The sequence below is a fragment of the Benincasa hispida genome, chromosome 12 (assembly GCF_027475165.1).
Source record: "Benincasa hispida cultivar pf3 chromosome 12, pf3_genome.v1.1, whole genome shotgun sequence".
NCBI classification, from domain to species: Eukaryota; Viridiplantae; Streptophyta; class Magnoliopsida; order Cucurbitales; family Cucurbitaceae; genus Benincasa; species Benincasa hispida.
The window spans coordinates 17,859,200-17,931,288 of NC_143489.1; the positions used below are offsets into that span (position 1 = coordinate 17,859,200).

A 72,089-nucleotide genomic window follows, 5' to 3' on the forward strand; every position below is an offset into this window, starting at 1 on the left:
GTAACACTATTCGATGCGGCCTACTCTGTAGTTGTTACAAAGAGTTGTAAAGTGCTACAAACGAAGTGATCCTAATTCGTTCATGTTGAGACATAGGGAGTGGGGGTGTCTTGTGCAAACGAGTTTTGTGCAAGATCGGACCACGAAACCAGTCACTCTTACTTTATAACGTTGTTTACTATTTAAGACTGACTATTTCAAAGCGATGACCTAGGTAACTTAACCTTAATCCTGAGCTAACTATGAACTCCTGTTTGTTCGGGATTGTCCTTTGATTTGCAAACGGTGAGAGTTGACCAATTGCCTTTACTCAATAAGCTTACCATTTTGGGGATAAGATCGGATGAATAGTTGGGAATATAGGGTGCAAGAGGGAATTCACTCCTAGCCGATTAGAATTAGTAGAGAAGTTGTTCCCTTTAAGTGCTGATTCTGGGTCTTGAACAAGAGGCCTCATCCTGTCATTGGCCTAAGAGGGATTCGATTTGTTGATTGGATCACAAATCAATTGTTCATTAGAGGATCAGTGGAACTTAAGAAACAAGAGGTAATTTCTGAGGTAAAACAGAGATTCGACCCAGCTGTTATTACGAGCAATCTGTGAAGGGTTAACTTACTAATCATGGTTATATCGAGTGGACATAATATATCTACAGTGAGGGGAGTTCAACTATGGGCTTTAGTGGAATCACCCATTAGTTAACGAATTGGGGTTAGATCGATCTAATGAGTTTAGTCGATTAATCTCGAATCGTTAGAGCCCATGATCTGTAGGTCCGCGAGGTCCCCCTACTAGCTCGTAAATGGATAAGCTCTAGAATAACATGATAAGTTAATTTGAAATGTTCAAATTTGAATTAAATGAATTTGGAGAAATAATATTTAAATATGATTTAAATATTTGAAGATGGAATTGTGTTAAAAATTAATTTAATATTTGATGTTAAATTAATTAGAATTATTTAAATTGTTTAAATAATTATTTATTAATTTTATAAAGAAAATTAATTTATGAAATTAATTTTGTAAAATTAATAATATTTTCAGTTTTATTAAATAAAATTGGTTTATGAAATCAATTTTGATAAAATTGAAAAAGTAAAGAAAAACACAAAGTTGGAAAAATTGATTTTCCATTTTCTTCATGAAATAGCTCACCAACAACCCACTTTTAACTCTTCATTAATTTCAAGTATGAGTTGCATCTCACGCAACAAACTTCTTTGCATGAATGTCTGCAATATATTGAAGAATTTGGAGTGTTTTGAAGGGATGGCAACCGAACAAAATTTTGAGAAAAAATTGAGAGAAAAATGGTGTTCTTCTACTTAGTTGTTGATGTAAGCTTCTCCAAATTCCCTTAATTCCAGCTTATTTTGAGTCCCACTACTCAATCTTGAGCTCCAAGAGGATAGTAGGAAAGATCTTGGGGTGGTCTACAACAAGGTTATGCGGAGATTTGCAGCTAAATCAAAACTTAAAGGAAGTACTTCAAAGGTATGTCATGAAACCCATTTATTTCTGTTAAAGCATATTTTCTTTTCTGCTAAAATTAATGAATTAGAGTGCTTATGGATCCTGGTTTCTTTCGCTGCGCATTGGTACCTCCTAACATAGGGGTGTTACGTTTTCGTCACCTTAAATACCCCAGCTTAGACAGAACCCGCCTTAGACAAAAGGTCCTTTATAGATAGATTTGCTATACTTTAACCTTTTATTAGTCAAATTAATCCTATTAAACTGATTAAAAGATTAAAGCCTAAGGTTTCCAATCATATTAGAACTGTGATCTTAGGTCTATGTCATCCAAGTTTTAAACATTTTAAAACCCCTATTTAAACCTAAGTTGGCATGCATGTCTTTCTTATTGATTTTAGTTCTAATTTTTGTATAGCCATTATAAAAGAAACAACTAAAACATACATTGCCATACAACGAGGTATTTATAACACTTATAAATTTAATCTATGTGTCATGCTTCATGCAATTTCCGGTCATTACTATACATAACTTTTATATACAAGTAACAACCAAGCGCACATGCTTTCCATACACCCGTATATTATAACAATTATAATATAAAGACAATGCATGTCAATGCTTTATGCATGCATAAATATAACTCTTATATTATATGATGCATGAGCATGCTCTTACGTAATTTAAATCATGCTTCTCTAAACCATAACACTTATAATAAAGAGATGATGCATGACCAATGCATAACCTAAGGTGGGATTTTTCTATATGGCATACCATATAACATATAAATAAAACATACATCTCATGTATAATAACACAGATTAATGGATCGGGATGAACCACCTCTAAAACCAGAATAAAAAATTCTATCTTACATTTTTCCACTGAGCAAACCGGTTCACAGGCGAACCAGGTCTTGAACCGCCGGGCGAAGCTCTCAACGTTTAGTAAACGCCTCCAGGTAAATGATCGTGTAGTGCACAAGACGAAAACATGTGAATGCTAAACGATTGCTTAGACGACAACGAAGCTGCGAAGCCTGATCGTCTAGACAATCGCTTAATAGAAAAAGGTAAACGATTTACTCCACGATAGTATATCAGTAACTAAGCGATGAAGCTTACTGAGCTATACGATCGTCTAGTACGCACGCGTAAAATAACTCTTGAGTATTCGATACTCAGCGATCGTCTAACCCATTTTCTACACGACCCGAGCAACACTTGGTCATCTTCATCCTCGAAGAACAATACCCTTGCTACAAAGCTTCTTCACGAACAACTTACAAACTTAAACTACTTTGAAATTACAGACTCGGTAGCAATTAATAATGCCCAAAAATGTAGGGGCCTTTAAATTAACTCGAAATGTAAAAGACTTTAACAAACGGAGGCTTGATCCCAAAAACTCCATTAATCCACACATCCACAAATGATTTAACGCTTAAAACAGAGAGTAGACATGTTTTTACTCACCGAGAATGTAAATGCAATTCTTTGCATCAATGAATTTGAAATATCAAAAACCTGGCTCTGATACCAATTGAAGGAACTCTTATACAAGAGTACCTCTGAGCGGAAGCGGATCTTTCCAAAAGTATTGTGCCAAAACTACCACATTTACATTGAAACAAACAGATATGCATCAAAATACTAAATTATCGGCATGCTTTAAAAATAAACAAACAAGAGAACACGAGAACTTACCAGTTGAAGACTCTCTTCACAGAAAGAATATTGCTCTCTCCACGAACGGAAGGCTATTGTTCACCAAAACCCTGGTCGTCTACCACGAACGACACAATACGAATAGATAAAGAATGAGGACGACACCACCACTTGGAACCCTTAGTATTCTCGGTGTGAGAATCCAAAGAGTGGGCTCTGTTCGGATTTGGTAGAGGAGAGAAGGAATAAAGATCGTATACAACGATCAAGCAAGTGGGAGAAAGCTAAGTCTATCATATAAAAAAAGTGTGATCATTTAAGTGAAGTACACGATCGTGTAGGAAAAGGTAGGCGATCGTCTATACGATCGTTTAGTAAAGATCAGGCGCTAAATAATAGAAAGGTAGGCGATCGTTTAGAAATAAGTGTGTGTGTGTAAGCGATCGGATAGTAAAAAGTGAGCTATCGTATAGTCTCTCAATTCACTACGCGACATGATGCAAACACCTCGTGAACAATTCACTAAGTTGAGAATAAGATTTTTGGTTGATTTGAAGTGTTCAAATTAACAAGAGAAAATTCAATTATATGTGATATAATTGATGTGAGAGATACATTAATTGAAGGAATTAATATAAATATGATTTATATTACATACCATAAAATAGAAAAAAAACTATGATTTATATATTTCATATGATGAAATATTAAAATCTATAGGTTATAAATATAATATGATAAGTTGGTTGTCATATTTATTTATAATATATTAATTATATGATAATTAATTCTTTTTCTCTAATAATCGAATTGGGTGGGAGGTTATTGAAAGTTTTATGGTAACCGTGAGATAAAAAGAAAAATTGTTTTCCAAATTTAGTTGTTGATTCATTCGAAAAATCTCATGGAAAAGGCTATCAAGTAAAAAGTGTTTTTACTAAGCGATAGCATTGAGAGCATACACGATCGATCTAGGAGTTGATTATACGACAGTTACTCGCTTGATCGTTGCTACACAATAGGGTAGCAAAGTCTATATGCTAGGCTTCCAGGCTTCATTTCTAAACGATCGAGTACATCGTCTATGCGATAGACAGTCTTCATCTCTCACTTACTCAATCATCTACCTCCTGTTTTCCTCAATCCAAGATCATACAGAGTCCACAACTTCTGGATTCTCACACCAAGAATATCAAGATAACACTTTTGGTGGTGTTCTAATTCAGTTCGAGGATCGAGTTGAACTCGATTGGGTTCGAGGTGCATCTAGTTGTTCGTGTTGTTGGCTGTTTCGTTTGTTGTGTTTTTGTTTGTGCTGATTGAACGATTTGCTAAAAAATCGAGGGATATTTGAAGAAAAGTTCTTCAAGGTACGCAACTTCTATCCCTTGTATCTTCTTGTAGTATGTGGTAATTTCAGTTTATGCATAATCTGTTCGTTTCTGTTTAAGACTGTAATTGTTTATGTTTCATTCTGAATGGGATTTGGAACGATCCACTTCTGCTACTCATGAAGATCTCTGTTTAGATTTCCTTCATAGGTATATTTCTGTGTCCATTGAATATAACCAATCAACAGTTGATGACCATTCACAAATTGCTCATAAGTACAGTTGGGCCAAAATTACCATTTTGCCCCTATAGTTATATCTAACTACTTAAGTACCACTGATTCATTTAATGAACAATAAGTCATAGTCCAACTATGGCCAAGTCCCTCTCGGGCCAGGAGAGGGTGTGGCCACTATGTTCAAGCCCTGGAATCAGCCATTAAAAGAGCAATTTATCTACTTACCCCGTCATCAGAGAATGAGTGAATTCCGTCTTGTGTAGCTGTGTTCCCAGCTCCCCAGTCAGATGAATCCCCAAAATAGTAGGCTTATTGAGTTGGTAATCTGGCCACTCTTACCCATACAAATCAAAGGACCGCCTTCATGAGCAGGAGTTCACAACTCACTCAAGATTCAAGTCATGTCGCCTATGATTATCCTAGTGAAATGTAAGTCTCTATTATTAACGACGTTATATAATGAGACTAATCATTTCATGGTCTGGTCTTATACAAACTCTTTATATAGGATACCTCTGCTCACATGTCTTCACGTGAATGATTAGGATTAGATTATATGTAGCGCTTTACAACACTTGTAACACCTACAAAGTGGGTCGTATCCGTAGTGTCACCAAGACAAGGTACCCAGCCTTATCCATCTACTATAGACTGTTTAGGTTATTGTTTAAACAAGATTCACCTGTATTTCTCTATATGCTTGTTTAAATTATATAAAATAACCTAGAATCTTTAGTTTATTGGATTGAGTGTATGCTTATAAAATAACAATTATTTTATTAATAACAACTTGTTTATACAATGTTTACAAACTACGAGAATACAAGAGACTTAGGACATCAATCTACATGAATTTAATCTATGAACGTGTTAATTAACCTCTTACAAACCCTGAATCTAAACAATTTAACTCGTTGATTCATGTAGATGGATTTTAATTGTTTAGGTTTAGGGTTTGTATAATGTTAATTAACACGTTCATTTTCTTGCATATGATTGACGCATTGTTCCTATTCTTCTTAATTAAACACATGCAAGACTCTCAATGTACAAATATGCATCAATCTCTCCAAACCCAAGAGTAAGAGTGGCTTGTGATGTTCCTCCACCACTTTCAATCTTCCCCAAGCTCTCAAATCTTCCACTCTCAACAATCACTCTCACAATTATCCCATCAATCTTCAAAACAATGTACGATTCCTCAATTCCGTCAACAATGGCCATCACCGAGAATTTGGGGAAGAAACCCAAATCCACATCCATCACCGATGGAATCATTTCTGGAAATGCAACAGAAACGCCATGAAGATCGACACGATACTTCACAAACCACCCAGAATGATCATCTTGCATTTCGTAAACATTCAACTCCATATCTCGAGCATCGTAAATTTCAATCAGATGAAGATTCCCACCACAAGTCCCAAAATACTTCACTCTTCTCTCTTCCCTTCCATCCGGTACTCGAGGCATTGGCAATTCATGGAGTTTCTCTTCATACAGATCGAAGTAAAGACTGTTTTCCCAAGTGCTGATCCAATGAACAGCTCTGTTCCAGTACACTCCGTTATCGAATCTCATGCTAAACGGAGCTGAAAACACGCCTTGGACGGGTCTCCATGGGCCAGTTCGAGAGGAATAAATTTCGATTTGGTAGGTGTTCGTGAAGGAATCGGAGTATCGAACGGAAATCACTTTGTAATCTGACGATCGTGAAGGATCAAATGCTAAGGTGAGACCGAAAACTGTTCCGGCTTGAAGCTTGGGAAGCTTAGTGAAGTGATTCGTCGTTGGATTGTGAACATAATAATCTCTTCTCCAGTAGTTTCCATTATTACTGCTGCACAAGAACAAGCCATTACAGGATTGGAGGATTACAAATCCGTGTTTCTCGTCGGTGAAATTGAGAGATTCGAAGGGAGCCCTAGAGGGATTTGCAGTCAAATTGAGGAAATCAAATGCAGGGGATTTAGGGCGGGGACGGGGGAAGAAGATACCAGAAGGAGTGGATGGATGAGAAGTGGTTCGACGGTGAGAGAAATCGGGATTGGAAATTAAGGAAAGCCATCGTTTGGAGACGGATTTGAAGGTTAGAAGGGATTGGATGGGTAAACGAAGAAGGATTTCGATGAAGAGATCGTCGTTGTTGAGAACTGGTTCGGCGGCGGTTGTTAACGGTGGGAGAGAAGCGGCGGAGGTGCGGTGGAGTTTGTGGGATTTGGAGCAGAGCATTTTGAGTGATGAGGAGAATGAAAAGGATTGTGGTGTGTGATGATGAAAATGGAGGTTTTAAATTATGGGATTGGTGAAAGGAAAATTGTAGAGGAAGCCATGAGACTAATTCAAACCTTCTTGTGAAAGCTTTGCAATTTGACTTCTTTATGTCTTCCATTACAAGAAGTAGAGCATTGATTGGAACAAAGAGTGAAGTTGTGTCTTTAGTGGAGAAGCTCTTGTTAAGAATATCTAGGTATTACGGGTAGAAGCGTGGTATGAAAAACTTTTTCGTAGCCTAGAAGGTTCCATAATCAACCTGATGTTTTGAATCTAAATATTCCCACAAGTACAATCCAAAACGGGTGACCAGGGGCCTGACATTGGGCCACTAATTTTAAATTGGTAGAGGAGACATGTTTGAGACTCCAATTATAATAATCGATTTCTAACTATTATAACTTATAATTAATTACGTATTAGATTTCAAATCTCTATTTGTTAGAGTATTTACTATTTGTTACAATGTTTATTATTTCATACTCATCCTCTCTTCCCTTCTTTGTTACATCTTTCCGTGTTTGTTATTCTGTTTACTATTTATTACCCGGACTAAAATAGTCTACACTCCAGACGCATGCTAATGTAAACTATTATAACTTACTATAATAACTAACTCAACGCCACAAATGAGCCATAATTAATTATGACAAAATCTTGAAATTGATGTTATCTTTAGTTGAAAAGTTGTTTAGTCTTGGTCCATTGGTGTAAAGAATTAATAAATTAAGAAATTGATGCTATCTTTAGTTGAGAAGTTGTTTAATAATATAAATAATTAATAAGTTATGAAATTGATGTTAGTAAGTGGTAATGAGTTTAACCCCTCAGCTGATACTCACTTAAACAAAAAAAAAAATGAAGAAAAGAGTTTGGGGGGAAAATGAATTTCTACCCCTAAATTTTGATTAGTTAAAATTTCAGGTATTGTTTGATAAACATTTAGATTTTGTTTTTTAGTTTTTAAAAGTTATGCTCATAAGCTCATCTATCTGTGGTAGCTTTTTTTTTGTTTCAAAACTAAAAAACGATTAGTTTTCAATTTATTATTTATTCTTCGAATTTGATTAAGAGTCAAGTTTTTTTAAGGAAAATGAAATACTATTTGTGAAAAAATAAGCACAGTTTTCAAAAATTAAATCTAATGATTATCAAACAAGTTTTCGTCCATGCATATTTCCCACAAGCATGTAAGACTTCTTGAATTCAAGTAGATAGTACAACCATTCATTAATATGGGCAATTTTTCCTTCTCATTTCTTTAGAAAGAACTACGTGATGTATTTTTTAGTGCTTTAAGTGTAATTTCTTTTAGAAAAATATTTCATTCAAGAAATTTTGAATTGATTTGGAATAAAATAAGAGTTATGGATCACTGGTAGATGATGTAGTTAAAATGAATTAATTATGAAAGTTTAGATCCTTATTAATAAGGTCTTGTTTGGAATCATGTTTGTCTTTAGTTTTTTGTTTTCAAAATTTAGGCATGTTTTCTCCTAATTTTATATTATAATTTTAACTTAAAAAAAATAGAAACAATTGATATATTCTTTATTTTAGTTTTCAAATTATGACTTAATTTTTGAAATATTGACTGAAATAAATAATATAACAAAGAAATTTATATATAAAAATATTGGTTATAAGCCTATTTTTCAAAACCAAAAACTAAAATCTAAATGTTTACCAAACATTATCTAACATTTTATTGTTGATTTTTTAAAAATTGTACTTACCTTTCCATAATTTCCATGCAATAGTTTCCATTTTCGTAAGGAAACATTTGAATTTGTTGCCCAATTCTAAAAACAAATATTTTAATATATATAAGTTTTCAAAAATTTTGACGTAGATTTTGTAAACAATTCTAAACATAGACAACAAATTAAAGGACCTCATTAGATAGAAGTAATGAATCAAGAGTGTTTGGCCAAAGGAGTTGAGTTAGGTGGAGTTAACTTCAATCCTTGTTTAACCTAAGGAATTTGTGCATCCCACGACTAAAAATATAAATTTCATGTCTTATTAACTCTTTACATTTTAAGTCCTACGATTAAACAACTCCATAATTTCACAGCTCCATTTCTTGCCTAAATCGCCCCCAAAATAGTTATCAAGGGACTAAGAATGTAAACTTATACAATAATTAGTATATGGTGGCAATTGATTGGACCTATTAAGTATACGTGTATAAGTTTGATTTTTTTAATGATATTTATATAAATTAGCCAAAGTTAGTTTAGCTTAGTTTGTGAAGTTTGAAAAATAATTTTAAATGGTCATTCAATCAAGTCCACTGTTGATTGGTTAACACAGACATAACATTGATGGTTGATGTGTGACACTTTTATAATTTACATATATATATATACACCATTTTTGTAATTTTATTTTTCATTTTTCTTCCGCTCTTTTTCATTACCTTCTATATTGTCTTCTCATTTGGCAAGTGTCACCAAAGCACAATTATTGATGTATTTTGCTCATTAGAATTAATATTTTTGTACAGGTGATCCAAATTTCACCCCTAAATATTGATTGACCCATATTTTAAAAATAATGAAAACTAACATTTTGCTTATGTCACAATCCACTTGCTAACGTACAAAATCTCTCAAATGTTACTTTGTATTTGCAATAAGTTATGCATTTTGAGTGGGATTCGATCTTTGAACGCGATTAAACAATGCATCACGATCATTGAACATCCTCAATGGTCGTGATTGAGAGATTTAGATTTTATTTAAATCCACAGTCACTATATACTAAAAATGGCAAGTCGATACAATAGCATACGGAGAATTGGATTCCAATTTATTCAAATCGCGATGCAATATTTAATTATGTTTGGAATCAAATTACTCCAGTTGTGATGCATAATACACCGCAAACCCAAAGAAGAACTAGGGAGAACAAGTTAGTTTTTTCTTTAAATAAAAAAAAAAACTTGGGTTGATCATCATTGACCATTGTGGGTGTATTTTAGGAATTTTTATTTTGTATGGATGACCCCACTGTGCATTATGTTAATGTCGAATGATTCGAATTTTGAAAACGATGAATATTAACATTTTACTTAGGATTGCAATCTTTACTTTCTTCTTCCCACACACTTGCCCTCCTTTCTCCTCATCACACTTGCACTACCTTCTTCCCTCCCTCTCATGATCACTATTCAACCATTCATCACTTGCTTTGACGATCGTTTATGCTCGTGCTTTAGGTAATCATTCATCACCTGTTTCGATGAACTCTCGTGCTCGTACTTCAAGCCGCCTTCCAAATGTTTTATTGTAAGTGTGAGGAGCACAAAGATTTGCTCTGCTCTAATATTTGAAGGGGGTAAGGGAAATACGATTGTGAGGATGTGAGAGAGGGGCGTGAGCAAGAGGGATGGAAAAAAAAACAGACAACACGATCTATGTACTTTGTGACTTAAGGAAACAACTAGTTTTCATTATTTTTCGAATTGAGATGATTCAAAATTAGCATAACTAAATTTAGATCATCACTATAAAAATTTCGACATTCGAGTCATCCGTACAAAAATCACGTGTTTAAAATTTCAGACGTCAAAATAACACTTCAAACCAAAATTTATACTAATCCAACATAATTCGGGGATAGTTTTGCCAGAAAATATTTGAAATCTCCTTTGAAAATCACCGAAAAGTTGTTCCTTTTGGTGGATTTGTTTCCGCCAGATTTTGATCCAATTGTTGTCACTTTTTTATCGCAATTCAAATGTAGAGACTCGAAAACTCTCTCCCATTCAACACCATTTCGCCATTATCTTCTTGGAGCTTCGTCCTTCCCTCCAGAAGCTATGGAGTTCACTGAGTCTTACAAGCAGACTGGACCTTGCTGTTTCTCTCCCAACTCCCGTTTCATTGCTGTGGCCGTCGATTATCGTCTCGTTGTTCGCGACACTCTCTCCTTCAAGGTTTCTCTCTCTCTCTCTCTCTCTCTCTCTCTCTCTCTCACTCTTCTCGAATCAATTATTTGGAAAATTTCACTTAAATTGTGATCTCAACATTTCGCTGATGGATAACTAAGCGATTAGGGTATTTGGAACTGAGAATTTCTTGGTATCTCTGTTAAGCAGCATTGCTGGATTGTCCATTTGTTGGTGTGTTTAACCAAGTAGGATAAATTGAACTGAAGTGAGCTGATTCGCGTGTTTTTCTTATGAGTTTTGATTTTGGATAAATCCATCTAGAAGCTGTAATCATTTTACAGCGAAGATCAATAGAACATCTTATTTTTCTGTTTCAATTTTTAGCAAAACCATTAACCAGAGTAGCTTCCGATCTGTTGCTAAATAGATTTGTCGGAGATCAGGAAGGATGTAGCCATTTTGGGACTTATAAGACGGAATTGGTAAAAGAAAATGCAAAACTATGAGAATGTAAGAACCCAGTATGATTTATTGGAACTGATAAGCATTCTAATCGAGTTACATTGACATACTGGATAATCTCTCTTTCTCTCACTCTCTCGACCTATTTGTAAGTGCTTTGCTCTTCTCAAAATGCAGGGTATGAATACTCTTGTGCTACTTCTAAATTTTTATGTACTATTGTCTTAAGAGTCGAAATTTTTGGTTAAAATGTCATAAATATTAATAGGAGAAAGGAAGGTTTAGAAGTATGCCTATCTTATTAGCATCAGTAGAAAATAGATTTGCATGATACATGTAAAACTTGATGCCAGTTTTTATTTTTTACAATGACAGATAAAGTGACGCAAAAATAAACTTTGTTCTTGCTTTTATTTTCTGTTCTGGGGGGAGGGAAAATCCAATGGAAACTTGAGCAGTAGCTTGGTTGTGAGGTAGACGTAGTTTTGCAGATGAAAATGAGAATATAACCTAAACGATGCAATGCAGGTTGTGCACTTGTTTTCCTGTCTGGACAAGATAAGCTACATCGAATGGGCCCTTGATTCTGAATACATTCTTTGTGGTCTATATAAAAAACCAATGATACAGGCATGGTCATTGACACAGCCTGAATGGACGTGCAAGATAGATGATGGTCCAGCGGGCATTGCATATGCTAGGTGGAGCCCAGACAGCCGTCACATATTGACCACATCAGATTTTCAACTACGGTTAACAGTCTGGTCTTTGGTAAATACAGCATGTGTACATGTGCAGTGGCCAAAGCATACTTCCAAGGGAGTTTCATTTACCAAGGATGGAAAATTTGCAGCAGTTTGCACTCGAAAAGATTGCAAGGATTACATTAATCTCATTTCTTGTCATACATGGGAGATCATGGGTGTTTTTGCTGTTGATACTCTGGATTTGGCAGATATTGAATGGTCGCCAGATGATAGTTCTGTTGTGGTCTGGGACTCGCCTCTTGAATATAAGGTGATATCTTCCTGTTTTAGTTTTAAATATTTCCTTTATACTCCTGGTGCATACATCTTGTGAAACTGATCGATGTAATTTATGTAAAAGACCACTTTTGGCATTCTTCTTTCTCATCATCCTTCTTTATTTTATAGAGATGAATGAATATGGTTGGTCATAAAGGAGCTATTACATGAAAATAATACAACTACTACACCATAAGGGTCCGTGAAGATTACACAATGGCTTAGTTACATGGACCTAAAGAGATGAATAAGAATTCCAAGTTGCACACATCTTCTTGATAATCTTGACCGTTTTAAACCCTCAAAACAACTTCTCTTTGTTCCATCTTTTCCTGATTAGAGAACATATTTTATAAAGATGGGCGAATATAATTGGTCATAAATAACAGTGGCCATTTGAAGAAAAGAGCTGTTAAAAGAAAATAATAAAACTATTAGACCAAAAGGGTGCATGAAGATTGCAGAATGAGTTAGTTACATGGACCTAAAGAGATGAATATATATACGTCAAGTTCCACACATCTTCTCGAGAATCAGGACCCTTTTAAACCTCTCTAAACCCCTATTTTTTCCAACCATATATACCAGAGGCACGTGAAAAGCTTGGTCTGCCAAACAATCAAACTCTCTTTCCTTGGGGGGGGGGGGGGGGGGGGGGGGGGGTGTCTGCTTATCTTTCTGTGAGAACTGTAATAGTGTGTGACCTAGCATAGTTTAGTAACTTTGTTATATGGCTGATGAATGAATGTGTATGGTGTGAGAGAGAAGAATATGAGAGGGTACGTTCCGCTTAAGTATGTTTTTGGTATATTTTGTACCCAAATGAGTCTTGAGCGAGTTAGGGAGCTCGAGCTCCCTCTACTTGTACCTATTTTCTACTCAATAAATCGATTGATATCACAAGAGCGCTTCCATCATAATATCAAGATAGTCGAGAAGATGCTGAAGATACCCCAAAAGTGTAGACAGAACTTACACGACCAACTTAAAGTTCAAAGCTATTTTTGAAAGTTTTTCTTCATAATGGCTGGCAATGACATGGTCACATCTTCTTGGAATGACAATTGGGTGGGCAATCAAACTTTGGCCGTGGGTTTCCTGGAGTTTTTGAAAGTTTTAGTAAGAAAGACTTGTAGGTTCTTGAAGCTTGGGAAGAAGATTTAAGGTCATGAAATGTTATTTTATGCTTGGAAGAAATCATAGGAATGAGGAGTGGAGTAAATTTTGTGTGATTTTTACTGTTGAATGAGAATGTTTTAATTAGTGGTACAAAAGGCAAGATTTTTTGGTCACTTGATATGGTTGGATTTTTTTGTTAAATCCCTTCTTAAATGATTCATTGCTCCGTCATTACTGAAGAACCTTATCTATTTTGTGTGGAAAACAAAGTTTTCTAGGAAGATGAGTATCAGCCTGATTAGTCTTCAACTCTTCATGGAAGGATTAAGTATGGCTAAAAGAGTTCAAAGAGCGTGCCATATGTATTCGACAATTAGCCCAAGTTGTTGCATTCTATGTGTGAAAGCAAGGGAGTGTCTTCATCTTTTGTTCTTTTTATCATTCTACAATCTATATGTTTCAAGGCTTTGATTCTCACGGGTATTTTTCATTTGGGCACTAAACTGAAATTCTCATCCTGCTACGTGGTCATGCTTGAAAAGAAGAGCTATTCTATTGTGGTTCAAGGACATCAAACAATTTGACAGGGTTTGTGGACCGTGAGAAATCAACATATATTTCAATGCAAGCAAGATAATATGGACGGAAAACTAGAGATTATTGATCATTGTGCAGTTTTTTGGTGTGTTCTTAAGAATTTAGCTGTTATTCTTCCAATGTTATTAATTTCTTCTTGTAATTTGGTTAACTAGTAGCCATAGCATTTCTGAGAACAAGCCTTCGTTTGATATTCTTCAGTAGAAAACTACTTTGTAGGATCCTCATGTTGTACTCTCTCCTCCCTCTTTTGTCAGTTTGATTTGTTTTCCTATTAATTCCAATTGGGGTCTTCTAGTGTGCTTAAAAATCATAAATCCTGACAATTATGGTGTAAAGCCAAAATTCAAAAATAATTTTGAAGTCTAGAGAAGCCCTTCATCCTTGAGAAGTCATGTTTTAAAACAATACACGGCACGTGGCTGATTATTTTCAATACTGAATTAAATAAAGACAAAAATATGTAAAGCTTGGGTTGGTTTGTGCAGGTTTTAATTTACTCTCCAGATGGAAGGTGTCTATTTAAGTATCAAGCATATGAAAGTGGACTTGGTGTAAAAAGTGTTTCATGGTCACCTTGTGGACAGTTTTTAGCTGTTGGTAGTTATGATCAGATGTTGAGAGTTTTAAATCATCTGACATGGAAGACTTTTGCTGAGTTTATTCATGTATCTACCGTTCGTGGTCCTAGTTGCACTGCTATTTTTAAGGTAATATCATTTTGTCTTTCCAGTTACCGGTCTATGAACCTTTTCTCATAAAAAAGAAAGCCCGTGTTTTTTCCCTTTCATGTTTAGGAGGTGGATGAACCATTGCAGCTTAATATGTCGGAATTATGTCTCAATGATGAATTTATCCAAGGGAATTCTGGTAAATGTTCTTTTCTGAATTGGCCTTGCATGAATTTAATGTCTATAAATTGCTAGCGTAAGGTGTTTATCTTTTTCTTGCCAGATAAGAAAGACTGTTCAAAATGTAAGATCATCGGTTTTCTTTCACCATCCATCCTAGCTCAATTTTCACTTGTTCGTAAACTTGTAGTTGTGTATCTGTTACCTTCATATTGAAGCCATCTTAATGAAGCCATCTTTTTTCTGAATTGGGTACTCGCCACCAAAGGCCAAGAAATATCATAAACTTGGCCATTGACTTGTCTCCTAAATTGTTAGTCTATCACCTTTCACAAGGTTTTGAAATCAAAGCATGATGTGTGAAATCAGCCCATCAATTAGTCTCTCGTCTTTGATTTTATACTATTCAATTTTTTAACATCCGAACTACTTCATTGCTAATTGTTTTATCTGTACGTTTTTCTTATTTTCAAGAAGACTCTACCGAAGGACACTTCAGGGTCAGATATGAAGTTACAGAAGTACCTGTTACTTTGCCATTCCAGAAACCCCTTGCAGACAAACCAAACCCTAAGCAAGGCATTGGTAAACCCATTGTTCCTGCCAAATGAGAATGCGTGCTGCATCATCTTCTTCTGTTTCAAATAGTATTTAAAATTTATTCTGGTATAATGTTTCTGGACTGTATGAGGTTGTGTTCTATATGGTTCGAAAGTAAAACCTCGCATAGTATTGTGTGTTTTTGTTGTATACTTGGCATGGAGTATATTGTAAATTGCAGTAAAAATTACTAAAGATATACCCTACCAAAATCAAGTTACAATCATGAACCGCCAACTAATCTAAATCCATGTTCCATTTAAAATCGAATCTTACTAGTTGTGCAATTTAGTGGGGAAAAGAGAGGGTACATCAAATAGCTTCCTCATAGTTACGGTATCAGATATATGAAACATTAATGCAATTCGGATTATCTGTTCATTGTTGACAATAAGTTGTATGTCATTAGCATTCCTTTGCAAGCAGGAGTTTGAACATCCCTTTGGTGTTTTCTATTATCTGTCTCCCAAATATGGTTTTACCGTTAGTTTATATAACAGGTCTCATGCTATGGAGCAAAGACAGCCAATACATCTGTACACGCAACGACAGCATGCCGACTGCTCTTTGGATTTGGGACATTCACCATCTAGAATTGGCAGCCATCTTGGTGCAGAAAGATCCTATCCGAGCCGCAGCTTGGGACCCGACATGCACACGCCTTATTCTCTGCACCAGTAGCCCGCATTTGTACATGTGGACCCCCGCAGGTGCTTATTGCGTAAACGTCCCTCTATCGGAATTCGCAATAACCGACCTGAAATGGAATTCAGACGGTAGCTGTCTTCTCCTGAAGGACAAAGAGTCATTCTGTTGTGCTGCTGTGCCTGTTCTACCAGAATCCAGTGACTATAGTTCAGAGGAGTAATGGTCTTTCCTTCTAAAATGGTCCTTTCCTTCTAAAATGGTCATTTCTTAGCTTTAGAGTCGAAATGTAGAAATCAAGAGGTTTTGATTGAGTAGAGGATCTCTCCTTTTGGAATAATTTAGATACAGGTTTATATCAGAATTTGGAAGATGTAATTAGTATGAAGATGAACCCCACATTTGTTGTAACTGAGATACAATTTTAGCTTAGGTTTTGTAGGATTTCTCATATTGGAGTTGTACTATTAGGGAAGATTAAGAGTATTAAAAGTCGAGTAATGTTGTACCTGTAGATGTTCAGAATCAGAACAATTTAACATTGTCTCACGGTGTACATTTTGCTCTAATTTCTGCATGTTTGTAAAATTTTCCCCTTCTAATTTATTTTATTGACCTTTTAAATTGATGAAAAGTTTATTTGGTATGAAATATATATATATACATAGTTTTTGTTATTATTTTTCTACTATGATATGATCTAGGTTTAAACTCTATTTTGGTTCTTGAATTTTGAATCTTGTTTTATTTTTGTTCTTAAACTTTAAAAAAGGTCCATTATAATTCTTGAATTTTTAAAAAGTACTTTGATCCTTGCAATTAAGATTTTATTAACTCTTAAATATAATGGTGAGATGACTTATTTTTGAATGATTAAGCTGCCAAATAAGTAAGCCACACTAAACAATCTAGGGTTTCAATTTTGAATTAGGTGGTAAAGTGATTTTCTATAGGAGATTTCCAGAGTCATTTTGCGTTCAAGACCTTGGTCGTTCACTATTTTAATGCATTCGTTGTTGATATTTTACTTCACCTTCGTCTTACTTAACTCATATTAGATGCAATTTTATCTTTATAAAGTTAACAAATCTTAACAACCGAGATCAAAATAACGGTTTTAAAAGTTCAAGGACTAAAACATATGTTTTTGAACGTTTATGGACTAAAATATCATAAGTTTCAAAGTTCAGGATCAAAATATGATTTAAACCATTGATTTGAATGTCATATTTTAAAATTGGTACAGAAAAGAAATGCAAAAAGTATCCTTAGAGTTATTTTTTCCTTTTCTTGTCTCGCTAAATTAAGAAGTTGATGCAGTGTAAAATTTAAAGTCATACAACATCATTTATATAAATTGACATGATAGTTAATGTGTAAAATTTGATTATTTAAATGCTTTTAATGATTATTGTTGACTTTGTTTTATGAAGAGCTGGTTCCAGGGTCTCTCTTTGTTGAGATAATCAAATTACTCTCTTTTCATCACCTTGAGTCGAGGATTCTGACCTGGCTCGATGATCACTCTGTGAAGCTCTAGTCCTTTATGCATACGGTGTTGATAGTTCCGTATTCCAGTCTCTCATGCCTACCCCTCTTTCAACAAACTTGCTTGCTATCCCAAGGCGTTTTCGATATACCTCTACTTTTTATATGTTAATATCAATTTTCATTCTTGAAAATTTTTCTATTTGTAATAATTTTGAAGTCTAAGAACAAGAATATTATCTTGAAAACAAATTTCAAAGACTATAGAAAATGTTTAAATCTAAGGGAATAATTATTGAAAATTACTCTAAAGTTTAAAAGCATTTTTTTATAACTTCACCTACAAAACAAAAAACTCCAAAAATTCTTTCCTTTGTTTTACCTCTTACCACAAACGTAAGATTACATATTAATTACTAAACAAATTCACGTTGATTTGGCTATCACTACTTTGATTTCTTACAAAATGTTGTAATTTTGAAGAACGTAAAGCTACTATAAATTAAGCCCTTTATCGTCCGAGTTAGGCTAAAAATGACCCATTTGAGTGGACTTAACATTACATTTTTCTGGTCTGAGTTAAAAAAACTCAACTAGCAATTAAAATGTCAAATCATCCCATTACTATTATACTCAAAAGAAAAAAAAAAACATTATATCTTTTTTTTCTGACAATATGTAGAGTAGAGAATTAAACATTTGACATCGAAATCGATATAACAAATTTATTGTCTATCACGCCATACTCATTTTGGTTATTTATGAACTTTTTGAAGCACTTTCTTGGCTACATCCATCTACACCTACACTAATAAGAACCGATGTTTAAAATGTTCGATGTCGATGAAAATATCAAAGTCTTAATTTTACAAAATTTTTTAATGAAAGTATCAATAAAATGTCCATTTGAATGGATATTTTGTAGAGAGATTGTAAAAAAAAAAATTGAAAAATAAATTTAAATTAGTAAATAAACATTTTATGATTTTTAAACAAGTTAACATGTCTATTGTTTATATTATATTTATATTAATGACATTTTACTACTTATTTTTTGTGATTTGTGGATTTTTTCTACGATATAATTGAAATATCGATTCATCTTTTATGTTGATATTGAACCTATAGAAATATGGAAATATAACATGTCGATAGAAATTTAATATTATGATAATAAAATAAATTTTGTAGATATACATTTTTTTGGACAAATATTTATAGATATATATAGTATTTCATCGACATATCTATATTTTCACGTTTCCATGACTTTGAGTCGAGATGATGGGTGAATCAATATTTTCATTATAAAGTAGAAAAATCTATAAAATATTAAAAGTAAATAACAAAATGTCAATAATAAAAATATGATATAAATCCCATGCCCTTTAGTTTTCTAAAAAATCATAAAATATTTATTAATTAATTTAGATTTTTTTTTATTTTTATAATTTTTCCAAAAATATGGGTATTTTCGTGAAATTAATACCTCCCTATTTCGTTTATGTCAATATTTAAACCACATCGGGAGCAGCAAAAGCTATATAATTTTATTATCATTATCCAATCCATTTATGACAAATCTGTTACTCCAACTGTGTATGAACAAAGATGCCGCCGGAAAATGGCGGTAAGCACAAACTTATCGTCTTGTCGGCATATTTGATGACCAAAATCTTCCCTTCGTTCATCCCTTTTCAATCATATCCATTACCACCGTCTTTTCCAACGGGGCTCCACATCTCAATTTTCCTAAAAATCCAAAAATTCCTATAAACAGCCTCAAATTTCTCAAATCTTCGACCGACCCTCGAACCGCAAAACCCCCAGGCAGTGTTTCTTGAAGGTGGGTTTTGTATGGAAAACGCCGTCGTCGAAAATGGGGTTTGCTCTGCCGAAATCACGAGTGGGGGTCGCGATGTTTGGAGTAACAAGGTCTCTGAGTCTTCCTCTGTTGATCATCTCGTCGTGATGGTCCATGGAATCCTTGGAAGGTTTGTTAGCTGGTTTTTGTTTAGATATTTGATTATTTCACTGAAATTTTAAGCACTTCAATGGTAGATTGGCTAGACTTGGGTTATTTTGTTTTCTTTGATTCATTTGAGTAACAGACTTCTAAATAGTATTAAAATGGGCGTGATGTGAGTATAGGATTGTAGTTTGGAGTGTATTGTCAACCATTTTTTTTGTTAATAGTGTTTAAATAACGTTTTTTCCTCAAGTCAATCCAAATGGACCTTAATTTTCCATTCTGCAGAATGCAAGAACAGAGACCTTCTTGTTGAATTCTCTATATGAAGTCTTTCTTCTTTGCAGAGCAACGGATTGGAAATTTGCAGCAGAACTGTTCGTTCAAATGTTTCCCGACAAAATCATTGTTCATTGTAAGTATCATTGTTCAAAAGTTTCCTAATACTTCCATACTTCTAATTTTGTAACAAATTAGCCCCTACATTATAAAATTCGTAATGATTTAGTCATTATCTAGACAAGTTTGATTAACACAAGTATCAATTTTATTATTTATTGACTTAGTTTTGTAGTTTATAAACACATTTGGTTTCTAATTATTTTATTGATCTATGAATGTAAACAATCTCATTAAATCTTACCAATGTTTTTCAGGATAATGACTACATCATTACAAATTTTAAAGTATAAATTTGTTATAAATTAAAGTTTATGGATTAAACTGTACAAAATTTAAACTACATGGATTAAATCGTTAGTGTTAGAGTATTGATATAACAGCTTAAACTTTTGGGTCAATCGATGATATAGTATTAGAGCAAAAGGTCTTGTGTTCAAACTCTTGTAATGTTATTTCTTCCCTAATTAATATTAATTTCTACTCATTCTTCATGGACTAAACTGTTGTCTTCCTCAGACCAAATGTGTTTTATTAAACCTTTTTTTTTACTATTATATGTTACATGTTCCTCTGTTTTTAATATTGGTCTCTCTTTGTAACTTGTCTTGTTTCTTTCCTTCTCTTTATTTCCTTACAAGTCTTATGTCCTGTTACTTGTTTGTCTTCTTGTTTGTTTGAATTATATCAAATATATGGACGTTATTTATTATTGCCTTGTATTGAGTGAGAACCAAGCCAAAATCTCCTTGTCGAGAACATTATTCAAAGAAACCAAGTTTCCGACATTCTTGGAGATGATGAACTACTGCCGTGGCTTTCTACAAAAGTTACATTATCAGGGCTTGTTGGCTATCTTCATCTGTATTGAGCAATTTATGGTCTTAGGTGTTAAAGAATAGCTTTTACTTTTGGTCCAAATTAGATATGCATTAGCTAAATCTTGCTACCTGCAGATTATGATTGTAGAACATTTCGTGAACTTTGTTTTTCTTTCCCTTTTCGTTTTTGATTTGTTTTTCTGAATTCATTTCCCTTAATTTGTGGCAAAAGGGCTTTTGGCTAATTGTTTACAACTTTTTCCTTTCAGGTAGTGAGCGAAATGTAGCTACATTAACTCTCGATGGCATCGATGTGATGGGTGAGCGATTGGCAAAAGAGGTTAGCTGAAAGTCTTGAAATTTGTTCCAAGTCGATAGAATATATTGTCATTTATATTATTGAATTATTTCGGCATACAGGTTGTTGAGTTGATACACCGAAATCCAAGCCTACGCAAAATTTCTTTTGTTGCTCACTCGGTCGGGGGTTTAGTAGCGAGGTATGCAATAGGGAAGCTATATAGACCACCTATGAAAGAAAATGGCGACATGTCTTCCAGTGAATGTGAGGAGGAAAGAAGAGGTACAATATATGGCCTAGAAGCTTCGAATTTCATTACTGTTGCTACACCACATCTTGGTTCAAGGGGGAGTAAGCAGGTATCGGATTTCTCTATGTTTTCTTGTTCCATTCCCATCAAAAGCATGCCCTGATGTTTTTTTTTTTTTTAAAAAAAAAAAAACAATTATTTTCTCACCATTGTAGTCCCTATGGCATGAGTCTGATTTCTGTGGTTTTAAACTGTACAACCAATTTCCTCTCTATTAAAAAGTACACTAATAAGGACCATGTGTATAATAAAGAACTTAGAGGGAATGAGTTCAATTCATGGTGGCTACTTACCTAGAATTTAATATTCTATGAGTTTTACTAGCATCCAAATGTCGTGGGGTCAAACGTGTTGTCCAGTGAGATTAATTGAGGTGTGGGCAAACTGATCTAGATACTCATTGGATTAAAAAAAAAAAAGAAGGAAAAAGGACTCTTGTAATTGTATATAGAATGAAAGGTTCAATTTCGTGGTTAGCTGGGATGTGTGCGATCTAGTGGATCTTGTGGGGTGAGTGGAATGGTAGGAGTTTTAGACGGGTGGATAAGGACCCTAGTGAAGTTTAGTCCCTTGTCCACTTTCGCGTTTCTTTGTGGGCTTCGGTATCAAAGACCATTCGTATCCTATAGGTGTTATTCTGCAAAGTTGGAGCCCCTTTCTGTAGGGATTGGTGTTTTTGTGGACTGGGTTTTGTACACTCATGTATTCTTTCATTTTTTCTCGATGAAAGCTGATGATTTCATAAAAGAAAAGAATGGAAAGTTCAATTGTGCTCCCTATGATCACCTAAATTGGCTTCATATTCTAATGTAAACATCATTATAAGATCTATCTATATTTGAGAAAACACTTGGTTTATATGGATTTCGTCATAGTTTTGAACTCATATGGACAGATCAAGTCGCCTTTTCAACTCCATTGTTATTATCAATTGTCAGGTGCCATTTCTTTTCGGTGTATCTGCTTTTGAGAAAGCTGCCAGTTGTCTCGTTCATTGCATTTTCGGAAGGACCGGCCGCCATCTTTTTCTGACCGACGATGTTGAGGGGAAGTCTCCCTTGCTTCAGCGCATGGTAGAAGATAATGATGAATGTTTATTCATGTAAGTCACTTTCCTTAAGTTTCTCCTATCTTGTTATTCTGTTCCATTCCATTTGGTACACTTATCCTCAACGTGATGTAGGTCAGCATTGTGCTCATTTCATCGGCGGGTGGTCTATTCCAATGTCAGCTACGACAGTATCCTTTCTTTATAGTTGAAAATACCTATATCATCTAATATTCTCCAACTGTATAATTGTTGTTTCCCTTTATTAATCCACCAAGATTTCGTTGGTTGGGCAACATCGTCAATAAGATGTGACTCTGAGCTCCCAAGGGTACTTTCTTTCATTAAATTTTGTGTCGATATTTTTATTGATATTATTGACTTGCATCTGTCATTTCCCACCATTCATTTATCCTAAAATTTCTTTCATCAGTGGGAAAAGTTTGTGAATTGTAAGTACCCCCATATTGTTTATGAAGAATATTGCAAAGCTTGTCCTAAACTGGGAGAAAATATCTTCAACAAGCTGGAAGGTATTTTGCTTTCATTTTCTATGTAGAATAATTGTAATAACCTTTTATTTTGTTTGTTTTCTATTTATTTATTAATTTTTCATTTAAATCTACTGCTGAAACTCGTTTTGCAGATGAACTCGTAACGGGCTTGTCGTGTGCTTCATGGGAAAAAGTAGATGTGAGCTTTCATAAAAGCTGGCAGAGGTTTGCTGCTCATAGTGTCATTCAAGTAGGTTCAACAGTCTTCCCTTGGTTAAAATAAGAATGAGTCATTTTACATAGAAGTGTACGGTTGATATTTAGTTAGTTTTGTTTATTTATTATTTATAGAATTCGATAACTTTTATTGAGATAAAAATAAAAGAATACAAGCGCATGCAAAAACCAAGCCCACAAAAGAAAGAAGAACCCCTCTGAAAGAAGGGACTCGAGTTATATTAAATAGAACTTATAGAACAGTTACCGAAATCGAAGTCCAATGAGAAACATGATATCTAACAGGGGACCAAACTTCAAAAGAGTCCCTCTCTAACCACCTAAACATCGTGATCTTGTTATTTCGTTCCCATAGAACCCAAAGAACATCACACACTCTGACTAGCCATAGAAAACACCCATTCTCTTAAAAAGGTAGATGGGGAGGAACTCTCCGATCAAATCACTAATAGCCCTATGCTAGGATGCGAGTTTTAGTTGTTTGTTTGAACATACTTTTGATTGTAAACCATGCTTGCGGAACATTTTCTCAGATTTCAAGCTGCATTGTTTTCTAATGAATCGAACTTTGAACTATTAATATCAATTTGTGATGATGTTTGGGTTTACTTAATCCTCCTTAAGTTACAATTGGTGTACTCAATTGCATTCCTAATCTTTAAAAAAATGTTTACAAAAATGGACACAGGCTAAAGGCGGAAGCAAGCACAAAGAAGGCGTTGATGTCATTCGTCACATGCTAGATAAATTTCTACTGTAGATTCACACTGCTGCATGCTTTTTCCCATAGAGATTGAAATTTGACCTCTGATAATTCAAAGCATACTTGCTACACATTGATGGCTTACTTGCTTTCTCTTACGTCCTGGAGCTCAGAATCGATCGAGAGAGCACTGATCGAGTTCTTTCAGTACGAATCTCAGTTCGAGTTTCCCTGATGTTGCCAATCTTGATAACTTTATTTTTCCCCTTTCATTGCTTCAGAAGGATGGGCAAAATGTATTGAGGGAGATCAGATGAGAAGGCATCTGAATGACTTCTTTCTCAATAGCAAAAATCAAATATGAATTTTTTGGATATTCATATTTGAAAGCAAAGAGATTACAGAGAGATTGTAATGGGTAATATTCCAGAAATTTATTTATTTATTTCAATTCTAGTTTTTGCCAACAATAAGTATAATTGGCATGAAATCTTTTCCTCGTAGCCAGGGGTTGAAATTCCCTTACCCCATATCTGTTCCCCATATTTGTTGTAATAAAAATGTTTAATTTTTTCATTAATTGTTATTTTTTTAATCAACATTTTTTCATTAATTATTTTACAATTGGTGAGACTTGAATCATACGTATTAGATAGAGAGGGCAGTTTTAGTAGTGTGATAGTATATATTCCTTTCGTCCAATATTTGACATATCAGTTGGGGGTTTGTATTCTAAAGACACACACATCCTTAATGATTTTAATCTTCTTTTTTTTTTCCAAAAATTTCCTATTTCCGATGAAACTTCTCCTCCACATCTTTTCACTTTCTCTCCTCCCCCCATTTTAGTTTCAATCGACGACATACGAGGGTTCCAACGACAGACCAGGGCTTCTTCCTTCTTCTTTGTTCAGCGACCAACGATCAATGACAAGGCCAAGGGTTATCTTTAACATTGGTTATTGAATCCCGACAAAGGTTTATTTTGAATTGATATCACAAACGAGGGTTTTTCTTCTTTATTTGGCAACCATTCTCTTTCGTTCTTCATTCGGCTACCAACGTTCAACCAGTAAGCCAACAGAGAATCGATGGCCAACGTGTCCATCTTTTGCTGAGACTATTGACAACCAACGGAGGTTTACTTTGAATCTCCACTATTGATAGAAACAAAAGCGGGGACTTACTGCAATTGACGACCAAATTAGGGAGACGAAGCAATCAACTTCAATGTATAACATATTTCCTATCAACGGTATATTCCATATCAAAAGAGATATCTTTATTGTACATAAATTTTACTTTCTATGAAGAAAACTTAAAACGGTATATCCTTCTATGATATTACTATATACTATGGAATATAACTACTTCTCTATGATATTCGAATAATGGGAATTTTGCACTGGTCTATATTTGCCATATACTTTATACTTCATAAACTACTAGTAGATTATCATAGGATTGTTCTGTTGCCTATTTGCTATGTACTATACAAATGTTTATTAGGATATATAAACGAAATAAAATATACTGATGTTTATTGATAATAAACTGCACAGACAAAAACTTTTCCTGAAGTAGATATAGATAATGTGGAATATTTGTTGTTTGCCAACTCATGTTTATTAATACATCATCTCAACATGTTTGTATAGACTGATATTTGACGAAATATATACATAAGTTAATTCAGGAGATATATCGACTGATGTTTGTTAACTATATATAGACATTTGAATAGTAAACATATTGTTTTGTACCTCTCTATTAAATAAATTCACAAATGAATATGATAAAAAAAAATATAAAAGACTTTTTAATATCATAGGACTGTTCTGAAGTTTATTTGCTATATACTATGTAAGTGATAGTAGAATTGTTTTGTTGCTTATTTGCTACATACTGTATAAATGTTTATTTTCTATATACAAAGGAATAGACGAATATGTACTGATGTTTAATTCCATAACATATTATGATATATAAACGAAATAATTACCGATGTTTATTGTTAATAAACTGGACAAACAATTGTATAATCTCGAATTTCATTCTCAGAAGCTTCTTGAACATGCCAAGCCTTTTCGTAAGTTATGTCCAATCCATGCTCAATTTGAATATAATTCATTATAGTCTTAGGCGTGATTAAATGACTATCATCAATACTAATCTTCTTGATGCACTCCTTAATAACAGAAAATGATGCTTGTCTATGGCCAGTCAACACAATATCCAAAGAGCATAATGCTCATGATCAAAACTTGTAATTATCCATGTAGAATTCCCATCATCTCCAATTGAATGAGTACGAAGCGACCATTTACATTTATTGACAAGACAACTTAGTACCAAAACTTGCTTATTTGATTTAATAGTTTCATATAGCTCGCATAACATTCAACAACACATCTTTGAAAGGAAACATATCATAAATCTTAACTTGGAAATTAGGGGAAATCTTTGACAAATCAATTGTTTCGTAATAACAACCTTCATCATCATTAATATTACTCATAGCTTCATTGGGAAATATATTATTCAAGACTATTGATAGGTTATTTGAAAAAACATTAATCAATGAGCAAAAATTTTCAACACCAATGGAAATCAGGCAGAACAATCATTTAACGTCATTATCTTCTCTAAGTTTCAAATCCTTCTTCATAAAATCCTTTGATCGAACACGCGCAAATATCTCAAAGTTACCATGACTGCCTAGAGTATTTATCTTGTCGACTACTAACTGTCAAAGGACATTTGATGATGAAAATCTATTTTAGCTGCTTTATAATTAATGTAATTATCTCTCTCGTTGAAACAACCGTAAAATTGGAACAATAAGAGTAGCTATAAAATGTGGTACATAATAAATCATAAATGCAAAATGATTATTTAAAAAACTTCTATATCATAGATATATCTCAGTATAGCAACAATTATAACAATAAAATTCAATATATACCTCAGTATATAAATTTTGAATAGTAAGATTTCCTATACAAGGCAGAACATAAAAAATCATAATTGAAAACTAATTTTTAAAATAATTCGTCAATCATATATATATATATAAGTATACAAACAAAAATAACAACAAAATCAATATTGTTGGGGTTGATGCCCTAAATCTCGAGGGTCCTATAATTTTTAATTGTATTGTACAAACATTTTATTTCTTTAATAAAATATGAGATGTTTTACTTGACATTTAGTAGCATTAAACCCACAAACCAATAAACTAACATCCAAGATTATCATATGTAACTTAAACATGTATGTAGAGACATACAAGTGGATCATGTTTAAGTGATGACCTAAATAGTTTGTAGTAGATGGATAAGGCTTAATATCTTATTCTGGTGACATTAAGAGTACAACCCGCTTTGTAGTCGTTACAATTGTTGTAAAGTTCTACAAATGATATGATCCCGATCATTCATGTGGAGAAATGTGAGTGGAGGTATTCTATACAAAGGAGTTTGTAAGTCCGGACCACGAAATGACTAGTCTCATTATATAACACCATTCATAATTGAGACTTACATTTCACCAGGATGACCATAGGTGACATGGCCTGAATCCTGAGTGAGTCGTGAACTCCTACCTATAAAGGCGGTCCTTTGATTTGTATAGGTGAAAGTGGTTAGATCGCCAACTCAACAAGCCCACCATTTTGGAGATTCGTCTAATTGGGGAGTTGGGAACACAGCTACATAAGATGAAATTCACTCCTTCCTTAATGTCGGAGAAATTAGATAAATTGTTCCTTTAAGGGTTGATTTTGGGGCTTGAACAATGTGACGCCATCCCCTCTCCTGGCCCGAGAGGGGTTTGGTCATAGTTGGACTATGATTTATTGTTCATTAGAGGGATCAATGATACTTAAAGAGTTAAAAGTAACTACATGAGCAAAACGGTAATTTCGGCCTAGTTGTACTTACGAGTAATTTATGAAGGGTCATCGCATTATTGCCTAGGTGCAAAGAGTGCAGTTGTTGTTCTTTAGTGGAGTGCCCGACAATTAGTGGATGTTGAATAATTAATTAAAGGAGTTTAATTAATTATTCAAGTACCATTAGAGCTTCAAGTTATAGATCCATGAGATCCCCTCTTTAGTTCAATAGGGATTAAATAAGAATCAGTTTTAGATTACTATGAATTATTCAAATTAATTTAAGGAATTAATTATATGTGATATAATTAATTTAATTTAATTATATATGATATAATTACTATAATGTATTTGATACATTATACTAAAGTTTATTTGAAAAGAAATGAATATTTGAAATATAATTCAAATATTGATTACGTGAATTGGATTCATATAATTATATTTAATATAAATGGGGATTTATATTAAATACCATTGATGGAAGAAGTAAAACTATAGGTTATATTATATGTGATACAATATTAAATCATAGATTATATAATTAATGTCATATAATCTATAGTTATATATATATATATATTAAGGTAGTTATTATATATATATATATATATATAAATTGAAATTAATTTATTTTGTTATAATTTAATTTGAATTAATGGGAGATAAATAACTTCCCTCCCCTAATTTCTCTCGGCTCACTATGTGAGTGGTGGTAGTGGTTATTGGTTGCTTTCTTCTTCACAAAATTGAGAGGTAGAGAATATAGAGAACGATCTCTGCAAAAATTTGGTTTTTCAAAAAAGAACTCTCACCTTCTCAATTCTCTTCTCAATCCCCCTCTCTTCAAAAAACTAAGAGCCCATATAACTCCTTGGATTCTCATCTTAGAGAATACATAGGAAACTTTCGTGGTAGTGGCCAATTAGAGTTTTGAGCATGTTGCAGTTAATCGATTATGGAGAAGAGGAATCACACGAAGAAGATTAGATCTTCAAGGGTTAGTTCTCCTAATCTCATTTTCTCAATTTCTATTAGCATGTTGTAATTTTAGTTAAATGCATAATATTTTTCTGTATGTTTATGTAAAATTGATTATTTTGTAAAAATTGGAATTTGGGATCGATCTCCGCTTCCGCTGCGGACTTTCACTGGTTCCTTCAATCAGTATATACCTCAGTATATAAAATTTGAACAATAGGATTTCCTATAAAAGGAAGTACATAAAAAATCATATATACAAACAAATTTTTAAAATTATATATATATTAGTATACAAACAAATATAACAAAAAATTCAATATATACCTCAGTATGTAAAATTTGAATAGAAATAGTTCCTATAAAAGGAAGTATATAAAAATCATATATACAAACATATTTTTAAAATAATACATATATCATATATACATATCAGTATACAAACAAATATAACAACAAAATTAGTATATATCTTAGTATACATAAAAAAAAATAATAGAATACACAAATTGAACAATGTATACAGAATATATACCTCAATATACATAAAAAAAATATAGAAATCACAAAAAAAGAAATGAAATAATAGTAAAATCTTGAAAAGTTACAGTAAAATATATACACAACATTTGAACATCTCAAACTAACCAATTTCAATACTGAGGAAGAATATGTAAATAACCTATTAAATTTGCAGAAAAAATAAATAAAAATAAAAGTAAATGAAACACGAGATTTAGGGCATCAACCCCAACAAACTCCCCCATTGCCACCTTAGTTAAAAGATTTATGTTGTGATTGTTGTTGCATGGGCTGGAATCCAGGCGGTGGCCTTTGCCTATGTTGCTGGTGCGTTTCAGAATGATGTGGATCATGTTGGTGATCATCCCAAGAAAAATTTGGATTATTTTTCCATCCAGGCTTATATATATTGGAGAATGGATTATTCTTTACGAAACAGACTGATTGCAGATTTTAAGGGCAATCGTTCTAGATTTGCGGCTCTCCGCAACCCATACAACTTATCATGGGTTGTCCAAATGCGTCGATTTGTTGCACACTCTATGTTTGGGCTACATTGTTCATAGATAAAATTTTCAGTAAGTTTGTCATTACGGCCACTTGTGCTGAAAGTGTAGCTAATGTGTTGGTATTGATCACATTCTGTTGTCGCCTCCTATTGTCTGTTCTAGAGTCATAAGCATCATCAACCCAATCCATGTTGTGTTTGGAAATCCTATCCCAAATTTCCTTGGCCTCATTATAAGATTTTTCCATAATGCCGCCTGCGGCGGCTGCGTTTGTTGCCATCTGGGATGGTCTATTCAATCCTCCAAAGAAGGACTTTATCAGTACAGTTAGCGGCAATTCGTAGGACAATTTTTTACTAATCTTTTGAACCTCTCCCATGCGTCACTGAGTGTTTCAGATTCTCCTTGCTCAAAGTTCATAATCTCCCGACGCCTCCTTGCATTGACTATGGGAGGGAAGTATTTTTGCATGAACTTCTCTACTAACTTGTCCCATGTTGTTATTTCGCCTGGCTCCAAGGAGCTTGCCCATTGTTTGGCGTCATCTTAGAGTAAATATGGAAACAAGGATAATCTGATTGCTTTGGACATGATTCCAAGAATCACGAATGAATTACAAGTTTCCAGGAAGTGTTTTATGTGAGCATGAGGGTTTTCGCCGCAGGCTCTGCCAAACTGTCCTGCAGTCTGTAACCTTTATAACATGACAAATTTCATTTCAAGTCTGGTCCCATCAAGCGTTGGATAAATGATCCCAGGCAAAAAATCATACAACATTGGTGATGCATATTCACGCATTGGACGCGTGTTGTTCACCATAAGGATTTGATTTATTGCAACATTATCGAGCTGTTGAGCCAAATTTTGATTATTCTGGTCGTTTGCCATTTGTTGTTCCCTTAAACTTTGATGTCAATTTGATTTATTTCTCTGTCCGAAAGTTCTTTCAATCTCGTGATCGTATCTAAGTTCAGGAGTGTTCTCTCCGCTCATAAAACATTTACAAGTCCAGGCATAACTTTTGATACACCTTCGACTGAAAGTTTTTGCAAAAATACACAATATCCAAATTTTGGTTAGCTACGTTGCTAGAATCCTCAACAACTGTGCCAAAAACTTGTTCGCTCTTTAATTCTCGATCATGTTTATAATGATGTAGATGAATGATGATGAATGATGATGAACGATGATCAAGAACTCTATGCATTGAATGTTGATAGAGTTATGTGTGTGTGCATCTTGCTAGTGCATACAAGTCTTCTTAAGATAAACCCAAGTATAAATCTAACCTAAGTGTCCTGGTAAGCCCAGGGTTGAACGCAGGAACTCTAGAGTATACTAACGCAGAGTTGGTCTTTAAACCTTTACAGAGGTTTCCTAATTATTTGATAGGCGTTGTATATTTACACTAAATGTTGGCATGTAAGGATACAAAAGTTCAAAGAGGGAAAAAGGATTCGTGGATGAATGACTTAAGCGTAGATGGTATGCGTTGATTTCCTAGTGGGAACAATAAGCCTATATGAGCACAATGACAATATATATGGAGATGGTACAGATGTCTGCTAAAATCTAAGTGTATGTGTGATGCGTTGGAAATCTGTTTTTTAATTCATGTTCAACATCTCTCGATGCAAATGAGACACTTAATCCTATCTCTAGGGTGCGTGCGTTAGTTACAAAAATCAGACAAAAGACTTGAAAAATTTTCTCTTTAAAATCACTTCACGCCCTAGTTTGATGTATTCAACAATTAACCACTCTCTTGAGTGACTTAACTGCTTTTTCACTTCAATCAACTGATCAGATGAATTCAAGCATAAGCTTTATGCATTCATCAAGTCAGAAAGTTCACAAGCACAAATAACTTAGAAAATAAATAGATGAAGATGTGAAGAATAGTCGAAAATGAGATTGAATTATGATACAAACAATCTTAGTTCAATCAAGTGGAATGGTAAATGAGAGTGCCAAGAAAAAGGAAGTAGTCAAATCGCAAAGTTCAATCTCTTATCTTCTTTGGCTTGTTTTTAATGCTTATTGTGGCCAACTTGGTTGAAGAGTTGAAGGAAATGTCTCTCTCAAGCTTCTCTCTGGCAGCACCTCGTTATCAACGATGGAAAATGGTGTTCATCCCTCTTATTCTTTGGATGATAGAGGTGAAGAATGACTAACTACTTGCTAACTGTCTACTGTCTAACTGTCTAACTCTTTCTCTTGCAGGTACCTTCCCTTTATATAGGTAATCATTTAGTCACTTTGTGATGTGATTGCATTAAATTCCATACACTGAGACAGTCATCTGTCATTCTGCTTCAATCAAACGCCGTCAGTCAGATGCCCATGCCTAGAAGCTGATGATTTGACGTAGATTGCACAAACCAAACGTATCTTCCATGCGTCGAGTAGTTTGGACGAATACCTCTTGCATTGGCATTATCCGCAACACTTAGTAAATTTTTCTGATTCCTGCATTAAAGTATGTTAATGAAGTAATTTTTCACTTATGATGATACTTTTGTATGAGTTTATCACATATATAAAATTTCATACGTTTTCCTTTAACAAGAGTGTGTTTACATAATTAATAATCCTAATTATTTCAATTTTGAGAAAACAATAACTTGTATTTCTACAAGTTATCAATGGGTCAAGCTCCATGCCAATGGTGAATGCAATGCTTTGACAAAAACGATAGGCTTCAGGCATGTAATTCAAATTTCCGATGAAATATTATTGCCAGCAATTGATGTAGCAAGTGAGAGGTATTAGACTAAATCCATAACCAACTAAGGAAAATCCATCTCTAACTAATTAATTATAAAATGCTAATTAATTCAAATTAACATTTAAACAAATATTAAACTCAAATATAATAATTATCTAATAATGCTCCTCATTAATACCTTTGGTTGTGGTGAGTTTCAAATTCCCTCTTCAGATAATAAATGATATTACAAATGTCATTATGGACATTTCAAATATCGTTATCGTTGGGGATATCACAACTAAAGCCTATTTCGACAGGCTAATTTCACTCGTGTTCGTCGCTAATTTATTTTAAACCTAAATTACTCAAATATATGATTTTGAAAAATTTCAGTGTAATTTAAACAAACCAGAAAAATGCAAAGTTACAAATAGAATTATGGAGATCTAATTGAATTTCATGTCGATAAATTTGTTTTTTTTTTTTTTTTTGGTTTGTTTTTCTTTTTCCTGTTCTGTTCCTCAGATTTAAAATTTGAACTCATTTTATTAATATACAAATGAATCATAGAATGACTTTGTCAAAATTTACAAAATTCAACTCGAATTTAATTGTATTGACATTTTTTAGGCCAACTCCAATGACGTTTTTCTTTAAAATTTTATTAATTTTGCATCACACATATGTTTTATAATTTATTGAAAATATATGAGAATATTCTTTTTAGTGATGTTTTACCTGAAAAAATATTCGAAGGTTAAAATAGTAACACATTTAAAGTTTGTGGGTAAAATTAGAACATTTATTTCGTTTGAGATATATTTTGATAAAATTAAAAGTATAAAAATTGATCATTTTTTTTTTAATTTTACTTTTTGCATGAATGATTTGTTTTAGTGTTAAATTGCAATGTAAAAATAGAGATGAATGACTGAATTTTTGGGTGAATAAAACAAGGGGGACCAAATTTAGACTTTTGTTTTTCCTTGGTATTTTTAGTCAATGGGTAAGGCTTTTAAAAAGGAAAAAAAAATGGGTAAGGGATTAGAGACCTCTATTTCTTTCTCGTTCAACCATGTGGAGTATTTGTTTCAAATATCTGAATCAAACTTTTGATATTAAAATCGATAATTAATGGATATTACAGTTGCAAATATATAATCAAATTAAAAAATATTAGCATAATGTAAAAAAAAAAGAAAAAATTATAAATATAACAAAATTTAAAAATCTAACAATAATAAATTATATTATATTATTGGTAAGAGTCTATTAGCAATAACTAATAAAATTTATTATATTTGTAATTTTTTTAAAATAATACCATACAGTTGTTATTATCCTAAAAATATTAACCTTGCAATTAGCTTAGATATCCACTTGAAAAATTTAAAATTAAAATTAAATCAAACAAAAAAAAATTGTAATTTAACATACCATTTTTATACAAATGCATACTCATATTAAAAATAAGGCTGTTAGCCCACATGAACATTGGCCAAAGATTTAGTGTTACTCTTTTTTCCTAGTGATTAAATTTTGAAATTCTCAACGATATTTATATATTTTTTTCACCTTCTTCAATTAACTGTAATCTCTCGTCTCTTCCTCCGGCCATTCCCCGGCGGCGGGTCAGACTTTCCGGCATCCAAAGGAAAATTTAACTTAGCCTTTCTTCCTCTTATCTTAAAAGCAGCAGAATCGTAAGCCCTAGCCGCATCGACATCCGAATCAAAAGTCCCCAACCAAACCCTACTCCCTTTCCTACTCGGATCTCGAATCTCCGCCGCGAACTTCCCCCAGGGCCGCCGCCGAACCCCTCTGTAACGCCTCCCGCCGTCGGAACTTGTAGTCGATCGCGGCGACTGTTGTTCCGGCTGGCTCTTCGGACTCTGAATCGGAGGCTCTTCCTCTTCCGACGGTTTCAAGTACTCGAAACCTTCGAATTCGAGTTTGATCGGCGGCGGTGAGTGGATTTCGAAATCCAGGAATGTGAAGAAGGAATCAGAGTCTTGGAGAAGATGTTGTTGAATGAGCTTTAATGGCGAGAAATCGTCTTCTTCTTCTTCTGGTAGTTCCATTTTTTCCTTTTTTGTGAGATTGAAAAATTGGGGAAGGGTTTGGGAAGGATTTATAGTGGAGGGAAATGGAAATTACAATGGGGTCTATGGACACGTTTACACGGAATCCCATTAGTTCACATTAAAAAAGGGTAAATTTGGAATTTGGAACACGTTTTTGTATTTTGGTTAGCTATCATAGAGATGTTTAAATATAGTACGATTTTTGTTACTACAATGGTAGGAGACGTAATGGATCTCTTGGTGACTAACACATATTATATGTTTCTTGAATTAAGTTTGTTTTGATTATAATTAATATACGAGGTAGGATTCTTTTCATTGAAGTTGAAAGTTTAAATCTCTATATTCTCAACCATCCTGAGTTGATATAATGGTAAACAGGGAGCATGATGTTGACAAAAGAGAAGTTCTAGATTCAAGATTTATTATCTTACGAGTTTCTTTGATACGAAAATACTGTAGAGTTATACAGATCGTCTCCTAAGATTAGTTGAGTTGTGTATAAGTTGACACAGACATTAAAAAAAATCTATATTCTCACATTTTTTATTAAAAAGGGGCCTTTTTTTAAATAAAAAATATTTATATTTTATAGAAAAAATTCAAAAAATACAAAGAACTTTTAGAATTTTTGCTATAAAATATAAATTTTTTTGAAATTTTTTTATTGATAAGAATTTTGTCGATAAAAATATAAAAATGTTAAAATATAGAATGGGTGAATATGTTTATGAGTTAAAGTATTAAGTTTAGTATTTGAGGATTGTATTTAATAAAATCATTAGCTTGAGTCCAATAAAGTTTTACATTTTAATTTAGTATTTATTTACTCCTTTTAACTTGAATAGGGACATGAAATTGAAATTTGTGATACCTATTAAAAATATGAAATTAAAAGTTTAGGTTATATTTGATAATCATTTTGTTATTTTTTTAAAAAAAATTAAATATGTAGCCACTATTTTCACTTTCAAATTTATTCTTTTGTTATCTATTTTTTACAAATAATTAAAAAACAAAACAAATTTTGAGAACTATAAAAAGTAATTTTTAAAAAATTATTTTTATTTTTGGAATTTAGTTAAGTATTCAACTACTGTACTTAAAAAAAATGTAAATCATTATAAGAAATGGAGAGAAAACATGCTTAATTTAAAAAAACTACAAATTATTCAATAAAGTTATTATTAAGTCTATGTTTCAAAAAAAAAAAAAAAAAAAAAAATTATTTGATGACTCTCGAGTTTGTATATTTGATTTTTGTGACCCTTTTTTGAAATGGTGGAAAAGTAGTATAGAAAGTGAAGCAATGAGATGGTGAGAGTTGAGCCAAGAGGTGTGGCTTCCATTGAGGGTTGTCCTCAATAATGAAATATTGTGACTTCCATTGAGTCTCCTATAGTAGATCAAGTCACATGAGAAATTATTTGAAAACGTGGTCATGAAAGGATCTTTCATTATTAAATAGATGAAAGAGAAATTATGAAGAAATATTTCAAATTTTATAAAGTAATTATTAGATGTAAGATTGATTTTCAATTTTTTTTTTTCATCCATCAATCATCATGAGGTTGTTACATTGGATTTGTCGTATTCAATAATTTTTTTCAAGTGATAGCTTACACGAAGAGTTGAGGTGATGAGTATCTCAATCTACTCAAATAAAGTTGATGAGCTAAGGCCTAAAAAATTAATTTGTGAGATAGATAATGAAATATTTTGATTTAATCCACTTGTTTTTAGGTCATGAGATCATAGAACAAGGTGGTAGCTAGGCTGACTCATGTTGAGGTCATAAAATTAGGTGGTGAAGAGGCAAGCCTAACTAATCTAGAAATACAAATCTAATGAAGTTACGTGATAATGTATGGATCATTTCTCAACCGATCATCTTACATAAAGTTTGGAACATGTTATAGAATAGAAATTACATAGACCATGACGTGATATGTTCAAGTACTCAAGGCTTTATTCTCGAATATAGTTCAACAAAAGACACATTAAGACTATATCCCTACATCCTATATCAGCTCAGTGTTTGGAGGCCTATTATCCCATCTCACCGACTTTAATTGTTTGTGGACCCATTTTCGGAACGTGTTTTGTATCTCACCGTCATTTTCTTTCCGTGTATTGTATATCATCTCAATGCTTGAACATATTCACTCATACTCGATCAAAACTCCCCAGACATCAAAACTTCTTACATCTTATATCATCTCAGTATCCCAAATAGTTCCTAAAAGTTTAAAATCACTTGTTTAATTTTGAATGACAAGTAACTTCTATTGATATATATTGTTGATGCTAAAATCTAGACAGAACAAAAAAATTTCAAATTTCAAATGATACAACTCCCGAAGTATATATATTTTTCTTAAAAAGAACTCATATAGCTTCTAGCTAGTTTACTCATATCACCAAAATACAAACTTCCAAACAGTGTGATTTGTAAATATATTGTTTTTAAAAGATTGGGAAATCACTGCAAGACAAAAGTTGTCCAAAACGTGGGACTCACCTTCCATTAATAACAAGCCAAGTTGCTCATATTATTTAATATCAAATATCCACTGCATTTACAAGCAGCAGCACACGTCTTCCACCCCAAAACTTGGTGTGTAATTAGACAAAAATACCACTTCAACCTTATCTCTTTCATCTTAATATCTCCATCATCCTTTTTGACTTCTCTCATTTTAATGATGATTTTCAATATTATATCAAAGATGAATCGATATTTCTATTATATTACGAAAAAATTATCGAAAAAGTATGACAAAAATATCACTAACGTTGATTTGAATATATTTATTATGAACAAAATATTTAACCACTAAATCACCCAATCAATAAGGAAAATATTGGTCCAATTTCTAGAGATAGAACTAGATTTGAATCTTTTAGCATGATAAGATCTTTATTTGTTAGTGAATTGAAATATATTTTATGAACTTCTTATACTTATAATCTTTCTCATAAATATCAAACGAGATCAATATTTATTGATGTTTCTATTAATATTTTCACAAAACGAAATATCTACATTTTTATTGGAGTTAATATAATCTTAATAGTTGTCTTTACCTTCATTACATTTCATCATTTTGCAGAGGTCTAACAATTGGATTTGATTTGATGGGGTATTTACTTTCTATGGGGCCTATGTCTCCTAAGAAAAAGTCAATCTAGTCCCATCTTATAATAAATTTCACTTAATGTTATCCAAAATATATCCCATTAAGACCCCTATTGAATAATTTGGAGGAAAATATATTCAAAGAGTGTCCAAGATATTTTTATTTTGTATTAAGCTCAATTTTGTTCTCTACTTTAATAGTAGTTTTAAAAAAATAAAATTAAATTAAAACTCACCTAGACATTCCTGTCCTTGGCTGTAAAGTAAATAAATTTCCACCACTATTTAAGAATATGACATTTTGTTTTAATGATGAAAATATCTAACCTGTCATATTGGTGAAGTTGAAAAATATGAACTTGGGTTAGATTTTAAAATATTGTTTTAATAGAAAAACGAAAAAGAGCACTAATTTAATCCAATTTTGGTGGTCTAGTACCAACATAACTCAACGGATAGAAATATGTACTAAAATTTCGATTCTTCGACTTCTCATAATTACAAAATTTAGTTTTTGAACATTTAAATTTGTATCAAGTAGATTCTTAATCTTAGAAAGTGTCAAACACATCTTCGAACTTTCAATGTTATATTTAATAAGTTCATAAATTTTAAATATTAGATCTAATTAGTCTATGAACTTTATTTTATGTCCAGTAAGTCTTCAAACTATTCAATTTTTTACAAACTTCACCAACTCTACTGTTCTATTAGACACAAATTAAACTTCTAATTTATGTCTAATGAATTCATTAATTTTGAAGAAAAAAAAAGTTGTTTGAATATGCCAGAGACCGAATTATTCAACATTCTTAAACTTTATAAAACTCTGTTGTTTAAGAACGGAAGAGACACAAATGCATGAAAACCGAAAATGATTAATGTAATAATAAAATTGGAAGTTTATAAAGTAGCACTAGAGTGGATAGGTTGATCATAGAAATATGATACACAAAAAAGTTAGGTATTAGAAAGGATGGTTTGGATATACTTCCATCAAAGAGAGAGATTGTGAAATTGAATTAGTAAGGGGGGGAAAAGGTAGGGTATGGAGTGGACCAAAAGAAGAAGAAAAAGGTAAGAGAAATGAAAAGGATATTATTGTTGGGGACAATGTCTATGTCATGCAAGTTGTGAGGGTTTTGGTTTTAGAAGTTAAGTTGACAAACAACAAGACACAAAGCAACTCTCTCAACTTGCAACAAACCCTAAACTATGGGTATCTATACAATGCTCTACTAACCTAGTATTTTCATGTAGGGTCCATCATGGTCGTTGTATTAATTCATGTTGTCTAGTGGTGGATCCATAAATTTTTTGTCGAACAATAATATTTTTTTAAAAAAAAACTAATAAAAATTATTATTGTTTCAATTTTTTTTGGAAGGTACAAAACCTAATTGATTTTTTTTATTTTATATTGCAGATGTTTTAAGGATGAATTTATATTTTTTTAAAAAGAAGATTTAAAGTTACGTTGATTATATATAAAATAATCTGTTCTTGAAAGTTATAAAATTGAGTATCATTTCTGCTCTAGAGAGAAATTGAGTATCATTGAGAAATCAATATTAATTAGTTGGGAGGAAATAATGTTTGCAAGGATTTGAATACAAGGCCATACTGGACCACCTGCTTTGATACTAGATTAAAATATCGATTAATCCAAAGGTTTAAACTGATGGATAGAGGCAAATTTAGTATCATATCATCTAACACCAACAACGTACTTTTACGAAGATTTGAACTCCATATTGCAAAGATTAAATGGAGGGATACTGCTAAACAACCACGAAAGCAAAAGAATATTTTTCAATATATATATATACACACACAATTTTATGTTGGGATTGATCCATACTACCTAGATCCATGACCCAAATTAAAGCATGTTCACACTTGAGAGTTGTTGAAAGGTTGGGAAGATGGTATAAATGTGATAGCTCTCCAAGGGACTTGCAAAAGTGGATAGACGGGTAGTTAGGCTCTTCTCCCTGTACGTGCTAGATCGATTTCTATGACACAATGCTTCAGATTTGGGATTGACGACAAGCAACATATATTTTATACATAAAAAGAAAATTTTTAAAATTGAAGAGGAGATCGAGCCCTACATAGATTTATCATACACATTTTAATTTATGGCATATAGTTTAATTAAATCTCAGTTATTATAAACTCAAAAAATTAAAAAAGTATATTTTAAAAATTCAATTAGTAAATGTAACTATTATATTGTCAAAACCAAGGGGGCTAAAAATGTAATTTTATAAACAAATTAAATATTTTCCAAGATAATTTACGTAATAAGCTTTGATTAGAGAAAGCCGCCTACATACTTACGTTCACGTACATCCAATTTAAGACTTTTTACTTCTTACCATGACAATTTGACCAATCCTGCCCTAACGTAAGTATCTATCTTAAGCTTATGCTTTTAATTATCCGGTTAATGTCTAAATTAGTAATGCAGTGATCGAGATAATACAAGTTTGATTGAATTGATTAAAAGTATTTTTTTCTGAAAAAAAAGTATTTAAAAGTATTTAGAAAATTAATCCAAATATGTCATACATCACATAGATAGTGTTACGAAATCGACAATTAAATAATGCAGAAAACATAAAAAGAATAGATAATCGACACATATTTCCATGGTTTGCTAACAGTTTGTTAACTACGTTCATGGGACAAAAGAAGAACAATTTTATTGGAGAGAATGATTACAAAATACATAACAAATGACGACTCTAGGGTTAGAGAATTTATATAGTGCACTCATCTAACAAATTCAAGGCAGTCCAATAAATATGTTGTATATACTTCTTTGCACTTGTACGTAAGATAGAAATTAACTACCTTGATTAATCAAAAGTCATACTCGCATATTAAATTTAACGCTATTCAATTAACATTCTATATGAAAAAAATGGGGAAAAAAACTTCATAATTAATCACTCTGATCAAAATATACCTTATTGTAAAAATTATGAACTTGCATTCTTCACTCTCTATATACATTTGAATGTGCTACAAGAATGTTCCTAACGGTCTCAAATGGTCTCACTTATTCTTACTTGTATAATTATGATCATTTCATTCTCTAGTCGATGTGAGACTTTGTTTGCATTTCAAATATAATGCATTTTTTTATTTCTAAAGACATTATCGTTCCACTCATTACTCTATATCATTTTTAAATACAACATTATTAACCAATTTAGTTACATTCTTATAAGATAATCCAAGCAACAACCAAAATCATAGCATAAACTTAAGCAAAGTCATAGACCAAATAAGTTCATTACCTAATTTTCATAATAACCATTTGACCTTTCAACACATCTCCATGATGTTTGATGGTTTCCATAAAGAAAATTCAAAATTTTACATTTCAATAAATGAACAAACAAATCATATTAATTCCCAAACTTCAAACCCCTTCAAAATATATTGCTCTTTTTCTTTTCTTTTCTTTTCTTTTTTTTAATTTTAAATTCTTCTCGTCAACTTGGATAAGGCTCATCTTCACCATCACAAAGTTTACCGATTTGAATTTTTTTTTCTTTTTTTTTACGAAATTCATCGATTTTTCATTTTTCACAAATTTATATTTTATATGACTGTGCATTGAGGATATCCCATTAACGGATAAGGCGATAACGGCGACAACGGCGGCACGCTGAAAATCCCCTTCACATCATTATCCCATACCGTCGCCCAACAAGACGGCGTTAACGGACAAATGGTCGCCGGAACTCCGATCTCCTCTGTTGCCAATGACTCCTGTGTTTCCGAGGACTCCTCTTTCTTCACCGCCTTGTTGTCTATTTCCATAATATCACTTTCCCTCCTCCTTTTCCGGCCAATCTCCACCGTCGACAGCGGCTCCTCTACCTCCTTCCCAGCCTCAAGAGGAAAATTCAAAATCGCTTTACTTCCCCTCATCTTGAAAGCAGCTCTGTCATAAGCTTTCGCAGCTTCAATGGCAGTATCATAAGTTCCAAGCCAAACACGAGCCCCACGCTTATTGGGGTCACGAATCTCCGCTGCGAACTTCCCCCACGGCCGTCGGCGCACCCCTCTGTAATGCCGGTTCATACCCACATCGGATTTAGGCTCAATCGCCGTCCCGGAAGCCGATTCGACAGAGTAGCTCTTAGGTGGAATCGCTACGTTGAGCGACGGCCGCCGTGGACCAACCTTTGAAGGGGCGGCGGAGATTTGAGATTCTGTTCCATTATTGTTTTCGAGGTTGAGATTTGAAGCAAAAGCTTCAATGGAGTTGAAATCGTTGAGAAGATGTTGCCTGATCAGATCAAGAGTGGAAGCGTCATCCATTGAATTCATTAATGGGTGATGAAGTTCGATGAAGAATTAGAAGAAAGAAGAAGATTGGATTAAGAATTTGAGTGGAAAATTGGGAGTGAAGAAAGATAGTTTATAAAGGATCTGAAAATGGGGGTTTCTGAGGAGATTCGACGAAAGGGAGAGGAAAGGGTTTGAAGGGTAAAAGCGTAATTTTGATATGGGGTCCATTGATTTATGATTTCGAGGAAACTTCGACGGGATGTGGATCTTCTAGGCTTTTTTCTTTTTTTTTTTGCCCCGTTGAAAAAGAAAATGGAAATTCACTTTTTTGTCCAATGGGATGATTTAATTTCCTAGTTAATTTATAATTTTAAAAAAAGTGAGAAAATCTACTGTTTTAATTATTAATTGTTTGAACTTTTTTAGATTTGAGGAAGATAGACTTCGTTACGTAGACGCATGTTACATTATAAGTAAAATATTTTAAAAGAAATACAAGGGTGTTTATTTTATGATTAAATTATAAAAAATGCCTTCCAACTTTATAATTTGTGTAAAAGATACTTTTAATTTTTTAAAATTTTTAAAAATATTCTTGAGAATAATTACGACACAACCTATGTGTTAATCGCTATGTCGGGTGCTTCCCAAAGCTAACACAGTTTCCAAATTCAGATGTGCACTCGTCGGAAAATGAATTAGAACCGATGAGAAGAATGCTCAAAACTGAAGAAGAATCTAGTAGAAAGTAGAAGAAGGAAATTGAGTTGTTGTGCCTCCTCTCTCAAGTTTGATCTGTGTTAAATAGCAGTGGAAAGAAGACACAAACGGTTTGAAACAAAGGATCACAAACGAATGATAAAAAAACATGAATGAACGGTCAACAAAATACTAATAAAAATATTTAATAATAATAATAAAAAAAAAAGCGAGTTGCACATGTGGTGAAAGGTTATACTTCCACAAACAACACCCTTTGGATTCTCATCCAGAGTGCCTTGGTATTTATACCCCTAGGAAATTCTAAATCTATCCATGTCGGATAAAACTTTTCACTCCTTTAACTTTTCCTATGGGCCTAAGTTTAAAAGTCATTTCTAATATTCCCCCCAAATGATTGTTACAGAAAAGTTAAGTAAACAATATAAAAGATTATTTGAAAAAACTATTTTGAGGAAATAACGGAGATCAAAATTAAACATCAATGTCTAATGATTTGAATTGATGTATAGTGAAGTAGGGCAACAACCTTATTAGAGAGAGCGAATTACCTCTTGAACTTTCAATAATATTGGTTGAGACCCACACAACACGTTTTACTCTTAGTCCTTCACTCGATTCTACAATATAAAGTGTGCTTATTATGACCATACACAAAAATCTCAGATCACCGTGAAAGTTTTAGAGAGAGACCTTTAAACTCTTTCATAGAAGGTGGTCACACCTTCACTATCACCTTAAATGCTTCATCAAGTTTGTTAGAGAAAAACTACTCAAAATAAGCTATGATGACTTAGTCATTTAGTCCGTGTCAGGACCAACTTCATCAAATCTGTCAAAGACAAACCACTCCAACACTAAGCTATGAAGATTTCATCATTATCCATCAAGTCCACATCAGGACCACTCAAAGAAAGAGCTATGGATCATTAAAAGATGTTATTATTATATATCAAGTCCATCCTAGGACCACTCACATAACGGACTATGGATCATCAACTCTGCAGCAACAAACCACCCAAACAAAGGGCTATAGATCATCAAGTCTATCACAATAAACCACCTAGACAAAGGACTATAGAATCATATAAGAGTTTAAGCCCCATGTTTACTTATGATTCTAAAATTATTTTCCTTGCTAGGCCTTTAGTCAAAGGACCAGCCAAAATTTTCTTAAACCTCACAAATTCCAAGGAAATAATTCCTTCCTTTAACAATTTTTTCACAGCTCCATGTCTAAGACATATATGTCTCCTTTTTTCATTATATACGCTATTCTTGGCAAGACCTATGCCAGCTTGTGAATCACAGTGCACAGAGACTGGTGTTGATGCCCCCCACAATGGTGCATCCCCTAATAGGCTTCTAATCCATTCAGCCCCTCGTCTTGCTAGTTCTAGAGCAATAAATTCAGATTCCATAATGGATATAGCTATGCAAGTTTGTTTTGCATACTTCCATGATATTGCACTTCCTCGAAGTAAGAATACATATCTACTTGTAGAATTGGCCTCGTCATTATCAGATACCCAGTTTGCATCACAATAATCTTTTAATACAGTAGGAAATTTATTAAAATGAAAACAGTAGTTCATGGTTCCCTTAAGATATCTTAACAAACGACAAAGAGTGCTCCAATGATCTTTATCAGAATTATGTGTATATCTACTCAATCTACTCACAACATATGCAATATCAGGTCTAGTATAGTTCATAAAAAAAAAAATAACACTACCTATAATCTTTGCATATTGATACTAAGATACATAATTATCTTTATTTTTCTTAAGACTTATACTAGCATCATGAGGAGTTCTTATAGGAGGATCATCAAAATATTCAAACTTCTTTAGTAATTTTTCAATGTAGTGTGATTGACATAGAGAAAAACCATTTTTCAGTTTTTCTTATCTTCACACAAAGTATTACGTCAGCTTCCCCTAAATCTTTCATTTCGAAATAGGAAGACAATAACAATTTGGTATTATGTATCATCTTTATGTTTATTCCAAAGATGAGCATATCATCAACATACGAACATATAATTGATGAAAAACGAGATATACGCAGCGGAATAAGGATCTAATTACACTCTATGGATCTAATTAAAAGGAAATTGGCATGCAAATGAAGGGAAAACAATAAATTAATAGGGATAGAATAAAAACTTTGTAGCTCTTGAAAAACGCTTTTCCTCGCTGAATCTCGACTCGAACTCTTCTGGACCACCACTAGAGCTGACCTACTATCCTCTGGACTCAAAATCGGGTTATGGGACCCGATGGATGAAGAACTCGAGAGAAAGAAAGAGATGGAAAAAGAAATGAAATTTTGGGTTGGGTTTGGGTCTTGAATTTCACTTAAAAAAAATAGTGATTTTTCCAGCCCAAATTTAGAAAACAATTTTGGCAAAAATAGCAAAATTTTTTCATCCAATTTGAAAGTCCAAATTTATAGAAAAAAGTCATGCAACAATTGCATGAAACTAATTCATAAAAACCCAACACCTAGAATCTACTATCTAAGTGGGTTTAATGTCTCTACTATAAGCCAACACCTTGCCCACTATCTTGTTAGTGGAATTATCCAACAAAAGTTTGGATTTTCCCACCAGCTTTAGTCAAAAGGTAAAATAGTCATTTTGTCAAAGTCAAACTTTGACCGAAAAGTCAACATTTTGACTTTTTATGATTTTTTTCGTGTTGACTAATTTGGACCTCTCTAGCATGAATCCGTATTCGTTTTCTCGAAATTCAAATCACATTTGAATATAAGGTTGGTCAAAGTTTGACTTTTCAAAGTCAAAAGTCAACTCTTTGACTTTTTACATCTTTGACCATTTCCATTATTTTCGGGCTTCCGAATATGAATGTATTCATATTCTTGATATTTAAATCATATTTAAATATTAAAGCTGTATCTTTAAACTGAAAAATCGACCATTATATCACATATACTTGTCGGTTTCTCTCTCTTCACCTAATTCGAACAATTCGAATTATTCTATCATACTGTTCTAAGTTTATTCCATATGAGCTAGTATGGGAACCTAATGAACCTATAGATCATGGGCTCCAACGATCCGAGATTAGCTAACTAAACTCTTTAGACGGAGCTAATCAACATTCGTTAACTCACGGGTCATTCCTCTATAGTCCCGTAGTTGCACTCCCCTCACTATAGATATATTTGTGTGCATATGATATAACTATGATCAGTAAACTAATCCTTCACAGGTTGTTCGTAATCTCGGCTAGGTCATAAAAACTGTTTTACCCCCAAGACTACATCTTGTTCCTTAAGTTCCACTGATCCTCTAATGAACAATTGGTTAAAGGTCCAACCTATAAACCGAACTCCTCTCGAGCCAAGGAGAAGGTGGGGCCCTTGTTCAAAACCTGGATTCAGTACTAAAGGGAACAACCTATCTACTATCCCTATAACAGGTAGGAGTGAATTTTGTCTTGCACCCTATGTTCCCAGCTATCCACCTGATCTTACCCCTAAAATGGGAGGTTTATTGGGCCAACGATAATGAGCTGCCCTCACCTATGCAAATCTAAGGATAATTCCGAGTGAACAGGAGTTCATAGTTAGCTCAGGATTAAGATTAAGTTACCTAGGTCAGCAATTAACGAAATAGTCAGTTTTATACATAAAACGACGTTTAGAACGTAAAAAGTGACTATTTCATGGTTCAGTCTTATGTAAACTCTTTACATAGGATGTCCCCACTTTCATGTCTCCACATGAACGATTTAGGATCACATCGTTTGTACTAACTACAAAATGGGCCATATCCATAGTGTCCCCAGAATAAGACGCCCAACCTTATTCATATACCATAGACCATTTTGGCAATATATTTGAACTTGATCAACATTTATGTCACTACATAAAGTTCAAACTATATTAAATATCTTCAAGACCTTAGTTTATTGGATTCAAGATTATAATTTCAATAACAATTTACAAACTACGAGTTTTAGGACAAAAAATCCAACAAACTCCCGCTTGGACTAAAACTCCTAGTGGAGTATCGCAATGTTGAATTTAAGTGAGAAACATATAAGTACAATAAACATATGAATACAATAAACTAGGACATATACCCAAAAGTTCTCCCATTATCCTAGTTTACAAACTTCGTAGACCTAGACTCTGTAGGTGAACTTCAAACACTTTAGCCGTGAGGGCCTTTGTAAACGGATTAACAATGTTTTGCTCAGAAGATATCTAGGTTACTACAACGTCTCCACGATGTACAATCTCCTGGATCAGATGGTATTTGCGCTCAATATGCTTACTGTGCTTGTGGCTTCTTTGTTCTCTTGAATTTGCAACTGCACCACTATTATCACAATATAGGGTGATAGGCAGATGCATATTTAGAATAATTTCCAAATCTGTCAAGAATTTCCTCAACCATACTGCTTTTTTTGCTGCTTCACATGCAACTATGTATTCAGCTTCCATTGTGGAGTCTGCAATACAGTTTTGCTTCACACTTCTCCACACTACTGCTCCTGCATTCAGAATGAACACTGATCCTGATGTAGATTTTCTTGCATCTTTATCGATTTGAAAATCAGAGTCAGTGTATCCAGTAAGGATCAAATCCTTAGTACCATACACGAACATGTAGTTCATCGTTCTCTTATGATACTTGAGAATATTCTTAATGGCAGTCCAATGATCATATCCAGGATTGGACTGATACCTACTGACTATCCCTACTGCGTAGCATATGTCAGGTTTAGTACATAACATTGTATACATCAGGCTCCCTACTACGGAAGCATAAGGAATGCGTCTCATATCCTCAACCCATTGAGGTGTCTTAGGACATTGATCCTTTAACAAATGTTTTCCATATCTGTAAGGTAACAGATCTCTTTTGGAATTCTGCATCTTATACCTAAACAACATTTTGTCTATATAAGTTGCCTGAGACATGGCTAGTGTTCTGTTCTTGCGGTTCCGAATAATCTGAATCCCGAGAACATACTGCGTATTTCCCAAATCTTTCATTTGGAACTGCGTTGCTAGCCATTTCTTGATGTCAGTTAGGTAACCTACTTCATTCCCAATGAGAAGAATATCGTCAACATATAAAACTAAGAACACTATAGTAGAATTAACAATCTTCTTGTAAACACAAGGTTCGTCAACATTCTCTTCAAAGCCATAAGATTTGATTGCAGTATCAAATCTTATATTCCAAGATCTAGAAGCTTGTTTTAACCCATAAATGAATTTTTGAAGCTTACAAACCTTTTGTTCTTGATCCTGTGCAATAAACTCCTCTAGTTGAGCCATATAGATACTCTCCTCAAGATCGTCATTTAGAAAGGCTGTCTTGACATCCATCTGCCAAATTTCATAGTCATAAAAGGTGGAAATGGATAAGAGTATTCTAATCGACTTAAGCATGGCAACGGGAGAGAAAGTTTCTTCATAGTCCACTCCCTCTCTCTGGGTATAACCCTTTGCCACAAGTCGAGCCTTAAAAGTCTATACTTTACCAACTTGGTCTCATTTTCTCTTGTAGATCCACTTACAACCAATTGGTTTTATATCATTTGATTGATCTAAAAGTTTCTAGACAGCATTGAAGTACATAGACTCCATTTCGAGGTCCATGGCTTTGACCCACTAATCACGATCCACATCTTTCGTCGCCTGTTTATAAGGCGATGGATCCTCTATGCTGTCATCAGGTATGACGACTTGTGTTTCTGTTAAACCCAAGTAACGGTCAGGCTGATGAACAACCCTCCCACTACGTCGAGGCATTCTCAACTTTTGAGAAGGATGTGACTGACTAGATATACTAATTTTATCTACTACTTTAGTAGATGAACTAGTTCTATCTGTAGCGTCTTTGGAAATTTCATTCAATACTAGTCTACTGCGAGGTTGATGACTTCTTATGTGGTCTTTCTCTAAGAATGTGGCATTTGTCAATACAAATACCTTATTCTCTTGAGGATCGTAAAATAGACCAACTTTTGTTTCTTTTGGATAACCTACAAATAGGCATAGTTTTGAACGACGTTCCAATTTTTTAGGATTTTGCACCAACACGTGTGTCGGGCATCCTCAAATCCTAAAGTGACGTAAACTGCCTTTACGCCCTTTCCATAGCTCATAAGGTGTTTCTGAAATACTTTTAGAGGGAACATTATTCAAAAAATAGACAGCAGTTTCTAATGCATGTCCCCAAAAGGAATCAGGTAACTTAGCAAAGCTCATTATTGAGCGAACCATGTCCAACAAGGTTTTGTTTCTTCTTTCAGATACACCGTTCTGCTGAGGCATATAAGGTGCAGAGAGTTGTGACTTGATTCCATGTTCTATCATATAGTCCTGGAATCTTAAGTCCATGTACTCCCCATCTCGATCTGATCGTAGTGTCTTAATTGTTTTACATAACTAGTTCTCAACCTCAGCCTTATATTCTTTGAACTTTTCAAAAGAATCAGACTTGTGATGCATTAGGTAAATATGACCATACCTTGAATAATCATCAATAAAACTGATGAAATATTCATACCCACCTTGAGCTTTGATATTCATCGGTCCACAGAGGTCCGAATGTACGAGCTCTAAGGGTATTGTGGCTCTGAGACCTTTTCTAGTAAAAGATCTCTTAGTCATTTTTCCTTCAAGACTAGACTCACATGGAGGTAAAGAATTGTCTTCTAACTGATTTAGGAGTCCATTCTTAACCAATCTTTCAATCCTTTTGAGATTTATGTGGCCAAGTCTTAAGTGCCATAGATAGGCATTAGAAGAAACTTTTTGTCTTTTATTCTGAGTTTCGGCTGTTCTAAATATCTCAGTATTTAAGACAAATTTTGCTTTAGTTGGTCTTAACTTATATAAGTTGTTTTCAAGTATAGCAGAACAAATTTGAATACCTTTTCTGAAAATGAACGCTTCATTAACTACAAAAGATATTTTATACATTTGTTCCAATATACATGTGATAGATATTAAATTCCGTCTCATTTTAGGAGCATACAAAACATTTTTAAGTATGATATATCTATCATTGAAAAACAACTTCAAGTCTCCCACTACTTCGGCCGAGACAACTTCTCCTGTTCCAACCTTGAGGGTGATCTCGCCTTCTTCAAGCTTTTTCCAGGAACTAGTTTCCTGAAAAGAGAAGCAAATATGATTAGTGGCTTCTGAATCTAATATCCATGTTGAGGTATCATACTCCACTAAACATGTTTCAGTAACTAGTAAATCATATTTACCTTGTGCTTCTTTCGAGGCAGGGGCCTGAGAACATTCCTTAGTTAAGACAAATCTCAGGTCATCTATTACTAGTGTTGAATTCATATTTGTCTTCCATGTTGAGTAGTTGTCGTTGTTAAGTTTTTTAGAAGCTAATAGTTGAACTAAAGAGCTAGTCATCCTGAAAAAGATAAACATATCCTTTTTAGTAAAAAAACATTAATCTTTTAAATCCAATCAAGTTTAGCAAAATAATAATAATAATAATAATGTACCCTTCATTATTATATTTTACAACGATATTTCAAAAGTTTAGAGTAACCTCCACCGAAGGGCAGTTGATTATTCCTCTTTTGAACCAAGACAATCTTGACTAGATGCTAACCCCATAATCACTCTTTATTCTTATAGCACTTTAGTTATCGCTACTTTGGTCAAGAATTTACTAACACTTAGTAATTCTCGTAAGTGTGACCCTCCATTTTCAGACCTCAAAGATCGGAATCATTATACTCCCGAAGTTGGAAAGACAAGAATGAAAATGGACTTGAGAGACCCTATCAATTTCTAAAGTTCGCAGAGTTTCGAATTCTATAATACAACCCTCCGATTGGTAAGGTCGCTCCAGGGCAGACATACAGGCACATTATAGGAATCTCACGGTGCGACCTAATGGAAGAGACCGTAGGATGTGTTGATATACTTCCTTCTCCCACTTACTATGAACAACTTCCCCTATTCACCTTGGTATTGACTCATGCAAACACTCTCCGAATGGAGTCCACTCCCAGGGCGGCCCAAAGCCAAGCATGAATCTCACGGTGTGAACTCTTTGGGACGCTAGAACGAAAAGTACATTACTTCTCTCCAGCTGAAGTGTTCTAGACGGTTAGGGTATAAAATACTTAGCGATACATTTCAGCTAACTAAACATATTCTAAGTCGAAGTGATTCATCCGAGTATAACATTTATACTGAATTTTTAACCTACGATGTGTAGGTGATAAACAAATTGTATTACCTCACACCACTCACGCATGCTCATAAAACCGGTTTAACCTAACTCAGACGCCGACTCGATCTCCAGGTAGTAGGTGTTCCGTGAACCGTTAACTTAAAAACCTTCAACCTTAGTCATCTTATCTGACTTTTTGCCAAGATCTTGCTGGGTGAGTTTTCTTGTAACTTCGGTTTTACAAGATATCGACTTATTTTCTATGAAAAATGGGATTGCTTGATGGTTAAGTTTAAGTGAGTATGCATCTTATCTGTATTATAGATTTTAGAAGTCTAGGTTATTTTATAACAATTATAACCCTAGAGCATTCATCTACAACATGCTTCCTTCAATCAAACATGCTTTAATATAACACTTATATTAAAACTAAGCATGCATAGTATATATATTTTATAACACTTATAACATATAACAAATGCATGTCACATGCTTTTTGTATGGTGGGGTTTTAAAACTATATGGCATACTATATGCACACATAATCAAACAACATTATACATCACATGCATAATAGGTAAACAACACTAAAGTGGACCAATTTTGGCATTGAAAACACACAAATAACTAATTTATTACACAAATCAGCAACCAGATTCCCAAAACCGACTTTAAACACTTTGAACCATCTGGAATCGCTCAGAAACCACTCGAATCGGACCAAAAATACCAAAGAACAAGTTGAATCGGTCAAACCGGCTCAACCAGGTCAAACGGGCCGGTCCAGATCGTCTGGACTGGTTGGTCAATGCACGCTGGCACGGTTATCGGAGGCGCAGGGCGGGTCGGGTCAAACGGAACGCGCAGGCGCAAGCAGACGGGCACACTAGTGGATCCAGATGGGGCAAGCGTGCGTGCAAGAAATCCGGGTCGAAGCGCTGCTCGGGTCGGGTCTAGGAGAAATTTCAGGTCTGTGAAGCAATATCCATTCAATTTTGATGCTGTCCTCTTTCTCGAAACCGAGCAATTACGGCTTAATTTCAACTCTAAGAACTAACAAATTTACAGACCCTTTTCCACACATTAATGCTCATAAACATGTAAGTAATTATAAATTTCCACAAGAAATTTAAAGAAAAACAATGCCAAAATCATAATAAATCCACTTTAGTGCACATTTCATTCAACATTTGAATAGAAAAGGAAAAACTACCCACCAAAAGCAATTGAGCGTAATTAAAGCATGCTCTGATACCACATGATAGAAAACGAGATATACGTAGCAGAAAAAGGATCTAATTACACTCTAATTGCTTCTAATTAAAAGGAAATTAGTATGCAAATGAAGGAAAAACAGTAAGTTAATAGGGATAGAATACAAACATTGTAGCTCCTGAAAAACGCTTTTCCTCGTTGAATCTCGACCCGAACTCTTCTAGACCACCATTAGAACTATCCTCTGGACTCAGAACCAGGTTGTGGAACCCAATGGATGAAGAACCCGAGAGAGAGAAAGAGATGGAAAAAGAAATGGAATTTTGGGTTGGGTTTGGGTCTTGAATTTCACTCAAAAAATAGTGATTTTTCCAGCCTAAATTTAGAATTTTGGCAAAAATGGCAAAAAATTTTCATCCAATTTGAAATCCCAAATTTATAGAAAAAAGCCATGCAACAATTGCATGAAATAAATTCATAAAAATCCAACACCTAGAATCCACTATCTAAGTGGGCTTAATGTCTCCACTATAAACCAACACCTAGCCTACTATCTTGTCAGTGGAATTATCCAATAAAAGTTTGGATTTTCCCACTAACTTTAGTCAAAGGGCAAAATTGTCATTTTGTCAAAGTCAAACATTGACCGAAAAGTCAACATTTTGAATTTTTATGATTTTTTTCCATGTTGACTAATTTTGACCTCCTGAGCATGAATCCTATTCATTTTCTCGAAATTCAAATCACATTTGAATATAAGGTCGGTCAAAGTTTAACTTTTCAAAGTCAAAAGTCAACTCTTTGATTTTTTATATCTTTGACCATTTCCATTATTTCTGGACTTCCGAATATGAACATATTCATACTCTTGATATTTAAATCATATTTAAATATTAAAGTTGTATCTCTAAACTGAAAAACCGACCACTATATCACATATACTTGTCGGTTTCTCTCTTTTCACCTAATTCGAATTATTCTATTATACTGTTCTAAGTTTATTCCATATGAACTAATAGGGGAACCTAATGGACCAATAGATCATGGGCTCCAATGATCCGAGATTAGCTGGCTAAACTCTTTAGACAGAGCTAATCAACATTTGTTAACTCACGGGTCATTCCACTATAGTTCCGTAGTTGCATTCCCCTTACTATAGATATATTTGTGTGCATATGATATAACCATGATTAGTAAGTTAATCCTTTACAGGTTGGGTCGTAAAAACTGTTTTACCCCCAAGACTACATTTTGTTCCTTAAGTTCCACTGATCCTCTAATGAACAATTGGTTTAAGATCCAACCTATACACCGAACACCTCTCGGGCCAAGGAGAGGGTGGGGCCCCTTGTTCAAGACCTGGATTCAGTACTAAAGAGAACAACCTATCTACTATCCCTATAATGGGTAGTAGTGCATTCCGTCTTGCACCCTATGTTCCCAGCTATCCACCTGATCTTACCCCTGAAATAGGATGTTTATTGGGCCAGCGATAATGAGCTGCACTCACCTATGTAGATCTAAGGATAATTGCGAGTGAACAGGAGTTCATAGTTAGCTCAGGATTAAGATTAAGTTACCTAGGTCATCAATTAACGAAATAGTCAGTTTTATACATAAAACATCGTTTAGAACATAAAAAGTGACTATTTCATGGTTCAGTCTTATGTAAACTCTTTACATAGGATGCCCCAACTTTCATATCTCCACATGAACGATTTAGGATCACATCGTTTGTACTAACTACAAAATGGGCCGCATCCATAGTGTCCCCACAATAAGGCGCCCAACCTTATTCATATACTATAGACCATTTTGGCTATATATTTAAACTTGATCCACATTTATGTCACTACATAAAGTTCAAACTACATTAAATAGCCTCAGGACCTTAGTTTATTGGATTCAAGATTATAATTTCAGTAACAATTTTATCGAAAAAAAAAAAAAACAGAATATGTTTATCAATTTACAAACTACGAGTTTTAGGACATAAAATCCAACAATAATCACACACTCAGCTCCAAACAACTTGGAATAAACACACATATCTGAGGATTTTATCTTAAACCCATTGTTTATCAAAGTATCATTGAATTTTTTATACAATTGTTTGGGAGTTTGTTTAAGACCATAAAGAGATTTTTTTAGTTTACATACTTTGTTTTCCTGATTGGCTACTATAAAGCCTTCAGGCTGTACCATATAGATTTCTTCTTCTAAATCACCATTGAGAATGCTGTTATTACTTCCACTTGGTGAATTAGAAGTCCATAGATAGCAGCTAGTACAATCAAGGCTCTAATAGTAGCTATTTTTGTTACACGGGAATACGTATCAAAGTAGGCAATACCTTGTTTTTGTGTATATCCTACTACTACCAGTCTAGCCTTGTATCTTTCAATTGAACCATCTAGCCTCATTTTCCTTTTGAAAATCTACTTGCACTTAATAGGCTTACTTCCTTTTGGAATATCTACTAAGTTCCAAGTTTGATTCTTGATTAGAGAATCCAGTTCACTCTTAATAACCTCTTTCCATAAGATAGAATCTACAGCACTTAAGACTTCTTGGTAAGTTTTAGGATCCTCATCTATTAGATACATATATGAAAACTGATAATCTATATCATTTGACCTCTCAACTAAAAAAGTAGCTAAAAAATAGGACCAAATTTTTTCTCAATTCTCTGTCTCCTACTTCTTCTAGGTTCTATATCTAGCATTCTATCAGTGGTGCTAACATCTACAATATTAGACATACTATTGGAAGCTATATTATTTCTTGTGTCATGCTATAAGACAAGGAAGATATGGAAACAAAACCATTCTCACAATTAGTCATTCTAACAGATTCAGTGTTTCCCTTGTTTAATGAAAAAAACATGCTAAAAAAATTCTGCATCCCTATATTCACATACAGATCTATCATTCAAGCACATAAATTTGTATGCATCACTATCAATTTTATAAACAATAAATACAAAATCAAAAGTTTTAGATCCTATTGTAGGTTTCTTGAATGCAGGATATGGTATCTCAGCCAAACAACCCACACCCATTAGGTAAGAGAGATTAGGTGCATATCCTTTCCAGAGTTCATAAGGTGTCTTATCCAGTTTCTTGCGAAATACACTGTTAAGAATAAAATAGGCAGAAAGCATATATTCTCCCTACATGTTACCAAACAATCCAAAACTTAACACCATAGCATTCATCATCTCCTTAAGAGTTCTATTTTTCGTTATGCTATAACATTTTGATGTGGTGAATAAGTGCAATAAATTCATGAATAATGCCATTTGATTCACAAAATTCTTCAAGTGTATTATCACTGTATTCACCACCTCTATCTGATCTTAACCTTTTAATCTTCTTATCTAATTGATTCTCTACTTCTGTTTTATATTTCAAAAACATACTACCAATTTCATCTTTTGTCTTTAAAAGATATATTTTATTATATCTAGAAAAATCATGAACAAAAGAAATTTAATAATTTTTCACACCTCTACTTGTGGTGTTTTTGAAATCAGCTACATTAGAGTGAATCGGTTCTAGTAATTTTGTACTTCCAGATGTGATAGGTTTAAAAGTTTCTTGATAAACTTTGTTTCTACACAAATAGGACATTTACTATCTTAATGCGTTTCGGATGCATTAATCAATTTTAAATCCTTAAGTTTCTTAACTGATGCGATATTGATATTACCTAGTCTAGCATGCCACATATCAAGAGACTCAACTATGTACGTAGAATTAGAAGCACTTGCATTCATCATATTTGTAGCAGGGATAATATTTAGTACAAAAAGACCATAAGCAATTACGGTTAATTGGAACCTTACCATTCTTGATCGACATCTGGTTAATTACTTTCAGATTGTTAGAAAGAATGTCACGTAAAGTTGCTGCACCATGGAGAAACCACTGCCTTGAAGCAATTTACGACATGACCTTGGTGCTAATTGCTATACCAGTTGCTCTGCAAGGTTAACGCAATCTCCAAATTCAGACGTGCATTCGTCGAAAAGTGGATTAGAACTGATGAGGAAAATGCTCAAAATAAAGAAGAATTTAAAAGAAAACAAAATAAGGAAATTGAGTTGTTGTGTCTCCTCTCTCAGGTTTGAATTGTGTTAATAGCTATGGAGAGGAGGATACAAACGGTCTAAAACAAACAGTCAAAAATTGAACGATCGTAAGTGAACAGTAAAAAAAAAACGAACAGTCAAAAAATACTAATTAAAAGATTTATAAAAATTATATTAAAAAATAAGTAATAAAAATTCAATTCTTTTTCTCACAAGAGGGTTTGGCAAGGGTGCATGCTTGTGGTGAAAAGACTATACTTCTACCACCAACACACTTTAAATCCTCATCTTGAATGCCTTGATATTTATATCCTCTAGACAATTCTAAATATATTCATGTGGGACAAAACTTTTCACTCCACTTTTAACTTTTCCTAAGCTCAAAAGACATTTCCAATAGCTTATAGGTATTTCTGAAACTTTTGAAAGTTTTAAGTATATTTTTTACACAAGGTACAAAGTTTAGGGACATTTTGTATTACTTAGTCTTATTTTATTCAAAGTTTAAAATGTTAATACCACTCATTTAAATTCTAAAATATTTTATCTATTAAAATATTGAAATTTCTTAAAAATATACGTCTATAAAGAGTACTTTTGATCTTTGAAAATAAATTTAAATCTCACACTTTAAATTAGTAATATTTTTAAAAGTGTTTATAGAAAAATAAATTGATTTAAATGTATTTTTCTTTCAATACTACCAAATACATATACTCTAATAATGAAGATGGGTCATGAGATGAAACAATCTTAAAAAAACTAAACTTAAGCAACTTTATTTATCTTTAAATTTTGATCAGTATATGCTTATTTGGTCTTTTGGACTTAATTTTTTTTTTATTGCATTAGTGAATTTGAAATTATAGTTCCTTATTGTTCTATCAATGAATAAAATAATGATACGAAAAATATGGACTATTTTCTATGGTGTGATAGATAAAGGACAAAAGGGATGGACTAATAAATAAAAGATTAAATTATAAATTTGATCTTTATAATTTGAAAAAAAAAATTAAAATTTAATCTATATAAATATAACATTATTTAATGAACAGAGTTTGTATACATTTTGAGTAGTATATGGGGAGGTCGAATTTGAACTTTTAATCTTTTAGTTGATGAATGAGAAATAGTGAGCTATCCTTAAGTATTAGTTATTATAAATTCTTTTGACATATTTTAGTATTTTTACACTTGTATTTGATCATTATATAGATTTCGAGCAATCATAACATATTTTAATTCGTGTCCTTCTTTATATTGTAATTTTTTAAAAAAAAAAAAAAATAGATTTTTGGAAGAGTTTATATTTTTATGAGTGACTTTGTATAATTAAACTCTGTTCTTAGGAATTGTTTTAAAAATATTTCTTTTCAGTAATGCTACTTTGAAATTATTATTGGTCAAGTTTCACCATTGAATTTTCTTCACATTTACAAGACTCTCTGTTTCTCACAGTTTTTGTTTTGAATAAAATCAACAAGAAGTTGGAAAATTGCCTTTTATCCACAGAATTCGACTGCTTTTAAAAAGTTAGAAATGTATCATTTAATCCTTCTAAAGAAAATAAAGTTAATTACGTACACAATGTCATAACTTTATAGGAAATTTATAAGGGAAAGGTATTTTTGGTTCTAGATTTTGGGTCTAGTTTCTATTTAGTTCTTAAATTTTAAAATGTTACACATTTAGTCTTTTAAATTTTGAATTTGGTTTCAATCTAGTCTCTTGTTTTCAACATGTTACAATTTACCCTTGAGATTTGAGTTTTTTTAATTTAGTCCATATGTTTCAAGATTTTACATTTTTAACCTTAATTTTTTTTATTATTAAATACTCCTTAAATTTTTTTATTAAATACTCATTTTCAATCATTGACGTCTATGTCTTTTGATTAATTAAAAATTATTATGAAGCAGAAATTTGAATTTAACTTTAAGAGTGATGAAAAATAATGAAACTTGATTCATTATAATTCTTTTAATTGTTTTAAATTTATTAAGATACATTAACAATAAAGATGAAAAATGAGTGTTGAGTGAAAAATTGAAGTTAAAAATGTAAATCTTGAAACATATGGACCAAATTGAAACAAAACTCAAATGCTAAGGATTAAATTGTTATATTTTGAAACCTAAGGACTAAATTGAAACCAAACTCAAAATCTAAGGACTAAATGCATAACATTTTGAAATTTAAGGATAAAATAGAAATTAGACCCAAAATTTAGAGACCCGAAAAGGTATTTTACCCAATTTATAGAGAATGATAATTTCAAAAAATATATATTTTATAGGAGAATTTTCAAAAATAGAAAAATAAAGGGAACTATTACAGAAAATAACAAAATTTAATTTTCTTTGATAGAAGTCTATCGGTTTCTATCACTATTGGTATCTATCAGTGATAGAAACTAATAGAAGTTTATCATTGACACTACGTGACAGACGTAGATAGAAGTCTATCAGTGTCTATTAATATATATATATATATATATTTGCTATTTCTATAAATAATTTGCCATTTTTTCTATTATATATATTATTTTTTAATTTTAAAATAAGTGATAAAAGAATATATTTTTAATCATTCAAATCAATACAACCAACACGGTTCGTTTTGTATTGAACAATGATTAGGTGCAACATGCATATTTTTCTATACACAATAGAATAAATTAAGAATTATTTTTTTAAAAGAAATTTAACACATGACATTTTTTTATTGGGTGTAGGGTTGGTTGCACAATAGATGAGTGTAACCCTTTGCATGCAATTTCAACCTAATCCAATGGATAAAAATACTAATTACTATATTAAAAGTTGATAGTCTAATCCACTCTCCTACAATTGTTGACCTTAAAAAAATAATAAAAAGGTTTGGCCTGGTTAAATAGGTAAAGCTTTCCATTTTAATAAAATGAAAATAATTAAAGTATAACTCTAATTTCTAGAAAAATAATTATAAATATTGTTTTCGTTCCTACTTTTGAATATAGTTTATATTTGGTCTCCTATTAATTTCAAAATTTTACACACTTACCTTGAATTTAAGTTTATGTGATAAAGTATATATAAAATAACGTAAATTATTATTTCAAGTCCATTTGACAATCATTTTGTTTTAGTTTTAGATTTAGAAAATTAAGCTTACAAAAATTAATTCCTCTAAAATTGTATATGTTAATTTATTATCTAGTTTCTACCCTAGTTTCCAAAACCAAGCTAAGTTACTAAAAAAATACATTTTAGAAATTAATTTTTTTGTGCAAATTAAAAAAAAAAATCATTTCTAAAATATGGATAGTTGCAATTACACCTTCAAACTTTTATTGATAAAATTGACATTTCAGACTTATACATGTGCTAATATTAAACCCTCAAACTTACAATAGTTGTAGAAATTGGATCCATAAATGATAAAATTGAACTGTCAAATAAGTTATTATCATTGTAGGTCCAATTTCTACAACTACTATAAGTTTAAAGGTCCAATTTTAACATTTGTATAGATATGATGGTTCAATTTGTATTATTAAAAGTTTAAAGGTATGATTGCAACTACCACCATACTTTAAGGATGATTTTTGTCATTTGTCCCCTTTTTTTTAAAAAAAATTGATTAGGAATAAATATTTATTCAAGATTGGTGAAAACCATAATAAAGAAATTTAGGAGGAAACAAACATAAATTTCAAGAAAAAAAACTAAAAACTTGATCGTTATCAAAAGAAACGTTAGAGTTTAAAACTTTATTATGATCTTAATATAGCAAAATTACTTGAAATATTTGTAAATATAACAAAATATCACTATATACCAAATATAACAAAATGTCACTATCTATTAATAACAGTTTACTATATTTATAAATAAATAGACTCATTTTTTATATTTGAAAATAGTCGAATATATATATAGATATTGAGGAATATTAAGAGTTGTTTGGTATTTAATTTGGGTGCAATAAATTTAAACAGGACATATAGCACACCAACAACCTAATCCAATTTGCTATACAGATTGGAAAGGTTAACAACTTATGGTTCCCTTTATAAAAGGACATTAATAATGCAATCTAAAGTTAATGGCCATTTGTAAGCTTTTTCGACCTTATTATAATTTGAAAAAATGTTTAAGATAACAAAAATAAATGCAAAGGAGTTACATTATTGAGCAAGGCTGCAACATTTTGAAAGTGATGGCACCAAAAACTTCCTTCATTATTTAAATAAATTGAATAATGTCAACAACCACTATTCATTAAATATTCTAGTGGATATAATTTTGTATTATATTATAGTTAACAATAATTTAATTCATGAGCAATCTTCATGGAAGAATTGATATTGAAATAAACTCAACTACATTACTCTGAGTTTGTTTAATTTTTTTAAAAAATGACGCAATAACTGCATGAAAATTCCAACTAAAAAAAGAAATTTCGATAAATATTTTCTCTCCTCGAAATCTTTGTCAAAAAAAAATGTTGACTCAAATCCATCTCAATTATATTGTTATGTAAATATTATGTTAGAAAATAGTAAAGTATATATACATATTGGCAAAATTTATAGTCAAAATATTTGTAGTTTAGTTGTCATAAAACTTATACTATCGATCCAGATCAGAGGTTCTAATCTTTTTCAACCCACCTATTGTCAAATAAAATTAAAATTACAATGATGTGTATATATATAGAGGTTGTTTTCATATATAGCAAAATAGTAAAAAAAATTTAGCAGTTTTGTCATTTAAATGGGTAAATCAATCATTACTTGTCCTTGTGGATCTGACATTAATCCTCTCATACCTGCAAATTGGTGTACTTGAGATATTTCCTCAAGTTCCCAAAAAAGGATATTATATGGAAAAGGGTCATCCTAAAGGATTCTGTCGCAAATATTCACTTGTTTACCTCAATGGATTGGCGTCATTTTTCTACTGTATGTACGTTTCCATAATGATGGTGTTTTTCTAAAATCAAACTTTGTTGTTCAGCATCTTGGTCATTATTGTTGTTTATATTCTTTTTCTACCGTATTTCGTAAATGACTTGTACTGCATGACTAGTCATAGTATGGATATTGTGAGGAAGACTATTTTACCTCTTCTTTATTTCTTTGTTTTTTACAATGCAAATAGGAGCGGTATTATTATGTCACTGGTGCTAGATTGAAATGTCATTGAATGTATCCTTCTATTATAATCAAAATGGATATTCGATTAGATATTCAAAATGGAGAATAAAAAAAATGAAGGGTGTCGAAATAATCAAATAATTAATTATTCTTGATCCCTATTCTTGGTTTCAATTTTTCCCGATTTATCAGAACCTTTTTTTCTAATTTGAGGGTATATATATATTGTTTGGTTGTATGTCCTAAAATTCGTAGTTTGTAATCTTTAAACTTATTCTATTTATAATAAAGTTGTTATTGAAGTTTATTAAATAATGTTGTTATTGTACATGTAAATTGCACTTGTAATAAGACTAAATCCAATAAACTAACGAACCCCTGGCTATAGCATGAATACTTAGACTCTATGTAGAGACATAAGAGTGAATTAAGTTCGAGTAGATAGCCAAATCGATCTATAGTCTACAGATAAGACTGAGTACCTTATCTTGGGGACACTATGGGATGTGACCCACTTTGTAGTTGTTACAATTGTTGTAAACTGCTACAAACGATGTGATCATAAATCGTTCATGTGGAGACATGCGAGTGGGGGTATCCTGTGCAAAGAGTTTGTATAGGACTGAACCAAGAAATAAGTTACTCTTACTTTATAACGTTGTTTACTGTTTAAGACGGAGTATTTCAAAGCGATGCCCTAGGTAACTTGATTTTAATCCTATTTATTCGGGATTATCCTTAGATTTTCATGGCTGAGGGTTGACTCATCAGTGTCGACTCAATAAGCCCTTTATTTTAGGGGTAAGACTGGGAAGATAGCTGGGGACATAAGGTACAAGAAGAAATTCACTCCTACCCATTTTTAAGGATCATAGAGAAATTTTTAGGGATAGTAGAGAAGTTGTTCCCTTAAGTGATGACTCCAGGTCTTGAATAAAGGGTCACATCTTCTCATTGGCCCAAGAGGGACTCGGTTTGGTGATTGAATCACAAACTAATTGTTCATTAGAGGATTAGTGGGATTTAAGGAGCAAGATGTAATCTTGGGGGTAAAACAACTTTTGACCCAACCATTATTATGAACAAACTTGTGAATGGTTGACTTACTGATTATGGTTATACCGTGTGGGTAGAAATATATCTACGGTGAGAGGAATACAACTACTAGACTTTAGTGGAGTGATTCGGTAGTTAACGAATATTGGTTAATTGGGTTAAAGAGTTTAGCTGATTAATTTCGGATCGTTAGATCCCATGATCTGTAGGTTCATTAGGTTCCTCTACTAGCTTGTAAATGGACTAAATCTTAGAATAGTGTGTTGAGAAAAATTGAAATGTTCAACATCGGATTAGGGTTTGAAATATTATATAAGATATAATTAATGCTTAATTATCAAATTAAACAATTTTGGAGAGATAAAAAATTTAAATATAATTTAAATATTATATATACGAATATAGATTCATATTTGAATTAGGTGTTTTATTAATTTAATATTTGATATTAAATTAATTTAAAATTATTTAATTAATTAATTATTCAAAATTAATTAAAGTTTGAATTTTTGAAATTCAAATATTAAAGTTAATTTATTTTTAAATTATTTGATGAAAAATATGAACATGCATGCTTAAATACTAAAATTAATGTAATTAGAATGCTAAAGATCCTGATTAATTCTACTTATTAAATGTTAACACCATCATATACATATATATATATATATATATATATATATATATATATATATATATATATATTAGAAAAATGGCCAAATTCTTTATAAATATAGCAAAATGGCAAAGTAATAAAATGAAAAATAAATTAATTAAAATAATTGATAAATATTCTTTTTTTTAAAAAAAGAAAAAACTGGTTTCAACTATGACTTGAATTTCTCTTGGGGGAAGAAGAGGCACCATTAGGGCAAATAACAACATTTAGTACCATCTTATTTTCGTAAAAACAAAAACATAAATGAAATAGGAGAAATTGTTTTGTTATTGTTTCTCAAATTTGAACCATTTTTTAGAAACATCTTTTAAAATCTAGAGAAAAAAAAAACAAAACAAAAAAAACTATGCAACAAGTCTATTCCTTGAAAAAAATGAAAAACGGAAACAAAAATAGGAATAAGAAACATTATTAAATGGGTACTAATATTCCATTTGTTAACTTTTATTTCTTGGTTTTTTTTTTTTTTTTTTCAAAATTAAGTTCATAAATATGACCTTTAAATATGGTTTTCTTACGTTTTAACCTACTTTTTAAAAATATTCCAAAAAATTAAGACAAAAAAATATTTTAAAAAAAGGTAGTTTTTTGTAACTTGATTTCACAAAATTTAGTTTAGAATTCAAATGAGTGTTTTTTAAAAATATGGGAAGCTTACCAAAAACTTATAAAAATCAAATGTAATTTTTAAAACAAGAAAAACTATAAACAAAAGGTTACTAAATTAGCCTTAAATGATTAAGTACACTCAGAGACTTAGTGTTTTTTTAACCAAACCCTCTATTTTAACCCTCAAATTATATTAAAATAATCATATGCTAGCCGTTAAAATTTTTAAAAGATATGATTTAATCTTTAAATTAAAATTTTTAAAAAATTAATAATGATTTTGTTATTGCCATAGATTGTTATAGCACCTGGTGTTCACCTACAAGATATCAACCTTTTTTAAGGTAGAAATTCATCCGTTTGACTTTAAAGAGTAAATATTTGACATAATTAATTGAATTTATTTAGATTGACTCAACGCATAGAGTGGAACAATTTTCACTTTAATTCAAATTTTATTTTCCTTTTAACAACATATCATCTTCCTTCTTATCTAGAGATTGATAGTACAAGTTCATGTCAAGTTAGACTATGTTTACGTTGATATTATAGGATTAAGTTTTTGAGATCATCATGAAACTAATACTTATAAAAATAAGTTGAATATAGAAATCTAAAAAAAATTGACAAAATTTTTGTTTTGTGTATAAATTGTTGATTGCTTTTTGTCGTGCTCGTGTAAAATTAATGAGTTATCTAAATGAATGCATGTTTTCCCTAATTTAAACCCAAATATAATTAAGTTAAAACAGAGTTTCCTGTGTTGGACCGGTATGACAACCCTAGAGGAGGTGAATAGGGTTTAATTAAATTTTTTCTTAAAATATGCTCAATTTAAACTAATTAAATAATATTTAAATTAAATTAACAAAACCCTAATTGATACTAAATAACAATATTGATAAAAAAAAGTATGTGATAATCTATTCAATCAATATCAACCAACAAGAGTAAATAATTCAAATTAAGTGTAAAAATAACTAGGAAAGAGTTAGAGAAGAAGACACCATGATTTTTATCGTGGTTTGGTCAAACATGACCTACATCCACTTTTTCAATCACCTCTTGGGACTCGATTAAAAAATTTTCTTTGACTCTTTCCACGGATGAGAGCCAAACTGCAACCTTGCTCTTTTTACGGGTTCAAGAGCAAATCTGATTCTTTCAACAGATTAGGATCCAACCGTTACAATGTTTTTTTAAGCTTTAAATCACAAAATAAAACTCTCTAAAAAGAGTGGGTATATAACTTTGAGCCCATATACTTTAATTCTCACAATACAATAGAGTTTTCTCTAAAAAATAGATGAAAAGAAAGAACATTGGAAGCTTATAGAGAGAATAACTCCAGGATTCGAAAACCACCTCCGATGACAAACTTCGACAACCAATTCTAATACACCTTCATGTGACCAACTTCAAGCTCCGACAACCACCTCCGACTACAAACTCCAGTAAAAATCCTCTTGATAATCAACTTCGATGACTACTTCCAACTACTATAAGAGTGATGACTGTTAAAGTATGTTGTACGGTTGTTGATTATATAAAAAATATTATTTTGTCTACATTAAATACAATATTTATATGTAATGAATTCACGTACCAAATAAGTGTCAAAAATATTTAGACGAAAAGTATGTAACATATAAAAAAAAACCATAAAATAATTTTTTTTCCTAGAACATTTTCTAGTAAGAATTAGTGGAAAATAGAGATATGTTATCTAATGATCCTCCAAATTTAGAGAAAATGAAAGTGAAACTGTTGAAAAAATGTGGTGACATTCTATTGGTTGTTACGATGAAGGAGGCGATTTAATTAAAAAAATCATGATATAGTAAAAATATAAAACAACAATAGGAAGAAGAAGAAAAGAAGAAGATGATAATGAAATTCATGGAGAAAAATTAGCTAGAATCAAAAGTTTTGATTTCGCTTTAGTTTTTCATTTTATTAAACCATATTTCTACAAGAAATGTAATGAGTTAATTGTCGTTCATTGCCCAAAAAAGAAAGAAAGAAGAAAATGTTTTAGAAATTAAAAGAAAAAATTGCAATCCATATTTTATTCAAATAAAGATGGGTAGAATTATTGAATAAAAAAGTATCAAAACAAAAATAGTAATCATAAAAGCATATTATTTAGAGTTCAAAAAATTGCATCATATACCCAGACATATGAACTCAACTTTGCACCCCAAACACAGACATATGAACTCCACAAATATATGAACTCTACGTATATATGAACTCCACAAACATATGAATTCCACTATCTCAACCCAACACCCCAAATAACCCCTTAGATAGGAAATCAAGATGCATCACAACGAATGATGTCAAGCTCAAGCCCATTTTTGCAAAAACTTTCTTCATTCAAAGGCTTGGTAAAAATATCTGCTAATTGATTATTAGAGCTTACAAATTCAACAGTAATATTACTATTTGTATATGCTCTCTAATAAAGTGATGCTTAATCTCAATATGCTTTGTCCTAGAATGATGTATAGGATTTTTGGTCAAATTACTAGAACTAGTATTATCACAAAATATGGGCACATTATTAAACTTTAATAAAAAATTACAAAGAGTTTGTTTCATCCAAATAATTTGTGCACAATAACTAGCAACCGCAATATGAACTTCGGTAGTGGATAAAGCAACCGAATTTTGCTTTTCACTAAACCAAGATACTAAGGAACTAACAAGAAATTAACAAGTCTCACTAGTACTCTTACGGTCAAGTAAACTACTGGCAAGATCCGCATTGGAATATCCAATCAAACTAAATTCAACATTTCAAGGATACCACAACCTACATCAATAGTTCCAAGCAAATATTTAAATATTCTTTTAACGACATGCAAATGTGATTCCTTAGGACAAGATTGAAATCTAGCACATAAACATACACTAAACATGATACCGGGTCTAGTAGAGGTCAAATAAAGCAAAGATCTGATCATACCTTGATAAGTTTTTATGTCCACACATTTACCTTTTTCATCTTTGTCAAACTTAGTGGTAGTGCTCATAGGAGTTTTTGCAATTTTATCTTCATTGAATTTGAGCCTCTTGAGCAAACCTTTTGTGTATATATCTATATTTTTTTTTTTACTTATGAAGATACCATCCTCGAGTTGTTTAATTTGGAGTCCAAGGAAGAAACTAAGTTCTCCATCATACTTGTCTCAAACTCACTATGCATACACTTAGAAAATTCTTCACACAAAGATGAATTAGTAGAACCAAATATAATATCATCTATATATATTTGCACTATAAACATATCATTATCCTAACCTTAATAAAGAGAGTACTATCAATTTTTCCCATTTTAAAACCATTCTCAAGCAAACAGTTACTAAACCTATCATACCAAGCTCTTGGCGCTTATTTCATGAGAACTAGCTTACTAAACAGTTGCTAAACCATTCTCAAGAAAACAGTTGCTAAAGAGTTGCTAAAAAAGGCTCTTATTTACAAGAATGGTTTTAAAGTCATGCAAATGCTGCCCTAAGTGGAGAAGAAAGGGAAATTACAAGTTTGCCACTGCTCATTATTTACAAGAATGTCATTAGGCCTTTAATTTTTCCAAAAATCCAATAAAACCCACTTAAATACCTTTTATTTTCTATAAATCTCCCTCATAATAAGAATATTTAAGTGCCAAACTGATTCTCCAAATTTCCTATCATCTAGATTTAATATTCAACCCATCTAATAGGTATTTAAACCTATAGGCTGGAAGAACCTTGGTTAACATATCTGACATATTTTCAACTGTATGAACCTTAACCAGTTCAACATCTTTCTGGGCCACAACTTCTCTGATAAAATGAAATTTGACATCGATATTCTTAGACCGTTCGTGATGAGATGGATTCTTCGCAAGATGAATAGCACTCTGGCTATCACAACGGACGATAGGAATGAACTCCTGCGACAACAACTCACCAACTATCCTTTTCAATCACACTGCCTCTTTCACAGCTTCACCTACTGAAATATACTCTGACTCAGTAGTAGACAAGGCAACAACTGACTATAGAGCAACCTTCCAACTGACCACATTACTAAACAAACGAAAAATCTGACCTGATAGAGACCTTCTTTTGTCAAGGTCTGCAACATATTCTGCATCTGTGAAGCCTTCCAACAGTGTTGATTTATCACAATCCCTGCTAAAACACAATGATACACTGGCACTACATTTCAAATATCGAAGCACCCATTTAACTGCATTCCAATGCTCCTTCCCAAGATTTGATATAAACCTACTTATCATACTCATAGCATATCCCAAGTCAGGCCTAGTACAAATCATCAAATACATAATACTTCCAATAGCATTACAATAGGGAATATTAGCCATCTCTAACCTTTCTTGTTCAGTAACAGGACACTGAGATGAAGAAAGCCTAAAATGAGATGCTAAGGTTATCGAAACTGCCTTACAACCAGACTATTATACTTCTCAAGCAGTTTATGCACATAACTCTCCTGCAAAATGGTTAACAAACCTTTCTCCCTATCTCTTTTCGCATCCATGCTTCGGATCCTTTTCAATTCACCTAAATCTTTCATCTCAAATTCACTACTCAATCGTTTCTTGAGATCACAGATTTCAGAATAATCCTTAGATACCAGAATCATATCATCTACATACAGAAGTAGATAAGTATATGTACCTTTCTGAGATAGTTTCCAGTACATGTGGGCATCATATGAGCTCCTATGAAACCCCTGCTTCAGAATAAATGTGTTAAACCTGATATACCACTGTCTCGGCGATTGCTTCAGTCCATAAATGGACCTATGAAGACGACAAACCATGTCTTCCTTTCCTTTCACCTCATAGCCCTTAGGTTGAGCTATGTAGATCACTTCCTCCAATTCACCATGAAGGAAAGCTATGGTGACGTCCATCTGTTCAACAAACATATCAAATTGAACAAAAATAAACAAAATTAATCGAATGGACGAATGCCTCACCACTGGAGAGAAAATCTCATAAAAGTCAACTCCCTTATTTTGAGTATAGCCCTTTGCTACCAATCTAGCCTTATACCTAGGCTTTCTGTCACCTTCTGTACCTGACTTGATTTTATAAATCCACTTTGACTGAATGAGTTTCTGATTAGGAGGCCTTGGAACCAATTACCATGTTTGATTCTTCTACAACGAGAACAACTCTGATTCCATAGCATCCTTCCATTGTTCCTTCGAATCAGATACAATAGCCTCCTCAAAAGTAAGAGGCTTTGCTTCAATATTATCAGCTGCACAAGTAAGAGCATAAGCAACTAAATCAGCATAACCATACCTCGTAGGAGCTTGCCTCACCCGCTGAGGCCTGTCACGTGTAAGCTAATAGTTCTGTAGGTCACTACTACTCGAGCTTTCTTCACCAAAAGCTCTCTCATCAATCAAAGTCCTTTGTAGTTGAGGTTGTCTACCATCAGAACTGGATGACTGATCACTGGAATCACTTGAACTAACTGATGGTCGTGCTTTAGAATCAATTCTAACATCTGCCTCAACCTGATCAATTGTCTGCTGTTTCTGCTGCTCTTTGACATGAAATGGCATCTCTGTTTCATTAAAGGTCACATCTCTGCTAATAATGCATTTATTTCTGCCATCTTCTAAGCACCAAAATTTATATCCTTTAACACCCTGAGGATAACCAATAAACATACATTTCAGTGCCCTCTTATTCAGCTTCCCTTCCTTAACATGAACATAAGTTGAACATCCAAACACTCTGAGATGATCCAAGCTTGGAGATTTTCCTGTCCATATCTCCTGAGGAGTCTTTAGGCCTAAAGCGGAAGACGGACTCCTATTAATAAGATAACAGGCTGTTTGGGCAGCTTCCTCCCAAAATTTCAAAGGTAATGAAGCATTTGTCAAGAGACATCTTGTACGCTCCATAATTGTTCTGTTGAACCTCTCAGCTAAACCATTCTGCTGTGGAGTGTACGTAACAGTGAAATGCCTCGTAATTCCCTCAGATTTGCAAAATTTATCAAATTTGTGATTAAAAAATTCTAAACCATTGTCTGTCCTCAGATACTTTACCTTCCTGCTTGTCTGGTTCTCAACCTGCTTTTTCCATTCAAGAAATTTTCCAAAAACTTCATCATTCTATTTCAGTAGATACATTCACACCTTTCTTGAAAAATCATCAATGATTGACATAAAGTATCTCGAACCTCCTATAGAAGGTATCTGTGTAGGACCCCACAAATATGAATGAACATAATCCAAAATTCCTTTGGTAGAATGCTTCCCTTTCCCAAACTTCACTCTAGTAGACTTTCCCATTATGCAATGTTCACAAAATGGGAGTTCAATGTCTTTTAACTCCTCCAAGAAAACCTTGTTGTGAAAGAGCTTGCAGACATCTTTCACTCACATGAGCTAATCTGTTATGCCATAACATAGATTTATCTGTTTCTTTCCTAGATGCAACAACAACATTACCTGAAACTACAGTACCCTCCAACACATAAAGACCGTTCCTCAAGGTCCCCTTCAGCTTAACCAAAGAACCCTTGATAACCTTCAGATGTTCATTCTCAAGTTTATAGGAATAACCTGTTCTATCTAATTCGCCCAGAGAAATTAGATTTCTTTTGACTTCTGAAACATACCTTACATTTATAAGAATTCTGATCATACCATCATGTGTTGCAATTCGAACTGACCCAATTCTTTTTACATCACAAGCACAATTATCACTAGCAGACTTGATCCCCAATCATTTTCCTAAAAGTTAATCAAGAAATCTAGATTAGAAGTCATGTGAAATGTGCACCCTGAATCCAAGATCCAAGCATTTTGAATGTCTCTTCTGAACACCATCAAAACCTTTGCTGAGTCATACCCATCAGTAATATTTGCTGCACTAGAATCCCCTGTATGCTTACTTCCTTACTCTTATTCAAAGGTCAATTTTTTCTAAAGTGTCCTTCTTTATGACATAGAAAACACTTTTTTCTTTTCTCCTTTAATTTCGACCTGGATCTCGACTCTTTTCCTTTTCCATTCTTTTTCTCATTTCTGCCTCTGGCCATGAGTAACTCTCCATCCTTGCGTTCCTTTTTAATCTCGAGATTTCTCATTCTCAAGGCATCCAACACTATATCCATGGACAATGAATCCCGTCCATATTTAATAGCTGCCTTAACTTCTCGTTACATGTTTGCTTGTTATCGTGAGATGCTTTAGGAGTGTATAAAGTAAAACAGATTGGAAGAACAAAGTCTATGTGCTGCATTCTGCCTTGATGCGTTTAAATGAATGCAACGCGTTGGGGTGTTAGTATTATGCACAGAAGGCACACAACTCCTTATAATAACATTCAAGTTTTCCTAGATTAAACCCAAGTATAAATCTAATCTAGGTTCCTGGCAAGTCCAGGTCGATCACATGGATTCAGTTTCACTAACAAAGATTATGCGTTGTACGTGCAGTAGGAGGTTTTTCCTAAATAAATGTGAAAGATGTATTATTTACACTAACATGCTATACCTGTGCAAGACAATACAAAAGAGTTGAGTGAAAAATGAAGAATCATGTGAAAATGGAATTTAAGTAAGTAGACGCACCGGTTAAAGATAATTGCACACAACTGATGTAATGTGGATGAAATGGGATGGGTTGCTTATCTTTCTGTTCATGCGTTAGACATCATTCAACACTTCTCAATGCAAATAACATACAAGTCTATCTCTAGGGTGCATGCGTCTAACTTAGAATGCAAGAAACATCAGTAAGTCTATCTCTAGTTGTACTAGGTATTCTACTTAATGCGGCTTAGCTATTCTTTCGAACAACTAAGTAAAGAAGCTTTCACTAAGTTGTCAAGTTGGTTTAGGTGTTGGAACATAATTATGCATGAAGTATTAATGCTTTCAACATAAACAGAAGATAAACAATAGCAAAAGTGATGATCAAATATATGAATTTTATAAAGGATCAATGAGTCTTTACAAAGAAATATATTCAATCAAAATGAAATGAAAATGATATTAATGAGAGAAACTGAGTCAAGCCAAAGAATACAATCTCTTGTAGTTCTTTGGCTCAATCTTGTTATGTACAATCACTTTAAAGAGCCGAGGACAGAGTATCTTTCTCAAGAATAACTTTATCTAATCCCTGGCCAGCGGTGGTGGTGGGTCTCATCTTCTTCGATCGTCTTACACCTCGGCACAGCTTGTACAAAATAAAACTAAGTCTACAAATT

General features: G+C 32.7%; 5 protein-coding genes across 7 annotated transcripts; 2 read left to right on the top strand and 3 right to left on the bottom strand.

The window, feature by feature from the left end:
• Positions 1-5,473: 5,473 nt before the first annotated feature.
• On the bottom strand, positions 5,474-7,190 carry LOC120069440 (F-box protein At5g07610-like). The gene has a single exon (XM_039021199.2). The coding sequence runs from the start codon at positions 6,949-6,951 to the stop codon at positions 5,743-5,745; it is 1,209 nt and encodes a 402-aa protein (XP_038877127.1). The 5' UTR covers positions 6,952-7,190; the 3' UTR covers positions 5,474-5,742.
• Positions 7,191-10,535: 3,345 nt separating this feature from the next.
• LOC120069443 (Transducin/WD40 repeat-like superfamily protein) lies at positions 10,536-16,759 on the top strand. Of its 2 annotated transcripts, none has more exons than XM_039021202.2 (6): positions 10,536-10,936; positions 11,882-12,370; positions 14,583-14,804; positions 14,892-14,964; positions 15,423-15,530; positions 16,046-16,759. In XM_039021202.2, the coding sequence occupies exons 1-6, from the start codon at positions 10,820-10,822 to the stop codon at positions 16,411-16,413; spliced, it is 1,377 nt and encodes a 458-aa protein (XP_038877130.1). In that variant the 5' UTR covers positions 10,536-10,819; the 3' UTR covers positions 16,414-16,759. The 2 variants fall into 2 exon arrangements, with proteins under 2 accessions (XP_038877130.1, XP_038877129.1); XM_039021201.2 differs by having other exon boundaries at positions 10,581-10,936; positions 15,420-15,530.
• A 2,460-nt stretch (positions 16,760-19,219) lies between these two features.
• LOC120069432 (lipid droplet phospholipase 1-like) lies at positions 19,220-24,559 on the top strand. 2 transcript variants are annotated; one of them, XM_039021180.2, is made up of 10 exons: positions 19,220-19,672; positions 19,995-20,062; positions 21,137-21,207; positions 21,288-21,527; positions 22,417-22,580; positions 22,662-22,717; positions 22,805-22,857; positions 22,960-23,059; positions 23,173-23,270; positions 23,946-24,559. In XM_039021180.2, exons 1-10 carry the CDS (start codon positions 19,536-19,538, stop codon positions 24,015-24,017), a joined length of 1,059 nt encoding a protein of 352 aa, XP_038877108.1. In that variant the 5' UTR covers positions 19,220-19,535; the 3' UTR covers positions 24,018-24,559. The 2 variants fall into 2 exon arrangements, with proteins under 2 accessions (XP_038877108.1, XP_038877110.1); XM_039021182.2 differs by having other exon boundaries at positions 19,221-19,672; positions 19,936-20,062.
• Positions 24,560-33,978: 9,419 nt separating this feature from the next.
• Positions 33,979-34,751, bottom strand: LOC120069431 (ethylene-responsive transcription factor). The gene has a single exon (XM_039021179.2). The coding sequence runs from the start codon at positions 34,656-34,658 to the stop codon at positions 34,158-34,160; it is 501 nt and encodes a 166-aa protein (XP_038877107.1). The 5' UTR covers positions 34,659-34,751; the 3' UTR covers positions 33,979-34,157.
• Positions 34,752-41,087: 6,336 nt separating this feature from the next.
• Positions 41,088-42,485, bottom strand: LOC120069430 (Integrase-type DNA-binding superfamily protein). Its single transcript, XM_039021178.2, has one exon. It carries the CDS (start codon positions 42,148-42,150, stop codon positions 41,416-41,418), a length of 735 nt encoding a protein of 244 aa, XP_038877106.1. The 5' UTR covers positions 42,151-42,485; the 3' UTR covers positions 41,088-41,415.
• Positions 42,486-72,089: the final 29,604 nt, after the last annotated feature.

Coding starts and splice junctions, on each gene's coding strand:
- LOC120069443 (XM_039021201.2), top strand. CDS start 10,820: ATGGAGTTCACTGAGTCTTACAAGCAGACTGGACCTTGCTGTTTCTCT. Junction 14,965..15,419: donor ATTTATCCAAGGGAATTCTG/GTAAATGTTCTT, acceptor CTTATTTTCAAG/AAGACTCTACCGAAGGACAC. Junction 15,531..16,045: donor AAACCCTAAGCAAGGCATTG/GTAAACCCATTG, acceptor TTTATATAACAG/GTCTCATGCTATGGAGCAAA.
- LOC120069440 (XM_039021199.2), bottom strand. CDS start 6,951: ATGCTCTGCTCCAAATCCCACAAACTCCACCGCACCTCCGCCGCTTCT.
- LOC120069431 (XM_039021179.2), bottom strand. CDS start 34,658: ATGGAACTACCAGAAGAAGAAGAAGACGATTTCTCGCCATTAAAGCTC.
- LOC120069430 (XM_039021178.2), bottom strand. CDS start 42,150: ATGAATTCAATGGATGACGCTTCCACTCTTGATCTGATCAGGCAACAT.
- LOC120069432 (XM_039021180.2), top strand. CDS start 19,536: ATGGAAAACGCCGTCGTCGAAAATGGGGTTTGCTCTGCCGAAATCACG. Junction 21,208..21,287: donor GTGAGCGATTGGCAAAAGAG/GTTAGCTGAAAG, acceptor TTCGGCATACAG/GTTGTTGAGTTGATACACCG. Junction 22,858..22,959: donor GTGACTCTGAGCTCCCAAGG/GTACTTTCTTTC, acceptor TTCTTTCATCAG/TGGGAAAAGTTTGTGAATTG.